Here is a 72089-nt window from a genome sequence, read left to right as displayed (position 1 = left end):
CATCAGTGATCAACAAAGACTCTATTGCAACATATATTTTATCACATGTGCATCTATATGAACTCACCATTTTAAAGCAACAAATCAGTCACCATCATAATGTTCAAATTACAGCACCAACACATTCATTGATCTGTTTAACTGGGTTATGGGAATACCCAGCTGGAATTATACACCACCCTCTGATACTTAGAAATGCCTACATGGGCTCCTTACACACAAGCCCTTCATCTTCGCTGCACTTTTCATCACTCTTTGGGTGTAGGTCCTGTGCAAGCAGAATTCAGTGTTCTTTCAGTGTACCTACATTTGCCCTACCAGCACACTGTGCCCCTATGCCACAACCAACCCGGGCAGATTCCTCTCCACAAGATGTCTCCTGTGTGCTGTGCAACACTGCTTCTCTGTGATCACAAGTACTTGACGATGGTGGTGACCTAGAGCATATTGAGCTGCTCAGGGTACAGGCAAAAGCACTCTCTGTAGATGGCCTGCAAGCCAGGGGTGTATCAGCAGGATGAAGGATACCAAAGGGGTCCCAGCAATGGGAGTTTGCCACAGCTCAGCCATGCCTAAGCCCAGTTCCTTGTCTATTCTGTGTTACAGCTATGTCGCCACTTATGAACTTTCAGACGGCTCCCGAATGCTGACTCTTGCACTCAGAAAAAACTTCACTCGGTTCCCAGCCAGGAAAGAGACGCACTGGAGCTGCTTGTTGCTCCTGTGCAGTACTACTTGTCCTAGGCCTCGGATTGGCTAAGAAGTTGCCAATCAAAGGCGTTGTTAGGTGGAGTTTCACCACAGCTTCCCAGGAATCATGCTTGAACATTTTCTCAAAAGCTAATGGTGTGCATTAATAACCAGAATACAGTCTCACATGGCACCCCTGTTTGAACTCTGTTTGACACTTGGAGTTTGTTTTCCATAACATAATTATGCCTGGACTTCTTTATTTCTAGTGTACCTGTTATATCAGTTTCACAGCATGCTGATGAATTATGAACCAAACGTGCAGAACCAATCAAGCTTGCACAAAATGAAGTAAACATAAACCATCTGTCACCACATCCTGAATGACTCATCAGGAAGGTGATGAAAACAATCAGCCACCCACCAGATGGTAATCATATTCAGAAATCATGAGCATTCTAAATGACTCATTACAGATCAAAGACAGAAACTATTTAAACCCACTCCACTTTTGAACCAGCGCTTCATGTTGAGAATCCAGAGTCTGGTCAAGCCTCCTCGGACCTCCAAAGAGCCTAAGTTCAGATGATCTGCTTACTGCGAGTAATTTCTTCCAAAGACCGGACCCTTCTTCCTTGACTCCTGGACAGCTCAACAACTGTAGGAAACAGGAAAAGACAAGATTGAAAGGTAACCCCTAACCGTAGCACTACATAGCATGCATTGATAAGAAACAGAAATCAGCATAAGAACACCCCCTCTCCCCCTCGCGTATTGCACTAGTATCAGGGCGGCATCGGGTGCACTGAACCTTTCAGAAAGGAACCTTTTTGAAAAAGTAAACTATTTTGCCGACAATACCCTACGACCAGATGGACTCAGCCACTATTTGCATATACATGTCAAATCAGGAGGCACTTCTAGCCAAAAGGTGAGATTCTTTTCATAGGAAACCAATATGTTAGTAGTGAGAAAATGTTCTTGCATGCATAGTTGGTTTACTGAGACATGCTTTGAATAATAAGTACTTATACTAAAACAGAATTCTGTATCTGTCCCTGGAAACAACTCATACTCACGACTACCATCACAACTCTTCCTGTCACTCCCACAATATCCAGCAAGTTTCCATCACACTCTCTACAAAAAAATCTTCAGCTGGATTCAGGGCCAACTAAAGAAAAGGGAGATAAGAGGATTGACCTAACCATAAAAGCCCAGAGGGCACAATTCTAGTCCTGACATGCTGCAATGTGGGTCTGGTACCAGCACTTTTGGATTTGTGTTCATTTCACTGTGGGCCACACTAATGCACTCTATAAGCCAGTGTTTGTCCTGCAATGATTTCTCCATCACTGTGACTTTTTACTTACCTTTCCCCTGTGTTTCTGGCCTTATTTCTCCCATTTCCACTTTTATGATTTGCACCAAGAAGCAAAAAGTGCCAATGATTGTGGTAGAAAACACAAAAAGGGTATGGGGTGCACACTGGTAACTGCTTAGGTGTTTTTTTAACGGTGAGTTTGAGTCCGCCCAGGTGGCATTGTCCTACCTGGGTGGGGCTAGGTGGTCAAATGATGAAGCATGACACTATATAGTGTGTGAGACCACCTAGTCCGTAAAGGAAACACCACCCCCCCACCATCACCACCTAACAGCACTTACACTTCATTCACACACCCATATGTCAAGGAGCTCCAGGAAAATCTCCTTTGGGTACAGCTCCTCATTATAAGTGAACCCCATACCCTTTTTGTGTTTTTTGGCTTTATATGTAGGGAGTTAGTATGGGTTGATTCCTTTAAATTTGTCTTAAATTCTTTAGTTCCAATCTCCCTGACTCTCCATTTGTGTTATGAATGATTGTGGTAGAACAGGATCTAAGCACAATTTGACACTGACCACAAAGCAGCGCAGGTACAATAACCAGATTTATCCTGATCAAATAATTTATTCTCTGATTTTAGTCATTTAAGTCTCAGTCTTCCACTGGAATACACTTCTGAAGCCCCCAGGATCTCAGGGAAGGCACTCAGAGACTCACAGAAGCAGGCAACAGTCAACAGGAGGGTCCATTCTACTCAGACAAAAGGTTAGCATTGTAGAACACAAACACAATAATATTGTTAATAGTCACTCAGCCCCAGAATCTCCACACCAATCAGGTCAAGCAGGTCCTGCTCGCCAGCGGTGTGTCTGCTGCTGGGTTGTGCGCAGGACCTGGGTGGTGCCTAAAACACCCTAGTCAAATGCTGCCAATGCTCTCACACGGGGAGCGATGATAAGCCTGCCACCTGGTGTGTTTGGGGGCACAACCCAGGTCCAGTGCACCACGCAGCAACAGACGCACCGCTGGGCAGATATCATCTACTGCGAGCAGGACCTGCTTGACCTGCTAGGGAGGGTTTGGGGCTGAGTGACTATTAACAATATTGAGTGCTGAGTGACTATTAACAATATTATTTGTTTGTGTTCTACAATGCTAATTTTTTTTCGAATGCCATGCTGCTCAGAGGTAAGTTATGTTTAGCTTACATTGAGATTATTTATTGTGATCCAGTTAGAGCTAGGCAGTTGCTCCGCGACACATCATCATACTCGTAGGCAAGCACTTTGGCTGATTATTTAAGAGGCCTTTGTAATGCAGACTCCTCTCTCCTCCTTTCACCATAGTGAGTTAGTGATATCAGTGGTTTAGCATTCTTTGTGACTTTCTTTATGTAGCTCGTACAATCCCAAGCTATTTCACAGTGATATGTAGTAGTATGCATCTACGCATTGCAAAAAAGGTAGACTGAGTTTACTCATCATGGGGGTAGAGACATGAGGATAGAATCAAAGATTATTCATTGCAAATCATTAGTTCCAAATGCAAATTGTGTTAAGGAAATTTGGAATACGGGTTTTAGGAGTATAGCCAACTCAACAATAGTTGATCATACTAGTACCATAGGCAATCTGATTTAAGTACAATGGTACTGTGTTTGCCTATTATATAATAATTTTGTGGCGATTAATTGTACCACTAATATATTTTTTCATCTTCCGTTTTCCTTACATCAGCACCCAAGGGCAAGAAGAAGGGCACAACAGAGGGGGGTCCGGCAGGAGCTAGGGAGCCACCGACCCCCAGCAACAATGCTGAGGCCTCTGCTCATCCCAGTAAGTCATATTATTTAATATTATTATTATTTCCTTAACCTTTACCTCTGCCCGCTCTTATATTCTTTTTAATTTTGCCTTGTTTACTTTTCATACTGTCTCCTTCTTTTCAACTCTCCTGTTTAATTTTGGTTTGATTTCTGTTATCCCTGCATCATATTTTTTCTGTCTTTCATTAACCATTTTTATTCCACCCCTTCATAGCCCTTCAATGATTCTGAGTCATCATCATCATAGGCTACAGCTCTGCCCCTCCATTACACAACGTTTTTGGTTGGATTGTTACCTGGCTTTTCTAACCAACAAAATGCCCAGAAGGTTATTATTAATAGAAGATACTGCAGTGCTAACTAAACAGTAACAGTGTATTGCGTTTGCATTTTTTTTATTAACAAAAATTAAGAGAAGGTGCAACTGCAATCTAAAAACTATGTAATGTTTTTTCTATCCACTCCGTTCACCAGCTGAGCCAGCTCATGTTCCGCTGCAGAAGCAGCGACAAGGATGGGTGGTGGTTAGTCACACTGCTTGCTGTTTGACAATTACTTACTAGCTACAAGGGCGTCGTCGTGATCAAGAACCTCTGCTTTACAGCTACAGCAGTGGTTGGGTTACTTATGGCCTCTTATATCTGAAACTCAGCAAAAGCACACATAGGCCCTCATTACAACCCTGGCGGTCGGTGTTAAAGCAGCGGTAATACCGCTAACAGGCCAGCGGTAAAAAAAATGGGATCACGACCACTGCGGAAACCACCAACATAGACAGCCACTTTAACACTCTGACCGCCATGGCGGTAGCAACAAACACTGGGGCAGTAACCGCCAACAGCCAGGCGGAAGACAATGTACCGCCCACCCTATCACAACCCGCCAATCCACCAGCTTTCCCGGGGCGGTACCAACGCCATCAAAGCACGGCGAAAACAGGACTTGGAAGGAAAACCACTCACTGCTCAACACAAACGAAGAACCAGGACGCCATGGAGCCTGAGCTGCAGGTCCTGCCCTGCCCATGCTGGTCTACCTCATCATCTACCAGGAATACGAAAGGCGGCGGCAACGACCACGGTGAGTATGGCACCTAGTACACAGGGGTCGGGGGGAGGAAAAAGAAAGTGACACACACACGCAACACGCAAGACCCCGATCCCCACCCTCACCCACAACACCATACACACAAAACCATGCATCAACATTACATTTACACCCTGTAACCCCCTGGAAGAACGCAAGGACAAAGGAAATAGAGTCAAATCAGTGATATATTAGAAACAGGCAGGTATATGTAATAAATAGAAAAACAGTATTTACTAAAAATATACAATATGTACATAAGGCGGTACATTGTCCATTCAAAATGTCCGTGGGCCACTGGGCCAAAAATCATGGGTCAAGCCCACACTTGACTCCTGCCTCAATACGGAGAGAACACTGCAGGGGCATCAGGTCGAAAACACACAGGCACCTCAGGGAGATTGGGAAGGGGGAGCACCTCAGCCGAGAGATGGAATAACGCCACTGCTCCTCGAGGGGGCTCCATGCCCACTGCTTGGTCCTGGGGTGTGCAAAGCTACAGTCTCTCAAGTCTTTCAAGTGGGTGGTTGTCCACTGCTTGATCCTGGGGAGTGCAAAGCCACAGTCTCTCAAGTGGGTGGTTTGCCCACTGCTTGGTCCTGGGGAGTGCAAGACCACAGTCTCTCAAGTGGGTGAGTTGCCCACTGCTTGGTCCTAGGGAGTGCAAAGCCACAGTCTCTCTAGTGGGTGCCGTGCTTCATCCTGCCAAGGATTGGGTGAGTGGGTGTCTTTCTCCACTGGTTCTGGAGGGGGCTTGGTGCCCAGTGTGCTTCATCCTGCCAAGGATTGGGTGAGTGGATGTCTTTCTCCTCTGGTTCTGGAGGGGGCTTGGTGCCCAATGTGTGCTTCATCCTGCCAAGGATTGGGTGAGTGGATCCCTTTCTCCACTGGTTCTGGAAGGGGCTTGGTGCTCAGTGTGCTTCATCCTGCCAAGGATTGGGTGAGTGGATGCCTTTCTCCACTGGTTCTGGAGGGGGCTTTGTGCCCAGAGTGCTTCATCCTGCCAAGGACTGGGTGAGTGGATGCCGTTCTCCACTGGTTCTTGAGAGGGCCTTGTGCCTAGTGATGCAACACTTGGGGTGTGGCAGTTCACAGTCCCTCACCTGGGTGTCTGAGGCACGAGATTTGCAGGGTCCAGGTTGCATGATAGTCCATGGAGGCAGGGCTAGACTCCATCCTGTGGCGGCTAAGGCTGCATACTGGTTGTAGTGCTGGTGGGGGTGCTGCCAGTGGTGGTGGGAGGCTCCAGCCCTTCTCCTGCAGCCTCGGACGGCTGCCCACTGGGGCTTCTGCTGCTGGTAGTGGTGCTGCTGTCAGCGGTGAGGTGGCGGTGCTTGCGGTGGTGCCTGCGGAGGTGCTAGCGGCGGTGCTGGCCGTGGTGCAGGTGCTGGTGCTGCCAGTGGTGGGCGGAGGCCACAGCCCTTCTCCTGCAGCCTCGGACTGCTGCCTACTGGGGCTGCTGCTGCTGACAGAAGTGGTGCTTGCGGTGGTGCAGGTGGTGGTGCTTGCAGCGGGGCTGCTGGCAGTGCTGACTGCAGGGCAGGTGGAGGTGCTGGTGGTTGTGCTGGTAGCCACCAGTCCTTCACCTGCAGTCTCCGATGGCTGAAGTGCCTTGCCTCGTGTTTTCTGCCCTTTCCTCACCTTGGCAGATGGTGGTGTCACGTTGGGTCTGGCAGCTGGAGTCTTTAAGCTGGCCTTGCTGGGTGGTTGGTGCTCCTTCCCCTTGGCAGGTGGCAGAATGGTTTTGTCCTTGGCAGGTGTTGGTGGCACACTGGCTGGGCTGACGGGGGCCCCCTTTGAGCCTCTGTTAGCTGCAGGAACCACAGCGGACGTCGACTTGGTGGCTGAGGTGCTGGGCTTGGTTCTGGACACCCTGGCCCGAGTGGAAGGACGGGGGAGGGGGAGGGAAGAGGTCAATGTTTGCCAGGAAAAGCTTCTTAGAGACACTGGGGCGGGAAGAGGGAGAGGGTTTGGGAGTGGAGGAAGAGGGAGTGGTTGTAGGAGGTGTCTGTCTGCTGTGTTTGGGTGAAGGTGCATGGGCTGGATGCTGTTGTGTGGTGGATGGCTGTTGGGTGGGTGGGTGCTTGCGTTTGTGTACTTTGGAAGGAGGGTCACAGACACACTGGGAGAGGACACAGGGGATGTGTGCATGGATGTGGGGTGGTGACTGCCAGTGAGGGGTGTGTTGTGATGGGCGTGCTGGTGATGGAGGTAGTGGATGAGGATGTAGTGCATGCTGGTGTGAGTGGAGACGCTACTGGGAGGGAGGTGGATGACGAGGAGGAGGGGGACACAGTGGAGGCAGTGGATGTTGGTGTGTCTGCATGGGGATGGTGCTTGTGTGAGTGCCTGTGAGATGAAGTGTGGTGCTTGTGTTTGCCTGCGCCATTTTTGTGCAGTGATTTGGGTGAATGCTAGTCTGAAGGTGTGCTTGGCATAGGCTGGGGTTGAGGGGATTGGGACTGGGTAGAGGAAGTTGGAGGGGGACGGCTAAAGACAGGGACAAAGGCTGCCATCAGGGAGGAGGCCAGAGCCTGAAATGCTCTCTGTTGCGCCGCCACGCCAGAGTGAATGCCCTCCAGGTATGCATTAGTTTGTTGCAAATTCCTCTCGACACCCTGGATGGCATTCAGAATGGTTGACTGCCCAACAGTGAGGGATCTCAGGAGGTCAATAGCCTCCCCACTGAGGGCAGCAGGGCTGACTGGGGCAGGGTCTGAGGTGCCTGGGGCGAAGGAGATGCCCACCCTCCTGGGTGAGCGGGCACGGGAAACACACTTAGGGGCTGCTGGGAGGGCGGTGCTGGTAGGGGGGTGGCGGCTGCACTTGTTGTTGGGGTGGGCACAGAGGTGTCCACCAACGCCAGGGCGCATCCATCGGAGGAGGAGTCGCTGTCTGTGGTGTCCCCTCCTGTCCCCGTCGTGGTGCTCCCCTCACCCTCCGTCCCACTGGTGCCCTCACCGTCAGTGGATTTGGCCTACAGGCCCATGTGGAATGCAGCTCCCTCTGTTGCCGGTGCCTCTGCTCCTCCGCCAGATGATGCTAATGCACACAAGGACAGGGTGACAAAAGAAAAACGGGGGGGAGACACAGAGGATACACTTGGTCAATGCCAGTAACACCACCACTGTTGGCATACACAAGACACAGGGAGCAGCCCTATGCACTAGGCCATGCACTACCAGTTACTAAGATAGTCACCAGCCCATGGGGTACAATGCCTACTGCCAATCAGCAGCACACCTGAAACACACAGGACCCTGCCCAGTAGTAGATGCCCACTAACACCATTGGGGTAGGAGTGCTCCAGAGCCTGCCCAACAAGGGACCTACCCTGCCTTCTTCGCCCTGGCCTAGGGAGACCCACAGCCCACATCCCCCACCCAGGTAACACTTAACGTGCACAAAGTCAGGATTCAGAATCTGTACTCACCTCCTTGCGGCTGCTGTGATGCCTTCAAGCATCCACCCAACTCCGGATAGGCCACCGCCAGGATGCGGAACATCATGGTGCGACGGGCATCCCTTCCTCGTTGGGAGGCCAGCCCCAGCTGGGCCTCCACTGTCTTCCTTGCCCAGCTGCACAGGTCCTCCCTCTGTTTGCCACAGTGGGTGCTCCACCTGTCAAAGACCCCCAGGGTCCGCACCTCCTTGGCGATGGCACGCCAAATACCCTTTTTCTGGTGGGCGCTGACCTGCATGTAAAAGACAGCAGAAAAGGGAATTAGTCAACCATCCGGACCATCACACTCATGGCCCTCCAGATCCCTCCCATCCCCTGACGCACATACATTGACCACCATACATTCAGCACTCTGGCGAGGACGCCTCTGCCACTCCCATGTGGCTTACACAAACAGCAATCCCTATATTCATGGCCTACACATCATGCTCACAGTGTACTCACCTGTTTGTCTGGGTGACCGTAGAGTAACGTGTACTGGGGTAGGACCCCATCCACCAGTTTCTCCAACTCCTCTGCAGTGAAGGCCGGGGCCCTTTCCCCAGACACATGAGCCATTGTTGCTTCCAGACACAGGTCACAGCAGCACTTGCAGTGTAGGTCCTCTCCTGTTGAAGGTCAGGTAGCAAGTGAGTGAACAGATAGAAAATGGCGGTCATGTCAGCGGGGGTCTGTACCGTCACCGCCGGTATACATCACCATTGGCTCCTGGAACCCATAGGTCCCAATGATAACCAATGCAAAGTTGTGTGGCGGTCTTCGACCGCCTACCGCAATGGCACGCAACGCCAGCGGAAGTACCTCATTTCCACTTGTCCCTCCTCACAGGTCAGGCAGCCGCCATTTCAGGGGGGGGAAGAGGCATGGCACCTAACTCCGTCCCAACAGACATTAGCACAGCAACTGATTATCAGATTCACATACTGGTTCTGTAAAGGAAAAAATGCATCATTAGTGCAATAGATGTGTAAATATGACCCACTGATCACCGTTTTCTTCCATAGGCTTCAACCGCTGAGGCTGAATATGAGATGGCGACATCCTCCGGTGTACAGACCCCTGGTGGACCTGTCAACAATGGAGGACAGACACATTATCATAACATACAGACTTGATCAGGCCACAATCCAAGAACTGTGTGCCCAATTGGAGCCAGACCTGATTGCAGCTATCCACCAGCCCACAGGTATCCCCCCTCTAGTGTAGGTTCTGTCAGTGCTCCATTTCCTGGCAAGTGGTTCCTTCCAAACTACAGTGGTCATGGCATCAGGGATATCTCAGCCAATGTTCTCCAATGTGTTGCCCAGAGTGTTGTCAGCCCTGCTGAAACACATGCGCAGCTACATCGTATTCCCACAGGTGGAGGATTTGGCCACAGTGAAAGCTGACTTTTATGCCCTGGGACATAACCCCAACATCATTGGTGCCATTGATGGTACCCATGTAGCATTTGTTCCCCCCCCCCCAGAGAAATGAACAAGTTTTCAGGAATAGAAACAGCTATCGCCAAGTATCCTGGCTCTGTGCATGACACCTTTATCTTGAGGAATAGCAGCATCCCATATGTGATGGGCCAACTCCAGAGGCACTGGGTGTGGCTAATAGGTGAACCCAAGGTCCCCACCCAGTATAAGTAGGTGTCTGGGTATGGGGTTGTCCCTAAGGGTTAGTGTGTGTCTAACAGTTGTTCCTCGATATTTGCAGGTGACTTTGGTTACCTCAACCTCTAATGGCTACTGACCCCAGTGAGGAATGCCAGGACAAGAGCAGAGGAACATTACAATGAGGCACATGGATGTACAAGGCAGAAAATTTAACGAACTTTCGGACTCCTGAAGGCCAGGTTCAGGTGCCTCCATCTGACAGGTGGATCCCTGTACTACTCACCCAAGAAGGTGTGCCAGACTATCTTTGCATGTTGCACAACCTGGCCTTAAGATTCCAGGTGCCTTTTCTGCAGGGGGATGAGCCTGGAGATGGTCTTGTGGCAGCGGTGGACCCTGTGGACAGTGAGGAAGAGGAGGCAGAGGAAGAAGATGTGGACAACAGAAGTAATATAATACAGCAGTACTTTCAGTGACACAAAGGTAAGACACTGTAACTTCACCTAACATTTCAGTTTTCTGTTGGACATTGTACATGGCTGCCTGATTTCCCTATGTCTATGGCAACTTACTGTACCCTTTGGTATCTCTATTTTCAGATCTCTGTGGCCCACTCTGGCTCCTGGTGTGTTTACCGCTGCCCACTAAAGGTCATTCCAATGAAAACTTAACTGTACATATGACATGCTATGCTTTGATAATGTACTAATACATATTTGAATCATTTGACAGACTCCAGATTTGTATTTGTTCCAAGGGTGTTTATTTAAGTGCTCATAAGTAGTGGGGGATGTGCAATGGGCTGGGGTGATGGTGGAGGAAAGTCCAGGGTAGAGTCCAGTCTATTTGTATCACAGGTGCATTGTCCAAGGGGGCATATGAAGTGGATTATTGGCAGTTCAAGGGGGACAGGGTGACAGAGTGGCACAGAAGGTAACAATCAGGAGAGTCTTATTTCCTGGCAGGGGTCTTGGCAATGTTCTCTGGCTTCTGCCTGGATTGTAGGGACCGTTTGCTTCTTCTGCAGGGGGTGGGTTGCTGATGGCCTGTTGGTCCTGTGGCGGGGCATCCTGTCCACTAGCGCCAGCGGAGGTGGAGGGCTGTTCTTCGGTGTGGCTACTGTCAGGGGCCCGTTGTTGTGCCACTGCCTCCCACATGGTCTTGCCCATGTCAGCCAGCACCCCTGCAATGGTGAACAGGATGGTGTAGATGTTTTTTAGGTCATCCCTGAACTCCAGGTACTGTCTATCCTGCAGCCGATGGGTCTCCTGCAACTTGTACAGTATCAGGCCCATGGTCTCCTGGTAATGGTTGTATGCTCCCAGGATATTGGTGAGTGCCTCCTAGAGAGTGAGTTCCTTGGGCCTGTCCTCACCCTGTCACACACCAGTCCTCCCAGCTTCCCTGTTGTCCTGTGCTTCTGTCCCCTGAACCGTGTGCCCACTGCCACTGGCCCCAGGTCCCTGATCGTCCTGGGTTTGTGGGGTTGCCTGGGGTCCCTGTAGTGGTGGACACACTGCTGATTGATGTGTCCTGGGGACAGCGGCATGGGCCCACTGGGTGGGTGCTGAGGTGGTGTTTCCTGAGGGGGGAGGTTCTGTGGTGGGTTGGGACTGTGGCAGGGTAACTGACTGTCCGGAGGTCCCTGATGGGCCAGGTTGGTCATCCTGATCCAGGCGTGTAGAGCTGCTGTCATCACTGTGGGCCTCTCTTGGGGGGGGCTGGATGTTGCTGGCAACTCCTCTCCGGTGACGTTGAGTAGGGGTCCTGTGGGGATGCAAATGCAGTGTTAAATTTTCTGCATGTGCCATCTTGTGCATGGGTATGTTCTCCACTATGATTGTTATTCCCAAAGCTGCTTTGGCTTGTGTAAGTTGCGCTTGGTTTGGCTAAGTGATTGTCACTAGTGTGCATGCTGTGGTGATTGGTGTCCATGCAGGTCTGTGATGGGGGTCCATGGATTGGTGTTGCATGCAGGGCTTGGTATTGGGATGGGTAGGTTGTGATAGTGGGGTATGTGTGAGGTGGTGGAGTGATGGAGTGAGGGTAGGAGTTTGTGATGGCATGCAGGTAGGGTGGGGGATATAGTAGTAAAGATTTGACTTACCAGAGTCCAGTTTTTCTGCTACTCCTGCGAGGCCTTCAGGATGCATTATTGCCAAGACTTGCTCCTCCCATGTTGTTAGTTGTGGGGGAGGAGGTGGGGGTCCACTGCCAGTCCTCTGTACTGCTACCTAGTGTCTTGCAACCACGGAACGCACCTTCCCCCGTAGGTCGTTCCACCTTTTCATGATGTCATCCCTTGTTCTTGGATGCTGTCCCACAGCGTTGACCCTATCCACGGCTCTCCGCCATAGCTCCATCTTCCTAGCAATGGACGTCTGCTGCACCTGTGATCCAAATAGCTGTGGCCCTACCCGGATGAATCCTCCACCATGACCCTTAGCTCCTCCTCTGAAAACCTGGGGTTTCTCTGGAGTGCCATGGATGTGGTGTGAGTGATATGTGTGCGGGTGTGTGGGGTGCTGTGTTGGGGTGTGTGGTGTGAGGTGCATGGATGGTGTATGGGTGAGGGTGTTTTGTGGCTCTGATTGAGTGGGTGCTCCTGGCTTCTCTCTCTCTCACTTGCCAAGATGTTTGGGTCGTAAAGGGTTGTGGGTAATGTGGGTGTGTGTTTTATAGTGGTGTGAGTGTGTGGGTGTGGTATGTGTCTGTGTGTCAGGTGCATGTAGTTTGCATTGTCCAATGTGGTGGAGTTTTGTTAGCGTGTGTATTTTGAGCGCAGCGGTGTGTATTGCCAATGGTTTACCGGGGTTGAAAGATTGCTGCAGTGATTCGTGGGTCGTGACATTGTGGGCGTATTCCTAATGGCGTAACGGTGTGGGTTTTGGTACCGCCAGTTTATTGCTGACCTTTGCTCTGGCGGACTTGTATGGGTGTCTCTATAGTGGTGGATTTCTGTGTGTGGGTCATAATACCTGTAGCGGAATACCACTGCGGTCACGGTATGTTGGCGGCCGTCAACAGGGCGGTAGGCGGCATTTACTGCCAAGTTTGTAATAAGGGCCATAATGTACACTAAGAAATTATGGCTTGATGGAAACAGGAAAGAACAAAAGGTTAAAAGAAAGGATGGATGAAATGAGCAGATGGAAAGTATGCGTTGGTGGGTGAAAGGGTGCGTGGGTGAGTATTGGGTAAATAGATGGATGGGAGAAAGGATGATTGAAAGAAATGGTGGATACTGGATACTGAATGGATGGATAATGGATTGTGAATTTTGGTGAAAGACTGGATGAGAAGCAGCAAAGCTTAAATCAGGGTGGCTATGGGTGATTATAATAGAAAGAATGAAAGGATGATTGAATAATTGCTTGGATGAATAAACAAGAGAGCTCTTCTATAGAGGGACATGCTGCTTACCTCCTTTGCTTACTTTATATTTTATGGGTATCAAAGCTAGGGTCAAAGTAGGAGGCATTTTAATTTGTGTTCTAATCCCTTGACTCGCTGTGTTTTCTAATTAGGGCATATATGTATCCCACCCTTCATCATCATTCATCAACCCCCCAGTATGGTTCACTTTGTGACTGCAGTGTTGGCTGTGCAATGTGGGTCTGCTTCAGCTAATGCTGTATTCACAAAGCTTTCAATGTATTGCAAACCGAATACACAAGGTGTGTTATTTTCACTTTGCCCACTCAGTCACTTCTTAGTACTTCACTCCCTTATTATTTCCTATGTTCTTCCATCCCAGCCTACCAAAACAAATTGAAAAATCGATTCTCAGCATGTGCCACATTTTTATAGCTACGTGAAGTGTTTTCAAAATATATTTAATGGTTTCCGATAACATATTTATTTTATGCCTCTACAGATTTTTCCCTTTAGACTTTCATCTATAGAGAGGCTGAATAAATCAAAGCTTAGGCACACAATGAATTGATAATCAATGACATCCCTCTATAGCAAAAGCTCTACCTACCACCTAATCCCTCTGCCTTACTCTGCAGTAGAGTAAGTCAAGTTTCCTTTCCTTACTGCCCAGCAAATTAATTTGTTGGAAATAATTTGTGTCAGTTTGCGATGCAAACAGTAGAAAAGTACTCGAAGCACTGGCTAGCGTTCCTCCATTACTTTGACACAACAAAGTGTACTCCATAGTACATAATGCCTCAATCATAAATGAAAGGTAATTCATTTTTATTTTTCAACCTAAAAGTGTCTATTTAGTTACTAGAAAAGCCTTTAAAAGAAAAAAATGATATCACTATTTTTTTTAATCTGGTGTTATTCTGCACTTATTGTTTTCTATGAGACGGTCAGTGCTTTTATATGAGGCATGTGTGGGTAAACAAATAAAATGGGCCCTGAGACTCTCCTAATCATGATCACATCAAATTCCAATATCCCTAGGGGACCAGCAATGTAATGCTATTGTGCCACCCACTACTTACTTTTGAAGAAGTATTTGTTAAGACATTGTTTTTTTTATTTTTCAATATAGCTACCAACCAGCCAGGAGATGGAAGCCTGTATACAGCAGCAGAGGCTGGAGAACACCTAGGCTGAATACCAGTAGCTGTTGGTCCCAGAGGACGAAGAGGCAGAAAAAGCTTCCTTGGACCCAGCACCCAACTCAGCAGCACACCAACTACAGCCTCCCTGTCACTACATTGCCGGCACTGCCACCAGCTGTCAGTGTCCCTGACTGTACCTGCTGCCGCCCTCTCCCACTCTGAAAGAGCATTGCTCCACCCAATGCTGCAGCAGATGGACCGGGTGGAGAGCAGTCACTCTAGGATTGAGCAGTGCCAGGACCAGCTCTGGACCCATATAGACAGTGCCCTTTTCGGAGCCCTTTTTCAAGTTTTTGTTTTGGTGGGAGTGACTTGTTGTGGATGGAGAGGGTGGGGAGGGAGTTGGGGTGGTGTTATAAAAAACGTTTCATATTGGACTTTTTAGGGACGTGGCTATTTGTTTGAGGAGAGGGGTGGGCCTGTTGTGGGTGGAAAGGGGGGGTTGTATTGTTAGAAATAAAATGGAGATAATTAATTTTATTTGATTTATTTTGCAAATGTTTATTTTGGTGTTTTAGGTTGCACTGCTGTCTTTTATTGCAGCCTGTTCTTTAAATCTACTAAAATAAAATGTATGTCATTTACTTATACCCCTGCTCTATTACCCACCTAAACTATATTGACCACTAGGGGATGATTGCCATTGCTTATTTTGCCTACAAAATCCTAGATACACATTGACATCTTATTCGCAGGAGTTACTTACTAACTAAACAAATTCACTTCAATCCATGGTTCTTCTCTTACCTGAATAGGTGAAGTGAGGAGTCTTCTTGCGCAGGGCTTTTCCCAAAGTGGGGTCATAAGGGGGAGGAAGGTAGTAGTAGTAGTAGGCTAGCACAGTAGCATGGAAGACAGAGGGTGACACTCCCACCTATGTGAACTTCACTTGCAGGATTATTAAAAGGATTATCCACCACTGTCAACTAGATTCAAAGAAAACAGAGAGTTGGTGGGACATATTATTCCACAACTTTAGGAAGACTGAGACCAGACTACCACAATTACATTATTTGACATTCATCCAAGAAGACCTGATATGATAATAAAAACTAGCAATATCAACTTCTTCTGAGCAATGGTGGGGAGCTAGTATTTAAAAACTAAACTTATGAAAATGAAATCATAGAGCCAGAAGAAGTGGGTTCAGAGTCAATAGTGGTTGGACAAGGTTATGCGTTTACGCAACACACAACACAAGGCATGAATAATGATGTTGATAGGGCTGGTGTGGAATAGAAATAGAAGATTATTCAGTGAGCTAGTGTCGCTTTCACTACATCCGCCCCAGCAGGTGTGTGATCCATTTAGGGTGTAAAATTAAGTCACCACTCATCAACTCACACAGCCCAGGGGAAGAGGGTTAAGGGCTCAATGAATGGATGGGAAAGGGGATTTGTGGAAAGGCGTGACAAAGACAAACACTACACAAAAAAAACACAACAATATTCATCGGGCACTGAGCAGCACACCGTCATCAATCTGTTGGGGAAATAAACAATGAAGGGATAAGTATGACACAGTTCAGTTAAATGCATTGCAAACAGTCCTTTTGTTCCAGAGGGAACAAAGATAGTATATCTTTAAATGTTATACCTTCTAGGTTTGAATTATTATAATTATGGAGGATTGGAGTTAACCCACGAGTTCTAAAAAATATGAATGTTATAAGGAAAATGATACCGTTTTGCCAAACTGGGCGGTGCATCTCCATTCTTCTTGGAATGTCCGTCACTCTTCGGTGCCTGGCTGAACATGTCCAATAGGTGGGCTGAAGCATTGAGCTTTCACCAAGTTTTGTTTGTACAGGTGGCAACTAGGAGACGGCCTGTATATTGAAAAAATGTATCTGCATTTTAGAGTAAAGGAGAAGGACAAGAAGAAGCAAGGTAAGCTTCATGAGGAGTCAGGAGTTTTCCAAGAAGACTCAGAGGCAGAGCAAGATCATCAGAGGAGTTTGACATTTGAGCCAGCAATGCAGCAAACACATACTCAGCAGCACTTCCCAACAGCGCACCTCTCTCCAGTCCACAGAGCTGAGTGTTTATTAGGCCTCAAGTCTTTTCCATCATCATGGTTTCTTTTTGAAGTTGATAACTTTCTCCTTCTAGCTGTTGAGGTAGTCCCACCTTGAGTCCTTCCATCCTCCTCCTGATTCTGAGGAACTCCATCCCAGTTTCAAACCGAGTGAGGTAGACCTGTGTAGTCAACTACACTGTTGTTGAAGAACAAATAGAGAAACAGAACTGGAGTATTTTGTGTAGATTTGTGTTTGGTAACTAAAGTGATTGGTCTGGTCTGACGAACCAGAAAAAATAAGAGGACCCTGCATGTATTTTTCACTAAGTTTGAAAGACCAAAAACTTTCAGGAAACAAATGAACACCCATTAGCCCCCAAATATTGCAAATCATCAGAATCTAGTTTGCATATTAGTTGAACTAAACTTCCTCCCTCACTGTCAGCCACCACATACATCATCAATCATCACTCACAATCACTCAATATATCATCACCCATTGAAGCAATAGTTAGTAGTTACCTCTTCCAATCCAAGCATTGTGGTTGAATAAAATATTATCTCCTCCATTGGGAGCAAGAGGCAGCACATTGGAATTTGGCATTGGCAGTCCGTTAATCAATGATCTTCTGGGCGAGCTGTACTAGGTGATGTAAAAAAAGGATAAGCAATGGCTTGTGAGAGAGGCAGGCATTTCCTCCGATGTACAAAAGGGAATGTGGGGGTTTCTTCACTGCACACAAGTCCAACCCCAATCCAGCCATATCGTATGTGAGTCCAACAAAAAATAATTAAAACGTTCTATAATGGCACTGGCATTATCAGTCCGGGAAATAGAGTTTGTCCTCAAAATCAGGTGGTTCATCCAGAAGTTGATCTGCAAACACCTTTGATTCTGACCAATCATCCTCTTTCTCCTGTTTTGGTAGAACAGTGTAATCAGGTGGTATTAAAATGCTGGTTCCTTTTTATTATGGTTAATCTCTCAAAGTTCAGCAGACACACTGGCTAAAGGACAAGCTAGATACTTTCTTGCCAGCCTGCTGAGTTCTAGCCATTGACGCATCCTCCCATACAAATACACCAGTAGGTTGATCCATATACATCTCTTTTGGGTCATCCATATACTCCTGGAACATCCTCTGAAGTATCATTGCTGCTGCCAATTCCTCAGTATTTTTTGCCTTGTCCCTGCACTGGACTTTAGACCTGCCACTTGAAAGTGAACCAATGCAGAGTTTGGTCTGATTCTTCTGATGCTGTTGTTGCTGGTATTGGCTGTTGTGAGACAAGACTGCCTTCTCTGGAAGTTAAAGGTGACACCCCTTAATTTTGGAGTGGGACTCTAACTTCCAACCATACTTCATCCAGTTCTCCGGGTTTCTCAACAATCCACCTCTTGTATTTTAAAATATCCCCTTCAGAAAAAGAAATAATTGAATTTTTTGTATTGTAGATCAAGTCAGGTGGCACAGATGAACACTTTGGACAAGATAATGTCATTTTGCAGCCTTGTATTACAAGTCAAGTAATAGCATAGGCTTTCAACCAAAGCATGCACTTCTGGGTTTTCATTCACACTACCGAATGAGAAACTTTCAGAAGCCTTCTTCAGCTGGTGCTGTAGCAGATGCAACAACGGGATAGCTTAGCACATAATACTATCGTCCTTGATAACTTCCCATGTGAAAACCTCAAAAGGGATCAGTGTCTGTGTCAGGCATTTGACTAGGCTTCATTTGTCCACACCCGTGGTGACAGCTTTCACAATTGCATCCCCTCCTCTTTAAATGATATAGGTGGTCATTACAACCTCGGCGGTCTTTTAAGAAGACCGCAGAGGGACCGCCGTGCGGAAGACCGCCAGTAGTGGCGGTTTGCCGCGTGGCGTATTATGACCGTTGGCTGCCCTCCGTTGTTTTTCCAACGGAGAGCCGCCAACAGCCATACTTGCGGGCGGCGGGGAAGTGGAGGTTGCTCCACCTCCACCGCCACGCCAACAGAACACCGCCGAGCTAATCACGTCCTGTGATTCTGCGCGTCAGTGTTCTGTTGGCGATGTGGTGTTGGCGGAGCTGCCCCCATGGCTCCCGTCCCCTCCCGGAGGATCGACGGAACAGGTAAGTCGATCGTCCGTTAGGGGAGGGGGGTGAGGGGTGTTGTGTGTTGTGTGGGTGCATGGGGGTGTGCGTCTGTGAATGTAGGGGGGGGGGTGTGCGTGTATGCTTGTGAGGGTGATCGTGTTTCGGAAATGTGTGCGTGTCTGTCTGTATGTATGTCTGTATGGATGTGTGCATGAATGTGTGAATGTGGGTGTACGTGTCTGAGTGTGTGTGTGGATGTTGGCATGTATGTCGGTGTGTGTGCGTGTATGTGTGTTGGTGGTGCCTGCGTGCGTGTCGGGTGTGTGTCAGTAATGTTATGTTGGGGGTCGGGGTGGGGAGCGGGGCCCTGCCACCTTTGGGGGGTGGCAGGGGTGGTGGGGGGTGTAGGGGAGGGAGTCGGGGTGGGGGTGGGGGGTGGATGAGACCCCCATCAGTGCCAGGGAAAGAATTCCCTGGCACTGATAGTGTTTACCGCCATGGATTTCATTGCGGTTCCTACCGCTGGAAATCCACGGCGGTAAGCCGGGTCACAATACCCAGGTCTCCAGCCCAGCGGTCGTCTACGCCCTGGCGGGCGGAACGGGGAAGTGGCGGATGACCAAGGCGGTAACCGCCATGGTCATGATACTAAAAAAAAGACCGCCAGCCTGTTGGCGGTCTTACCGCTGCTTTAACACCGTCCGCCAGGGTTGTAATGACCCCCATAGTCATTAATCTGTCTGTACTGCTCAAACAGATGTTGCAACGTATAATAGGTTGAGCTCCAACGTGTTGGCAGCTCCTGTATCAGGGCTTTAACTGGTACTCTGTTACCAGACCTGATGATCCGCAACTGTTTACAGGCTTAAAAATAATGGCTGAAATGAGTGTTGATTTGTCTTCAGGTGGTCAGTATGTTGCTGACTATGTCTTCTTTTTTGAGAAAGTTTTGCACAACTAGGTTGATACAGTGTGCCAAACACAGGACCCTGAAATAGCTACTGTCTGCCGTGGCCTTGACTATGTAACTGCTATTGTCAATGGCAACAAATCTAATTCGGAGACCTCTGGATCACAGTCATTCAGACACCTCGCTATTAAATGCATCCAAGATGTTTGCAGCTGTGTGTGATTTGTCCATGGTGAACATGGCAGCTGTTGCATGCAGCCAAATGCCCTCAAATATTCCTTGAGGGCCAAGACCTGTAGATAGATTTTGCTTACCCCTGCAAAACAGATCCACTGAGCAGTGACGCACATGTAATCAGTAGCCTGACAACTGATCCACATGTCTGTCATCAGGTGGATAGTGTGAACAACATTTTGCTACAAAAGCTTGTGAAACCAATTGCAGCACATCGTGATGCAGCACTGGAACAGCAACTCTGGCAAAATAGGTCCGACTTGGAACCTTCCTTTGTGGGCAGATGGCTGCCACAAACTCTAAGAATCCCACTCCTTCCACAAAAGAAAAAAGGAGGAGGTCCAGCGCTAACATGTTTGTGAACTTCCCATTGTACAAACATGCCATTGGGTGGTTGCAGTCGTAGGGCTCTCTTTCCTAAACATGCCAATATTTGTAGTGGGGCCACTGACGCAGTGACTTTTGAGATGTAGTTGGTGGTAGACTCAATGTCCATTGTGGTGCAGCCCCCATATGCCACGGTGTTTCCATCTGACTCTGAGGGGCATATTTATACACAGTCTGCGCCAAATGCGCGTCACAATTTTTGACGCACAATCGGCGCAAACCTTGCCCCATATTTAAACTTTGACGCCTGAGCAAGCGGACGTCAAAATCCCGCTGTGTGCGTCATTTTCTGGATGCGGGAAACAGCCTTGCATTAATCATATGTAAGGTAGGCGTTCCCGTCCAAAAAGTGACTTAAACGTCCGTGCGTCGTATTTATGCTTCCGGGCAAAAAATCCCACACGGCCGGGAGGCGGAGTTGGAAAATGACAAACAGCCCAATTTGCGTCAAAAATTAACGCCTGGGTCAGGGCAGGCGTTAAAATGGGGCAAACACACCTGTATTTAATCAGAACACACAGAAGCAACAGCAGAGCAGCAAAAGGGAGACATGGAGGTGCTTCTCATCCAGCGTGCACGCAGACGCAGAGCACAGCAACAACAACTGCAGCTACCACAACACCAGCAGGGACCCCAAAGGTAACGCAGAAGGCAGGAGAGGATATTCCGCACCAGGACAACCCTTCATGGCCTCAGGGAACATGACATCATCCAAAGGTACAGGTTGAACTGGCAAGCCATTCAGCAGCTGCTGCGCAACATTGAGCCACACTTGGCACCCACCTTGCTGACACCCTGCACCATCCCAACAGAAACCAAGCTGCTAGCTGTATTTCACATGTTGGCAAGTGGATCCTTTCAATCCACTGGCGCCCTGGTTGCCGGGATATCACAGCCATAATTCTCTGCCTTCTTGCCCAAAGTGCTGGATGCCGTCATTGGACTCACACCCTGCCACATCTGCTTCCCGAACACACAGCAGAAGCAGCAGGAGACAAAACAGGGGTTTTACCTCATAAATGGATTCCCACACGTCCTTGGTGCCATTGACTGCACACATGTACGCCTTGTGCCACCTGCTGCAACTGAACACCTATACCGCAACAGGAAGCACACACACACTCCATCAATGTGCAGGCTATTGTGGGTCACCAAGGATTGATCACCAACATCGTGGCAAAGTATCCTGGGAGTGTTTATGACTCATTCCTCTTCCGTCACTCTACCATCAATCAACACTTCCAGGATTGACGATATGGCAATGGACTACTTGTTGAAACCTACTTATATACACACTGCACAGCAACCCTCTAGGACACACAACACACACACCACGACAGAAACATGTGTATAGGAACACACTGAGGTTGTGACACCACTAGCCATGTTTGATAGGTCGGCAGTAAACGGGTCACACATCTGAAATTAGTGTACAGTCTAATGTCACTATGTCAATGATCACAACGTTTGGAGAGGTTTGGCTAATGTAAGCGTCTCACTGATGTTTAAATTAATCCATTGCATATGTCTAAAGGTATGGGATGTCCAGGGTACATAGATGCTAACGTGTTACCACCACTGTCAATTTGAATCTGTGTATGGAACTATCATCTCACCCCCAGTGAAGACACAGGACACCTGTACCGCAAGTCACAATGCTAGGGAGTGCACCCTGTACTGCAAATCCCTAAACATACTGCTGACAACTGGTCAGCAGGCAAACACCTGTTCAGCCAAGGAAACAACCCAATGCAGATGTTACATCATAGAAGCCTAGGAATCAACATAATAACACAAAAGAGCCACAGACAACACAAGATAACAACTGCCATGTGAGGTGATATGAATGGGGCAAGATACGTCAACATGATCCCAATCATTTTCTCTTTCAGCTGATCAGGGGTATGGGATCCAGCCATGGATTATGACACCATTTGGCAACCCAAGCACTTGCAGCAGAGCGTGCCTACAATGAGGCACATAGGAGGACATGCACCATAGTCGAGAGGACCGTTGGCATCCTCAAGTCGAGATTCAGGTGCCTCGACATCACTGGTGGCAGTCTCCTATATTCACCAGAAATGGTCTGTAAAATCATTTTAACATGTGCCATCCTGCACAACATTTGTATACGATGGAACATTCCCTTATTAGAACTAGAGTCACAAATGCCTGAAGAGGAGGAAGAGGAGGATGCTGGCCTGCAACATGAGGGGGAACAACAAAACACAGCCGCTGGATTGCGTAGGCGCCAACATATTGTGAAAAAGTTTTTTTAAACAACTCACCATCACCACTGTATCAACATATGTAAATAAACACCAATAATAATCACCATGTCGTGGTCTGGGTAATCATGTTTACTCACCTTAATCTCTAACTATGAGAATAAGAGTGTAGCCTCATGGAGCCATTGCTGACATACCAATCAGGACACAGAACATTCCAAAGCAATTGTGATGCGTATTACACAACAGTCACATACCCACACACTGTAAATGACATATATCCTGTACATTTCACCTTTCAAGGGCAATAGCAGAGGACCACACCTATTTCACACATACATGTTGGTAACATGGTTCATCGCAGCATATGGCACACAAGTAAGACACCATCAGTCTATAAGGGAAAAAAATGCCTCGTACATGAGGCAGTTGATGTGCTATTGCATTGGTAAGAGGAATGTATGACCAGCCCTTTGACACCAGTAAGTCGTACAGCACCTATCTCTGCATGGACTATCTGTGACTAGAGTTCCATATAAGCAGAACATAGACAGCACAAGTGCCACACCTATGACAAGCATTGCGCACATGACATTCCATGTACATGTCAGCCCATGTCCTAACTCCTGACACACCCATGCTCCTGGTCTCACCCCACCTGTCTTAAAAGGTCCCTGGAATGGTAATATGTGTACCCAGATAATACCTCCTCTACACACACAGACTAACAATAGTAATCCAGTGTACTTCACCCTTTCGTATGGTATGCCATTGTCATAGTACATCAGACTGCATGGACGTCAAGTCAATTAATACACTGGCTTGTACTTTCTAAGCCCTGTTATCACCTGTAGATTGCTTCCTATGTGAAAGGTACTGTTGGCCATTTGAACTCAAATCTCACCTACAGGACTTGTGAGAAACTGATGCAGGACACACCTGTGAGCACCTCCATGCAGACCACCCATTTGAACATGCACTGCTGTTGCAGATGCTTGGAACAGCATAGAAGCTGCCATTTTGTTGTTTGCACTGTTATGCATTGCTAGAAAAATAAGCCGTGTAACACAGCCCTTGGGTTTATGTGTCACCTTCCAAAACACAGGACAAACACAGTCTTCTATGTCAACTGTCTTGTCCATCCTCCGACTAGTCTTATTCAGACCACTGAGTATGTACCTTGTGAAATTGCTGGATCCTGATTGAGCCTGCATCCTGTCAGCCTGACTGGCACCTGTCTGTGCGTTAGTCTAAAGGTTCCATGTGTCTACATATGTACCACACTTGCTTTCCCAAACCTCACATTCCTCAGGGGGTATTTTTTCAGGTGCTTCCTCAATGCATACTCAAATACATTGTAGAGCATAATCTGCATTTTTATTGTACCATACTTGTAAACTTGTCTCCAAATACCAAAATCATGGCCTATCCCTTGTCTGGGTCTCATCTATGCATGAACGACAAAGTGTGACAGTGTACCAGGGCCGTATGCAGGGGTTGAGTATGGTGCCTCCAGCAGAACCAGCAACCTCTGATAATGTGCATGATAATTCCACACATGTTAGGACCCTGACAGTTCACACGCTGAATCAGATTGCTCACAACATATTGATGGCCTGTGCGTGCTGAATAGCTGCAAGATTAATCAACACAGAGGCTATGATTATCCCAGATGCAGTGGGAACTTTACAGGCCAACCTGTGTACAAATGTTGTAATGACACCTGCCGGAACATGACTCCTGAGATATGATCTCACTCAGCACACCAAGGCTGCCCTGTTGACAGTCTCATAACACATCTGCAGTGACAGGGTGGGACCATCCCCATGTAGGTTCTCATGTCCTCATCGACGTTACTACCATTGATCTCTGAAGGATACTCAGTAGATACAGGAATAGCCGCCACTGACTCATGATGAGACCTGGACGTAACTGTGACAACATAGACCCCTAAATATATACAGGATCAACATTGGCCCACACACATGAACCAGACACCTCTGTGCAATTGATCACTGGAAATATGTGGCCACGTGCTGCCTCGTCTGCTGGTCCACCAATGCCACAGGAGAGTTGTGGCTCAGTCATATGACCACAACTGTGGTGTGATATTACAGTTGTGGGTCACCTTTGGCTCTCCGTGTCAATAACATGGTACCCACTTAGTCTGTACATTTGCCTGACTCACCGTGGATTCACCAACAAGTGCCTAGGAAGCAGTATCCAGATTTCCTGGACATGTGATGGGCAACTTTTGGACCATTGACATGAACAAGCGTCTGCCATCTATCCGGTGCATGCTTTGTCATTTGTGGTATCTACGTTACCCAAAATCATGGAAGTGCACACAACAGATGTTGCTACATGTATGACTAACACATGTCCTCTCTCATTTCCACACTGACTTGCATCTAAGGTTTTGACACATTGACTTCACATTCATACAAGCATATTTGCAATAATGCATCTTGTGAATCTCACACACTGGGTCAACAACTACATTAGTAGCCAATGCACACACATTGAGCCATAGGCATTGAGGTATTGTACTTATGTGCGTCACATTGCTATCCTCTCCTGATGCCACACATGCCCAATTTGTGAAATACATATATGTAGGCCACACATATAGCCATCTAGTGCGTCAGCGAATAGTGAAAATCCTGTTAATGAAGTAGCGGATCATGGTCCGCAGCAGTATGATGTCTCACATGTGACCATACACCGTCAAGACCAAAGTGGGTGCAATCAGCCTATCTCAGTTGTGTCACAAATGTTACATACCATTAAAGTGGTAAAATGACCCAAACCCAGTTAATGGCCTGAAAAATGACGCTTATGCCTAAAAAACGACGCATAATGCCCTGAAAACACCATTGACTCTTCCACACTGTACCTCAGAAAATTGTTTATGTGTTAGACTATTTCTAAATATATAGATGCGGGCTCATTTTTACTCTTGTGCGTCGAAAAAAATGATGGCCAGACTGTATGCGTCAACATTTGTTGACGCATAACAATAAAAACGCCCGCCATTTCAGTCAGGAAGTGATGTAATAGGATATCCTGTTTACAGATTGTGTACAGTGGGTGTACTTTCACTTTCACTTTGCAGTCTGTGATTCTTCTAGACTGTGTGGCTGTGTTGAGAATTTTGTCTGGTTAAATTGTGCTTTTGTCTCCTGTGTGGTCAATTACTCATCATTTTGTGAATAAAATATTGTTGTTGTATCCTGTCTGAGTGTTTATTGTGTACAATTGTCTAGTATTGTATTGTCTTTGTTGTTTTGGGGAGTCTGTTGTGGGTAATGATAGTTTGGGGTTAGTTGGGCTGTTTTAGTTGTTTAGTTTACGTTTTTCATATTCTACTTTTCCCCCTATTCTCCTTTGTTTCCATTTATTCCCTATTTCCCTTTTTTCTGCTAAGATGTTGGGTAGGCCTCGTCTTGGCGAGATGGGTGAGGAGGAGCTTGGGGGTTTCATATGGCTGGTGTGCCATTTCTTCCCCCTTATGATTGAGGCAGGTGGGCAGGTGATACAGGGGTATCACACCGAGGCACGGAGGCTCCGGTGGGGAAAGGTATGACACCACTTGCAACGCATCTATCGGAGCCCAAGGAATGACCACCAGCTTGAACGATTAAATGCTCCGTAGTCACATCAGATGATTTGTACAATATCTGCTGGCAATGTTGTTGAGTGTGTGGAATGCTTTGGAAACATACAGGGTCATTTTTGGACTATGTTAAGGACCACAATTGCTAGCTGTTAGGAAGCAAGTGATCTGAAAACTTACTGAATACTTTTGCTTAATGTAAGTTGGTGCCACCTTTGTGTCAAACAGCAACACAAATCTGGAGCCAATTATGTAAAGATATAGGTCACATTTGCCTGTGAGGTATAGATTTTCAAAATCATTACCTACATTTGTTGACACAACAGCTAGACTGACTTTTGAAACACTACATGAGGCTGAAAATGAGTGCAGGCTTCACGTCAATTGATGATAGCAATGTGGCCCAAACATATGTCTCGTGTGTCTGGTGAGTGTGTAAAGAAAGCAATTACGGAAATCCAAAAATCTTAGGGATTATTGTGGCCCTTCGTCATTTCGGATACATGTCAGATCTGGATTTGGAGACATAGGGAAAAAGTTCAAGGTGCCCTCAGCTAACATCTTAGACTGGTATTTGGTGTTTGTTGTTCCACCTTTCGCTTACGGATGGCTGGCCAAAGGTATGCACATGGGTTCATATCTCTATGGTTGGTGCAACTCATCATAGCTGGGCCACATCAAATGAAGAAAATGTAACAACATGAGGGCTTACAACCGTCCCTGCCCCTCTGTACATTGTACCTGTGTGTTATAAATTTGTCATGGCCACAATGGCTGGTTGAATGGTAATGCACTCCTCAAGGAAAGTGGCTTTGGATGTCTCTTTTGGATACACATGATGAGACAAATACACTCCATTATTATGTCTGCTCACTAATGAAAGAGCATGTTTGCCACCACATGATAGTTAGGGCCACTGCATGTGTGCAGATATGTGTGTAAAATTCACAGGAGACCCATGGTATGTACATGTTAGCAGTGCTATATCGGATGCAGTATCATCATGTCTGAGTGGCTTTACTTACTTATGTAATCTTACACATAGGTAGTCATTACAACCCTGGCGGTTGATGTTAAAGCGGCGGTAAAACCCCCACCAGGCCGGCGGTAATAAAAATGGAATCACGACCGTGGCGGAAACCGCCAACATAGACAGCCACTTTAACACTCCAACCGCCACGGCGGTACAAACAAACACAGCGGCGGTAACCGCCAACAGACAGGCGGAAGACAAGGTTCCCCCCACTGTATTACAACAGTCCAATCCGCCACCTTTTCCGGGGCGGATTCACCACAAACAAAGACACGGCGGAAACAGGACTTGGAAGGGAAAACGCTCACCTCTATACACCCCACGAGGAACCAGGACGCCATGGAACCGCAACTGCAGATACTGCCAGCCTTTACCTTCCTGCTTCTCTACCAGGAACAACAAAGACGGCGGCGAAGACCACGGTGAGTACTACACAGGGGAGGGGGGAGGGGAAAAAAGAGTGACACACACATGCAACACTCCCACCCCCACCCTCACCCACTACAACACACACAAGTACATGTTGATACATTACATTAACAATCCCCAACTCCCCCTGGAAGAATGCAAGGACAAAAGGAAATGAGTTGAACGTTTGTAATCTATTCAAAAACAATAATCAAAAATATATACATTCATATACATATATTTACACTAGAAACAAATATATACACCAAGAATACAAGTCCAAGGTATTCCACCATCATAGTCCGTGGACCACTGGGCCCAAAATGCATGGGCAAGGCCCACACTCAATACCCGATCAAAACGGAGAGAACACTGCAGGGGCATCAGATAAAAATACAACGGGCACTTCAGGGGGAACGGAAGGGGGGGGGGCACCTCAGCCAGATTAGTGCACAAAGCCAGATCCACGAGGGGGCTCCATGCACATTGATGTATCCTGGGGAGTGCAAAGCCACAGTCTCTCAAGTCTCTCCAGTGGGTGGTTGCTCACTGCTGCATCCTGGGGAGGGCAAAGCCACAGTCTCTCAAGTCTCTCCAGTGGGTGGGTTGCCCACTGCTTTATCCTGGGGAGTGCAAAGCCACAGTTTCTCAAATCTCTCCAGTGGGTGGTTTGCCCACTGCTTTATCCTGGGGAGTGCAAAGCCACAGTCTCTCCAGTGGGTGGTTTGCCGACTGCTTTATCCTGGGGAGTGCAAAGCCACAGTCTCTCAAGTCTCTCCAGTGGGTGGGTTCCCCACTGCTTTATCCTGGGGAGTGCAAAGCCACAGTCTCTCAAGTCTCTCCAGTGGGTGGTTTGCCCACTGCTGCATCCTGGGGAGTACAAAGCCACAGTCTCTCAAGTCTCTCCAGTGGGTGGTTTGCCCACTGCTTTATCCTGGGGAGTGCAAAGCCACAGTCTCTCAAGTCTCTCCGGTGGGTGGTTTGCCCAATGCTGCATCCTGGGGAGTGCAAAGCCACAGTCTCTCAAGTCTCTCCAGTGGGTGGTTTGCCCACTGCTTTATCCTGAAAAGTGCAAAACCTCAGTCTCTCAAGTGGATAACAGTCTCCACTGGTTCTGAAGGGGGCTTTGTGCCAGAGTGCTTCATCCTGCCAAGGACTGAGGTAGTGGATGTGAATCTCCACTGGTTCTGGAGGGGGCTTTGTGCCCAGAGTGATTCATCCTGCTTGTGGTGGCCTCAGTAGCGTCGGAATCTTTGTTGCTCACTGGCCTGCGGTGCTTGTTGTGGCGGTGTCCTGTTCAGCGGTGCTGGTGGCGGCGGTGTCCTGTTCAGCGGTGCTGGTGGCGGCAGTGTCCTGTTCAGCAGTGCTTGTGGCGGCGGTTTCCTTGGCAGCAGTGCTTGTGGCGGCGGTGTCCTTGGCAGCGGTGCTTGTGGCGGCAGTGTCCTTGGCCGCGGTTCTTGTGGAGATCTTGTCCCCCGTGCAGGTTTTCCCAGACTTGCCTGTTTTACTGTGCCCCTTCCCCACTTTGGATGGTGGCGCAGCTGTCTCCACACTCCCAACTGTACCCCTGGGAGAGGATTTGGTGGAAGATTTTTTTCCTCTCTCCCACCAGGCACTGACCAACTTTTTGTGCTTTTGAGGTGGAGGACTGTCCGTGCTCTGGCTCCTTGCCACACTGGCTGCCCTGCTGCCTGGCGCTCTTCAGGAGCCGGTTACTACTGGCACCACTGTTCCCGCCGATGTTGTGGCTGAGGCGCTGGGTTGGGACCTGGAGAGGTGGGCCCTAGGAGACAGAAGGGGTGGGGGAGGTGAGGGGAAGAGGTCAAGGTTGGACAGGAAAAGTTTTTTGGACACAATGGGACGGGTAGATGGAGGGGGTTTGGGAGTGGAGGAAGAGGTAGTGGTTGTATGAGGTGTACGTTTGGTGACTTTGGGTTAAGGTGCATGGGCTGGAGGCTGTTGTGAGGTGGATGGCTGTTTGGTGGGTGTGTGGCTGCGTTTGTGTACCTTGGGAGGTTGGCTCACAGACACACTGGGAGAGGACACAGAGGATGTGTGAATGGTAGTGGGGGTGGTGACTGCACATGAGTGGCGTGTGGTGGTGGGTGTGCTGGTGATGGAGGTAGTGGCTGACGATGTAGTGCATGCAGGTGTGAGTGGAGACGAGACTTGGAGGGAGACGAGGAGGAGGGGGACAAGGAGGAGGCAGTGGCTGTTGGTATGTCTGCATATGTATGATGCTTGCATGAGTGCCTGTGGAATGTGTGGTGCTTATGTTTGCCTGAGCTTCCCTTGTGTGTTGTCGGGTGTGCATGCTGGTCTGATGGTGTGGGCTTGGGATAGGCTGAGGTACAGGGGTTTGGGTCTGGGGGGAGGAAGTTGGAGGGGAGAGGCTAGAGACAGGGACAATGGCTGCCATCAGTGCTGAGGCCAGTGTCTGAAAAGCTCGCTGATGGGCTGCCTGACCAGAATGAATGCCCTCCGGTATGCATTGGTCTGTTGCAACTGCCTCTCTACACCCTGGACGGCATTCAAAATGGTAGACTGCCCAACAGTGAGGGACCTGAGGAGGTCAATGGCCTCCTCACTGAGGGCAGTAGGGCTGACTGGAGCAGGGGCTGAGGTGCCTGGGATGAAGGAGATGCCCACCCTCCTGAGTGAGCGGCCACGGGCAAACGCTGAGGGGCTGCTGGGAGGGCGGTGCTGGTAGGGGGGTGGCAGCTGTACCTGTAGATGCGGGGGGCACAGAGGGGCCCACCACCACAAGGGAGCTCCCATCAGAGGAGGAGTCTGTGTCGCTGGTCTCAGCTCCTGTCCCTGCCGTGGAGCTCCCCTCGCCCTCCGTCCCACTGGTGAATTCTGACTCCGTTGTGTCGCCCTCCAGGGCCATGTGGGATGCAGCTCCCTCCTGCTCCGGTGCCACTGCTCCTCCGCCTGATGATGCTAATGCACACAAGCACAGGGAGACCACAAAAAGTGGGGGGGAGACAGAAGAAAGACATGTTGAGTGCATGCAATACCGCTACCGTTGGTGGACACTACAGACACAGAAGCCCCCTGCACTACGCCGTGCACTTGGAGTTCCCTAATCAATCACAGGGACATGGGATACAAGGCTATGCCCGATTGCTGCACACATGGAAGTCGTAGGAGCCTGACTAGGTGTAGTTGGCTCTGTACACAGGTGGGGTGTGGTGCCACAGGGCCTGCCTTAAGAAGGGACTTTGCCTACTAAACTCGCCCTGGCCTATAGGAACCCACAGCCCACCTCCCCCACCCAGACACCTACAATGGACGCTACATCAGCTGAATGAGAGCATACTCACCCCCTTGTGGCTGCTGTGATGCCCTCAAGCACCCATCCAACTCCGGGTACGCCACCGCCAGGATCTGGAACATCAGGGGGGTTATGGTGCGACGGGCACCCCTCCCACATTGGGGGACCATCCCCAGCTGGGCCTCCGCCGTCTTCTTGCTACAGCGGCGAATGTCCTCCCATCTTTTCGGGCAGTGGGTGCTCCGTCTGTGGTAGACCCCCAGGGTCCGGACTCCCTTGGCGATGGCACGCCAAATATTATTCTTCTGGTGGGCGCTGACCTACAGGAATAATACAGGGGAAAAGGAGAAGATATAACCCTCTGCACCATCACAGCAATTGGCCCGCATCCCTACCCTTGCCATGACGCACATGCACTCACCGTCGTTTCATGCACGCCTCATTCCCCCCCCCATCTTTCATCCACACCACTACAAACAGGCATTGCCCATACAGCATGCTCACAGTGTACTCACCTGTTTGTCTGGAGGACCGCAGAGTAGCGTGTACTGGGGGAGGACCCCATCCACTAGTTTCTCCAACTCCTCCGTGCTGAAGGCAGGGGCCCTTTCCCCAGACACACAAGCCATTGTCTCTTTCAGACTGAGGTCACAGCAGCACTTGCAGTGTAGGTCCTCTCCTGTCGAAGATCAGGTATCAAGTAATTGAACAGACAGAAAATGGCGGTCACGTCCGCGGCGGTGCGTACCGTCACCGCCGGCGTACATCGTCATTGGCTCCTGGGACCCAATAGGGTCCAATGTTATCCAATGCAGGATTGCGCCACGGTCTTCGATCGCCTACCGCGACGGTGTACAACGCCAGCGCAGTTACCTCATATCCCCTTCTCCCATGTTACAGGTCAGGCAGACGCCATTTCAGGGGGGCGCATGGCATTATTTTTGACTGCGTCACACATATCTAGGCCTTGCTTAAACACTAAGGGGCTCATTCTGACCCCGGCGGTCAAGGACCGCCGGGGCCGGGGATGCGGGAGCACCTCCAACAGGCTGGCGGTGCCCAGCAGGGCATTCTGACCGCGGCGGTTTGGCCGCGGTCAGACCAGGAAAACCGGCGGTCTCCCGCCGGTTTTCCGCTGCCCTGGGAATCCCCCATGGCGGCGCAGCTGCGCCGCCATGGGGGATTCCGACCCCCTCACCGCCATCCTGTTCCTGGCGGTTCCGACCGCCAGGAACAGGATGGCGGTGAGGGGTGTCGTGGGGCCTCTGGGGGCCCCTGCAGTGCCCATGCCAATGGCATGGGCACTGCAGGGGCCCCCGTAAGAGGGCCCCACTTTGAATTCCAGTGTCTGCTCAGCAGACACTGGAATTCGCGACGGGTGCAACTGCACCCGTCGCACCTTCCCACTCCGCCGGCTCCATTCGGAGCCGGCTTCCTCGTGGGAAGGGGTTTCCCGCTGGGCTGGCGGGCGGCCTGCTGGCGGTCGTCCGCCAGCCCAGCGGGAAAGCCAGAATGGCCTCCGCGGTCTTTCGACCGCAGAGCGGCCATATGGCGGTTCCCTCCAGGCGGGCGGCTCCCGCCGCCCGCCGGGGTCTGGATGACCCCCTAATACAGCCATATGTCAATTTTAAAACATTTTCCGATGAAGTTGTGTTTACGTACCTCAGCGTTGGTTGACTCTCTGCTCGCTGTTCTCCATAGAGCACGTCCGCTGGGGCAGGTGAGGAGATGGCGGCATCCTCTGGTGTACAGACCGCTGGTGGACCTGTCAACAATGGAGGAGCGTCATGTAATTATCACCTACAGACTTGATCGTACCACAATCCTGGAACTGTGTGCCCAGTTGGAGCCAGACCTGATGTCAGCTATCCGCCATCCCACTGGAATCCCCCCTCTAGTGCAGGTGCTGTCAGTACTCCATTTCCTGGCAAGTGGGTGTTTTCAGACGTCAGTGGCCATAGCATCAGGGATGTCCCAGCCTGTGTTCTCCAACGTCTTGTCCAGAGTGTTGTCTGCCCTGCTGAAACACATGCGCAGCTACATCGTTTTCCCTCAGGTGGAGGATTTGCCTACAGTGAAAGGTGACTTCTATGCCCTGGGACATATCCTCAACATAGTAGGTGCCATTGATGGGACACATGTGGCCTTGGTACCCCCGCGCAGGAGTGAACAGGTGTACCCAAACCGGAAGAGTTACCATTCTATGAATGTGCAGATGGTGTGTTTGGCAGACCAGTACATCTCCCATGTGAATGCCAAATGTCCTGGCTCAGTGCATGACACTTACATTCTGCGGAATAGCAGCACCCCTTATGTGATGGGGCAACTCCAGAGGCACCGTGTGTGGCTATTAGGTGAGGACATGGACCCAATACAGTGTGACTAGGTGTCTGGGTCTGGGGATGTCCCTAAGAGTTAGTGTGTGTCTAACAGTTGTCCCTCGACATTTGCAGGTGACTCTGGTTACCCCAACCTGTCATGGCTACTGACCCCAGTGAGGAATCCCAGGACAAGGGCAGAGGAACGCTACAATGAGGCCCCTGGGTGGACTAGGAGGATTATAGAGAGGACCTTCGGCCACCTGAACGCCAGGTTCCTGTGCCTCCATATGACAGGTGGTTCCCTATTCTACTCACCAAAGAAGGTATGCCAGATCATTGTGGCCTGCTGTATGGTTCACAACTTGGCTTTGCGATGACAGGTGCCTTTTCTGCAGGAGGATGGTCCAGATGGAGGGGTTGTGGCAGCTGTGGAGCCTGTGGACAGTGAAGACTAGGAAGCAGAAGAAGAGGACATAGACAACAGGAACACGGTGATCCAGCAATACTTCCAGTGAGACACAGGTAAGAAGACAACACTGCCTGCTACATCTGATTTAATTCTTCTACCTCTCATCTGTCTGTCATTTTCACCCAGTGTATGGACCCTGAGTTGTCACTTTCCCTTTCAATTTCACAGATGTGGGTCCCACTGTGTGACCTCTGCTTTGTTTCCGCATGAACTAGAGCTGTGTGACATAGGTATGTTGACATTACATTGGATATAGCATTTTGCCACAATTATTGCTAATACACATTTTCGAAAGCACAGACTGACTCCAGGTTGTTTTGTGACTTAAGGGTGTTTATTTAAGTGCAAAATATTGGAGGGGGTTGTAAAATGGCCAGGGGTGATGGTGGAGGAATGTCTATGGCAGAGTCCAGTCTATTAGTCTCACAGGTGCACTGTCCAAAGGGGCATAGGAAGTGGAGCTGGGGCAGTTGATGGATGGACAGGGTGACAAAGTGGGTCAGAAGGATGACAATCAGGGTGGTCTAATTTCTTGGCGGGAGTCTTGGTATTGTTCTCTGTCTTTGTCCTGGATCTCAGGGACCGCTTGCGGGGTGGTTCTCCATCTGCAGGGGGTGAGGTGCTGGTGTCGTGGTCCTGTGGAGGTGCCTCCTGTCCACTAGCGCCGGAGGAGGTGGTGGGCAGTTCATCGTCCAGGCTAGTGTCAGGGGCCCCTTGTTGTGCCACAGTGTCCCTTCTGGTGTTGACGAGTTCCTTCAGCACCCCTACAATGGTGCCCAGGGTGGAATTGATGGATTTGAGTTTCTCCCTGAACCCCAAATACTGTTCCTCCTGCAGCCGCTGGGTCTCCTGAAACTTGGCCAGTGCCATTGCCATCGTCTCCTGGGAATGGTGGTAGGCTCCCATGATGTTGGAGAAGGCCTCGTGGAGAGTGGGTTCCCTGGGCCTGTCCTCCCCCTGTCGCACAGCAGCCCTCCCAGTTCCCCTGTTTCCCTGTGCCTCTGTCCCCTGAACCGTGTGCCCACTACCACTGCCCCCAGGTCCCTGGTGTTGTTGGGGTGGTGGGTTAGCCTGGGTTCCCTGTAGTGGTGGACACACTGCTGCTTGACGTGTCCTGGGGACAGAGGTATGGGCCTGCTGGGTGGGTGCAGTGCTGGTGTTTCCAGAGGGGGGAGTGTGCCAGTGTGAGGGGAACCGAATGTCCCGAGGTCCCAGATGGGCCGGGCTGGTCATCTAGATCCAGTTGGACAGAGCTGCTATCATCACTGTGGGCTTCTTCTGTGGGTGGAATGGACATGTCTGGACCCTCCTGTCCTGTGACATTGGGTAGGAGTCCTGCAGGGGTATAAAAACATGATTATTGCATCTGTGTGTGCCATGGTGTGCAATGGGTGGGTGACCCTGTAGCCCAGTGCTTGCATTCTTGTGTGGGACCTTGGGTGATAATGGTTTTGGGGGTGTATGGGTATGTGCAGTGTACATGCTTTGGTGATGGGTGTCTATGCTTTGGTGTTACATGCAGGGCTTGGGTTTGGGATGTGCGGTTTGTGATAATGGGACATATGTGAGGAGTTGGAGTGATGGGGGTGAGGGAGAGGGTGGGGGTATGTGATAGCATGCAGATGGGTGGGGGATGAAGTAGTTAAAGGTTTCACTTACCAGAGTCCATTCCTCCAGCTACTCCTGCGAGGCCCTCAGGATGCAGTATAGCCAATACCTGCTCCTCCCATGTAGTGAGTTCTGGGGGAGGAGGTGGGGGTCCTCTGCCAGTCCTCTGAACCACAATCTGGTGTCTTGAGACCACGGAACGCATCTTCCCCCGTAGGTCGTTCCACCTCTTCCTGATGTCATCCCTAGTTCTTGGGTGCTGTCCCACTGCGTTGACCCTGTCCACGATTCTTCACCATAGCTCCATCTTCCTAGCTATGGTGGTGTGCTGCACCTGTGATCCGAATAGCTGTGGCTCTACCCGGATGATTTCCTCCATCATGACCCTGAGCTCCTCCTCCGAAAACCTGGGGTGTCTTTGCGGTGCCATGGTGTGGTGTGGGTGATGTGTGGGGTGGTGTGTGTTGTGATGTGTGGGGTGATATTTAGAGGTGTGTTGTGTGAGGTGCGTGGATGTTGTGTGAGAGATGGTGTTGAGTGCCTGTGGATGCTATTGTTCTTTCTGGTGGTGTCTCTCTATGGCCTTCTGTTGCAATTGTTGTTGTAAGGGTTTGTGGGTGATGTGGGTGTGTGTTTTATATTGTATTGAGTGTGTGGGAGTGGTGTGTGTATGTGTATCAGGCGTGTGTATTTCGATTTGTCCAATATGGTAGTGTTTTGTAAATGTGTGTGTATTTTGAGCGCGGCGGTGTGTACCGCCAATGGAATACCGCGGTTGAAAGACCGCTGCGTGGATTCGTGGGTCGTGATAGTGTGGGCGTATTCCTGTTGGCGTGACGATGTCGGTTTTGCTATTGCCAGTTTATCACTGACCTTTGGTATGGCGGACTTGTGTGGGTGACTAGATTTTGGCGGATTCCGAGCTGTGGGTCATAATGGCAGTGGTGGTATTCCGCGGCCACGGCTGTGTGTTGGCGGTCTTCTGCACGGCGGTAAGCGGCTTTTACCGCCAATGTTGTAATGACCCCTATAATATTTGTCTTTGGAATTGCTGGACAGTGCACAGATTTTGAGCACATTTCTCCCTTCCATGCCTTACAGGTGAACCTGCACCCTACACTGTGGGCGAGGTGGCTTCATTAGAGGACCCAGACAACTCCAGTAAGTGTTGATATGTCTGTTATGTGTTGTGTTTGCTGGTGATGTGTGATGGACTCCTGTGTGTTGAACACATAGCAAGGTGTGATGCGCTGGCCCATCATTTGTCTTGTTCCATGAGTGGGATTTCATTTTATCACCATTTTAGAGTTGGCCAATGCTTAACCTATTGTCTTATTTAGGGATTCTAGGTCAGTCCTGTAGGCACCGCAATGTGAATGGGGATGAGTCATGTGGATAACACTTGTATCAGCAAGAGTCGCACTGGACCTAATCTGTGATTGAGTCAGCCTGTCAGACCCACATTCTCCCAGAATGGGGCTGCTAAATGCTTACCCACAGACTTCGGCTTCCCTATTCACTAAAGTACTTATTAAACTGTAGGTTGAACTTCATGGACAGTACACAGCCCCACACTTCCTCAGCTGGCACCCAGACCACCCCAGCTGCAGCTATTGACCCTGCTGCTTTTGTTGATATGCAACGTAAATTGGACCGCGTCCTGCGAAAAATGAGTCACTTGCGGCAGGATGTGTGACATATAAACCGGCGGGTGCGGTCTATCAAGCGGACCCTCCGGAGGGCCAACCTATAGACATTTTGACAGACATGATTCCCTCCCCTCCCTCCTCTTTCCTTATTCTTATACTTTGTGGGTTTAGGGGGCTTAGTGTTAGGCTAGTATATCCTGTTAGTTTAGTTAGTGTTAGTGGGTGGAGAGTGGGGGGTCCTGATTATTTCCACTGTTTCTTTTTTAGTGTGTGGGAGGGCGGGTGGGGGGCAATGTTGGGGTTCTTGTGTGTTTAAAAAAAATAAAAAATAAAAATATAGAAACAAAAAAATTACAAAAAAATATATATTTGTTTAGTATAGGATAGTATGTGTTTGGGTTAGTATCTGTTGTCCTCCATGTGTCCCGTCTCATAAGGGGGGTGGGGGGTCGATGTTTAGAAAGTTTCGTTAAATGTGATAAGTAAGTTTAGCTTTTAGGTTAGTTAGGGGCAGTTGTGGGTAATGAGTAGTTAGTGTAGATTAGGGTAGGTAAGGCTTTTCCCCGAGTTTTCTCTTCTGTTTTTACAGTTTAATAAATATATAGTAAACCCTTTACAGTATGTGTGACATGCTTGTAGATCAGGGCCTTGGCATGAGTGTACATGATTTCTTTTGTATTACAATTTGTGTCCTATGCTACAAACAAATCCCAAATTAGCTGTAACATTGGCAGCTACCCCAAAGCAACCTTCAAAGATTAGACCATTCATTGCAACCACCAATCACAGTTACTATGGATCCCAACGTGTTTTTTTTTAATAAGTATGTTTTCAATGTCACATACAGTGCTTCCAGATTTGGTACTGGGGACACTGTGTTATGTCTGACTGCAGTCTGATGTTCAAGGAAACCCTTATAAGGTGAGTGGTAGTAAGCACTCTTGTAGTCTCGTGTTCATGACTCACATAGATCATTTGTTACACTGTTCAGCATGATTACTTATTTAGATGTAAACTCAGACACCTCCATTCATGCAGTTTGGTGACTGTTCGTTTAGATTTGTGGGCAATGTTATATGTGTTAGTTTTGCATGGAGGCAACATTTTGAAGGCACTATTTTATAGCTTAGATATCCCTTGAGGAAGCATTATTCTGTCCAAAACAGCATTATGGTGTATAGTTTCTCTTTTCATCAGATATTACCCTCAAGAAGGGCAGAGTATGGTAGAATCCATGCCACTGTGCATAGTTAGCAGACTACATTATTTCAGGACAGTTGTATTGACAAGCTATGTAATTTGACAGGAGGCAAAATTCAGTGGTGTACTGCACGGTTGATGTGTCACATTACACAGAGACAAAGTGGTTGTGGAAGTGCTACTTAAGTGCTGTAGTGCTATATGTACATTGTCCATGATTGTGAGTCCATTATAGTGACATCTTCCATTGTGATCCTACACAAGTGCTAAAGGAAAATGCATTTGACATGCTGGGGTGATGTGTCAGACAGTGCAGAGGGACAGGATTTGCCAATGAGTAAGTGAGAGACAATCACAAGGCAAGCTGACAAGATATACAGTGGTTTTCAGAACAGTGGTTGAGTACAGTTGTTGCAAGACTGGCATGTTACGAAGCGCAGGACCTTGGTAATAGGTGGCCATGTGGCAGGAACTTGTGCTTCCGGGTACTTTTACATGTGAAGGTGATCTGTTCCATGTCTTCTTCTTCTGATGTGTGTGTTGGCTCCTTTGTCCTTGGTGGTGGTGGTTGTGTAGGGACAACACACACCTCAGTGTTTGAAGACGTGGAGTCAGATATCCCGGTAGCTGCTACCTGTGAGGGTCTTAAGGGCAGTACTGCTGCAAGGAGGATCTGTTGGTTCTTAAGACTAGCAGCCACATCATGCTGGTAGGCAGCCAGGTCGGCCCTGAGGGGTTCAATGTTGCATTTGTGCACACGTTGACAGGATTTCTGTTGTAGGTGCTGGGTCAACTGTATTACGGCTGTGCTGATTTCCTTCAGCCTTTTTTCTACTTCCTGCAAGGTAGTTGTTCGCCCTTGCATAGCTGCTGCCTGTTCTTCAGTTGACATCATGCACGAACGCACCCCGTCTAGGCTGGCTGCCATATTTTGCATCCCCACCCGCTCCTCCTTGGCCAGTTCCCGCTGTACTCCGACTACAGTTCTCTCAAAGCTGGTGCCTGGGTCATCTGAGTCCTCAGCTGTATTGGAGCTGGCAGGTCTTACAATTGGGGTGGTGGGTGGGTCCTCTGTGATGGATGCTTGTTCTGTGCTCCTCCTTGTGACTGAAGGTGGGGTCTGGAGGGTTCCAAGGACATCTTGGAGGGTCTGCTGGCTGAAGTTTGTCAGCTCGTCATCCATGTCATCAGGGTAGTCCCGGACAGGCATATCTGCAGGAGATCCATCGTCCTCTGCAATTAAATAGGGTACAATTAGTGTGTCTGTGTTGTGGGATTGGTGATGTGACATGTCTGCCTTGTGATGATTTCACATTCTTATTTCCTGTTCATTGATCCAGTCTTTCAGATGGGCATTCTCTCAGGCCTATGCCCCACCTGCATGTCATATGTATGGTGGTAAGTTATTTGACTTGTCGGCATCATCTCCTCTAGGTGTTGGTTTTGGCCAAGTAGTGATTTGCCACCTTCTTGTCTTAATCAACCCTCCGTCTACATCCATTCTCATGGTGAGACCTTTCACTGGCTGTGGGTGCTCTGATGGCACTAGCAGCACACTTAACAATCTGGACCTGCCCCATGCTCTGATCTTTCACATCCACTTATATGTAGTTGAAATGTAACGTATACTATGCATAGCATTGTTATGGCACGATATGGATGTCAGCATTGGTAATGTGTACGGCTGATGTTGGGGAATGTGTGGAGATTGGATTGCCCTGATTGTGGTAGCAGTGTCCTATTTCCTCCTCTGACTGTGCAGGTGTATTTCAGTGATCAGTTACATGTGTCCTCCCCCTCAATGCTGTTGTCTGAGCAGTATGACATTTGGGATGATGCATTGTGACCCAGGCACAGGATGGACCCTGACATATGCTGCATGGGTGTGACCTTAGTGCTGTGTAGCTCCTAATGTTGATGACATTGGCTGATGTTTGCGGCAACTATGGGCATTCACAATTGACAGGACTAGAACATTTGTCTTGTTTCAGGGGATTGTTAAAGTTGTCATCCTCCACCCTCCAATTTAGGTGTGTATGATCCATGGGGACGTTACTGCCATTGGCTACTTGAGCTGCACACACAGTGGAGGTGGTAGTGGCAAATGTTGTCACTGTTACATTCCAGTTGTCGGTGTGGCTAGAGGTTGTTAATTGGGCCCTAGTTAATGTAGGGGGTATAGTGGCTGACGTGTGACAGGATGGTAGTTTGACGTTGTGCTCTTCCCTCCTGGCGTGGCTTTACCTTTGCTACATCATTGGCATGACAGCATACCCCCATGGAACTGTTGATGGTGTTGTGTTATGGTGTGCCCCAGCTTTTCTCTGTACAAGCCATGCCGTACCCCCTTACCCATGCCACTCCATGTATATGATGACTTCCATGCATTTTGTAGTCAGTATTCCCCCCCCGGTTGTAGTTGACAGTAGTGCATTCTAATTTCCGATGCGACTTACCCTGCATGTGTGTTGTCTCCTGGTAGTCTGCGCTGTCCTGTCCTTGAATCCCTGTGACGATCTCCTCAGGGATGACGGCTGCCACCATCTCCTCCATGTGGTCCAGGGGCTCCTGGTGTGCTGGACTCCCACCTCCAGTCTGCAGTGCTGCCTTCCTGTTCCTGGCCATCTTTTCCTTGGTCCTGCGTTTGCAGTCATGCCAACGTTTCTCGCACTTGATGACTGTTCTGCGTACTTCTGCCACACTGTTAATCTTGTCAACAATTTGTTGCCATATTGCCTCTCTCTTACTGATTGGCAACTTTGAGGTGACAAACAGTTGGTGCTGGTGTTCCGTCACCTCTTTTACCAGGATTTCCTGCTCCTCTGCACTGAAGCGACACTTTCTTTTCTTCTTCTCCCTGTCCTGGTTCTTGTGTGGGTCCTCCTGGCTGGTTCCTGGCCTGTTGTCATCTTCCTGGGGTCTCTACAGGCATCTGGAATCCATTTTGGCTCTCCTCTGCTGAAATGACTGTGTTTGTGGGGAATTTTTACGCTATTGCGTCAAAAAACGCCGCATATCCAGTTTGCGGTGTCGTAAATCGGCCCACAGTCATTTCCGTCGCGTTAACGTCGTTTTCCTTTATGACGTGACGCTGCGATGTGCGTAAAAAATAATGACTTACATCTGTGGTTTGCGCCGCCGTGTGTCAAAGTATAAATTTGACACCTGCACGGTGCAAAGAAATGGCGTTAGCTGGCGATAATATTTTTGACGCAAAACTGCGTTGGCGCAGTTTTGCGTCAAAAAGTATAAAAATTGCCCTGAGTCTTTCTGTACTATTGTGAGGTCACTGAGGAGGGTGAATCTGGTGCACTGCTGTGGACAGGGCTGCTTTGGGTGAGTATGTCACCCTTTTCTTCCTCACCTTCCACTGTAGTTTGACCAGTTGTAGTTGATGTTTCCCAGCTCTCCTCACCTTCGCCACTGCAAACACGGTTCAGTCATTTTTTGAGATGTTCCTCCCACTGGATTGCATGATGTTTTTTCATATGAGTTGTCTGGCCTCCAGTACCCTAATGTGAACCTGGCTTACCTGTATGAACACTCATGCGGCAAATGGAGCATATCACAATGTTCTCCTCCTGTTTGAGTAAAAAGTCCCAAACTGGGGCGGAGTACTTTCTTATTGGGCCACTGTCAATGCCTGAAGAAGAACTGGAGGTAGATGGGTGTGTTGATTGCTTCTCTGCAGTGAATACTTCTACTTAGGTCTGGGTTGGTGCAGGTCTCTGCCTGGGCTGGGGACCTGATGATGCTGCCTGTTCCACAACCCTCGGAGCAGGTTCAACAGTAATGTCAGATTCCTCTGTGCTAGTTTCACAATGACTGGTTTGTTGTCATCATCCTCCTCATCATCATCCCCTTCTATGAATCTAAGGCTTTCTGGAACTTTTCCCTTGCCTCTCCTGGAATCTCCTGGACTCTGCCAGGGTCCACTCCATATCCCTATCATCGCCATTAGGAGTGATGCTTGGAGAAGATGTTAGAGTAGTACCCTCCCTTTTTCTTGCTGGAGATCTGGGAGCCATTCATTCTATCAGAGGAGGATCTTGCTCGGTAGGAAGCTTGACCTCCTGTTCTGCTCCAACAGATCTACTATTGTTGGCTGTGGCTGCTGTCTATTTTGCTCTTTTTCTGAAATGATTTGGTACTACTTTGTGAAAGAGAGATAAATCCAATTTAAGGTCACGCTCATCGGCCCTGCCATGATTGCAGTGGCTGCCACACGGACAGACATGGTTTTGGGCTTAGGTTTGGGTGGTGCTGTTGATGTGGGACTGCTGCTCCTAGGTTCCTCCTTGGAGGCCGGTGTTGCAGGCATATGTATCCTGAAAAAAAGTTGCAGTTGGCATTCCACATGTGGAAAGCTGATTCTTCTCACTGACTCCTTTCTTGGGAACAATTTTCTTTGGGGCCATCTTAAGCTCTAAGTTGGCAGTGGCACTAAGATGCTCAAGTGGAAGAGTTTGGAGTACTGAAATAACTGTAAGGCCTTCTCTTTGGCAGTACTGCGGGTGATGTGAGTTCTCTTGTGCAACTAAAAACAACCAAGCAAGAAAAACATGTAGTTAGTGAAATGTGGTATTGTTGCAGGTTAAAATTGTACAAACGAATACAGTCTTATTATGGTTGGTTACTTATGTGATAAATACAATTGAATCAAACATTGTAAAGTCAAATCACACCATAAAATTTCATCTCAAATCAGGCAGCACAACATGTAGCTATAACTCTTTGCTTTACCTCCATCTGATGGTCCAAGGGAAATGAAATACTAATTAAACAATTTATTATGCTGCTGATTTGTCTGCAGTGTTCCGCAGCCAGGGTGTCCAGGAAACAATGGAATTATTATACACCTAAATAAACCAAATGCTCTAGTGCGGCTATGCACCTTTGGTGGATGAATGGATAGACAGATGGATGGAGAAATGGATGTGGATGGATGGATGGATGGATCGAGGCAAAATGCAGAATTAAATAAAATGAAATAAAAATATTAAAAAATTAAATAAATAAAATAAAAAAAATTAAATAAAGAACAAGAATTAAAAAAATATATAAAATGAAAGTAAATTACAAAATAAACCTAAAATAAACAAATGATCAATAATGAATGATGTTGTATGTAAGCCCATGGCAAAGACACACTGGCTGGATGCACAAAATAGCTGCCAGGGACACAGTAAAACAACAAGGAGCAAAGAGGCATTGCAAACAAAGAACACATGTAAGCCTATGGCACAGGGACACCAGATGGATGAGCAAAATGGCTGCTAGCCAAATGGTCATACAACAACAATAAGGAACAAGGAGGACTGGGGAACAAAAAAGAACACATGCAAGCCTATGGCAAAGAAACACCGGCTGCATGCACAAAATGGCTGCCAGAAACATGGTCAAACAACAAGGAGGCACAGGGGACAAATAAAGAACAGATATATGCCTATGGCAAAGGAACACTAGCTGCATGCACAAAATGGCTGCCAGCCCAATGGTAATCAACAAGGAGCCAGAAGGCATGGCAAACAAAAAACACATGCAAGCCTATCGCAAAGGGACACTGGCTGGATGGATAAAATGGCCACCAGCCACATGGTCCAACAACAACAACAAGGAGCAAGGAGGCATAGGGAACAAAGAAAGAACACATACAAGCCTATGGCAAAGAAACACTGCTGAGAAGCACTAAATGGGCACCAGCCATGTGGTCAAACACCAACAACAAGGAGCAAGGAGCCATGGGGAACAAGGAAAGAACACATGCAAACCTATGGCAAAGGAACACTGGCTGCATACACAAAATGGCTGCCAGCCACATTGTAAAACAACAACAAGGAGAAAGCAGGCATGGCAAACAAAGAACACATGCAAGCCTACAGCAAAGGGGCACTGGCTGGATGGACAATATGCCCCCAGCAACATGGTCCAAGAAAAAAACAAGGAGCAAGGAGGCATAGGAAACAAAGAAAGAACACATGCAAGCCTATTCAAAGAGACACTGGCTGCATGCACAAAATGACTGCAAGCCACATAGTAAAACAACAAGGAGCAAGGAGGCATGGCTAAAAAGAACACATGCAAGCCTATGGCAAAGGGACACTGGCTGGATGGACAAAATGGCTGCCAGCCACATGGTCAAACAACAACTGCGAACAAGGGGGCATGGAGAACAAAGAACACATGCAAGCCTGTGGACATACACTAAACAAAATGGCCCCTGGCCACATGGTATAGAGAGCACAGACAAATAGTGATGATGACAAACACACACACAATGGCCATAAGGAGGCATGGTGGTAACATTGAAGAAAACACTATCATTAACTCAGCAATGCAAAACACAAAAAATAACTGAGCTATAAAAACTTCACAACAACAGTACACACATCCTCCTATGCCAACAAATATTACCACACAGCAGATACACTTTTTGCAAAAAAAATGAAATGCAAAAATTATCCTACATTTTCAATTTAATCCAATGCCACCCCTGTCCTAAATTAAGTTTTAAAAACATATACCACTGAAATATTTATTTCATGCATTGATGACTACTAGTACTGGGCCTTCTGGCTAGGTGGCCCTTTGGAAATCTAGGACGCCTAGTAAAATAATATTGCAAATGTTACAAACATGTTGAAAAGAACAGGTACTGAGCTGTGCAACAATTTGCCTTTACAAATTGATGAACAATCAGTGAAATGCAAAATAAATAATTAGGTCCAAAATTAAACTCCAGGCCACCCACCACTATAAATTTTGTAAATTAAATTAAAGTACAAGGAAATATTGGTGCATGCCCAAGCAAAGAAACAACACCCTTATTCAATAGTTTTGGGGCTTACTTGTGTGGTTCCCAAAAACAAAGTCCTTCATTCCAAAGGCATATCCAGGAGACAAAGAGAGTGATCTTTCCACCTCGAAACCCAAGTAAAAAGTGACCAGGAGATGGACAAAGCACTGGGAGGAGCCAGCTGGTCAGGAACAGGAAGTTGGAGTCTCTGGGTCACTTCCTTCCTGTTTGAAAAAAAGAAAATACTTCTAAATCTAATAACAACTTGAAGGGCCACTCAAAAGACACATTTTTGACTCAATTTAGATGTATCTGGAGTAGAACATCTACTCCAGGTACGTTCCCACTCACAAGTGGGACTTTTTTGGCTGCTGTCATGGCTGGAAGCAGTGCTAGTAGCCATTAAGTCTTGCACGTGGCCGGAAACAGGATGATCGAATGCAAAGTTTTGCACGTGCTTTCTCGCAGCCAGCGAGTATTGTGGCGCTCGTGAGAGAGTTCCAAAACCTAAATTTGCGTACCAAAATGAACTCTACTTTGTGCTGGATTGTGGAATTTGGGAACTCCGCATAGCGCTAAGTGCCCAAATTCCTCAAACTCTCCCAGAGGAGCAGATTTCTACGTCGGGCCTACTTATGACAGGGTCAGCCTTTTTGAGGTTAATAAAGTCCTTGGATCCAGTTCTCAATCCATTCTACCCAGAGCACCCAAAGTATTTTTTCTCAGTCCTGGGAGAAAGTTCATACCTTGTTCACACCCATTGAAATGCTAATTACTGACCTACAGAAGAGATAGAGCTAAATGCAGATCTAGCTACCAGGGACTTGAGGCAGCGCAAAGGTGACTTTCTAAAAGTCACTGTTCCAAAATAGTTATTACAAATATGACTTTATCAGTGAATTGAGCTTGTAATAAATATTTCAAAAAGTCCCCAAAATTAAATTTGTATCTGTTTCTTATGCAGAGATAAAATGTAGTCACATTAATACGGTATCCCATTGCCTAATTATGGAATAGCCAACCTTGCTGCCGAGAAAATAGTTTTGAGGGCATTTTTACTATTTTTACATATTAACAGATACAACGGTTTACAAACCCTCCTTTTAAATGTCGTGCATTCTGCCCTATTGGCAATAAGGCCTATTCAGGGGTGACTTGAAAATATCTAAAAGGAAGATTTACGCCTGTTAAAAGGGGTTATTTTGACAGCTAAAATTTGCAGTTAAATCGTGCATAGGGAGGCTACTGGTGGCAGGCCTGCAGTAATGTTTGCATTGTCACTTCATTGGGTGGCACAATGAGTGCAGCAACCCACTGGTGACATGTAACTTACCAACCCTGGGTACACATTTTACCACATAATAGGAGCGTATATGCAAAATAAATAAACCAATCAGGTGATGCCAATTTCATCATGTTGAAAAGAGGTGCACAAGGATTTTACCTTCTTTAGCAGAGTTAAGGTGCACAGAGTTCTAGAGCCAGCAAAAGCAGGATTCAGCAAAAAGGAAAACAATTGGGGTGACCCTGCAGAAATGTCAAATTTCCAACAATAGTAATCATCCAAAGTAGCCATCATAACACTTCACGTAATACTTTTAATTGGAGAGTACCAACACTTCTCATCACCAAGCAGGTACTCTCGTACAGAATACCTGCACTTCTGTTTTGCCATTTCAAGCACTTACCTTAACCATTGCTTTTGTATAAATAAAGTGGACTTTGGTTTCACCTACAGTTCTACCCTTCTGCAGAAGCAGCTTGCATGGTCAGGCGGTGTGGGGGGAGCAGGGGAGTGCGGGTGGGAGGCGGGTGCACGGAGGGCACGTGAAAAAAATAATTACAAAATATATATTTTTAAAAACGTACCTGCTTTCCTCCCGCAATGCTCTCCTCTCCTGTCTCTGTTGCAGGCACAGACTCCCAGCCTGTCCTGCAGCAATCCTGACTGGGAGCACCCAGCCAGCAGGCCAAACACACATGCGCTCTGAGGGGAGTGCACAGTGCACTTTCCTCAGCTGTCACCCCCAATGCCCGCCCCTTTTACATGGAAAGGATAATAAACAGAGTTTATTACCCTTTCCATGTAAAAGGATTTGCAGTGGTTGCTGCTGTTGTCTCCTCCGCCCATACGGAGGAACCGCGCTTGCCCTTCTGTTTCCTTATGTAGGCTGTTTAGTATTTCATTTCCCACTTAGAGTGTTCTTGTATTGCAATACACACGAGTCTGTTTTACATCATAAAAGTACATAGAATCATCATATTGCATTAGATATCACTTAAATGTATTTCTTTAGGAAATAAATATTTTTCACTGTAGGTCGATCTTCAAATATCTTAATCAGGAATGATAATGCAAACTAAGCATTTTACCTCTGACAGGGCTTGTTAAATACATGTGCCCGTTTGCTGGATTGGATAGAAAGCACATATCAATGTTGAGTGCAAGGATAAGTTTGCATGGAAAAAAAACAGTGACTATCGTTCGTAAACAGAAGCATTACTCACAGAGTTCACCTTCGCTGCACATAAATAATTCATCTGTTACAGACACAGAACAGCTCTAAGTGGGGCCTACACTGTTTCACATGTATCACCGCCTCCATCATCTGCCACGGCGCGCTCCCGGTGAGCAGGCAGATAGCATCTCGCCCGTCCATTGATCAACAGCGAGGAACGAGGCATCCTCCAGGCCCCTGCCACAAGTGACGTGTGCGTGGTCCGGACCAATCAGCAGTGTATGTACCGGGCAACACAACGTATGGGTAGAAAGAAGCGCCACAAACGTTATTCATACTTTCAAAAAAGTGTATATTGAAGTAAAATATCTGCCAGCAACCTTTAGAATTTCCTGACCGAACCACAATGGATTTATTTTTATTTTTGGCTTTTAATATAGCGCACATCTAGTATCAAGGAGCGGTATGACAATTTACTAATAAAAGTGTGTTTATTGTCGCAGTAACTACAGCTGCTACAGGAGTGGGTGTACATAGAGTTGTTTAGAGTCTGGTTAAGGCCTGCTTACCAAAACCGGGATGTGGTGGGTGTCAAGCAAATACGACTCTACTAGACATATATCCTCACCAAGCCATTTTCCTTCTGGGTGTCGACATGGGCGTGCCTAAGGGGATGTTAAGAGACCTGAAGAATGTCAAACTTTTGAGATGTCAAATGGGGTGGGATTGCTCAAGCTTGGCGAACCTGCTAAAAGAGAGCAGAAATGGCAAATTGTCTGTGACACATTTCTCTCGCCTTTTTTTCATTTTCTCTGTCTCTCTCTTTTGCATTCAGTCTCCTCTAGCCTTTTTCTGTTACACTCTTTCTCTTTCTCTCTCTGTCTCTTTCTCGCTACCTGTCAATTTCTGTCTCTTTTTCTTTCCTATTCTCACTCCTCAGTGTGTCTTTTTGCCTCTCTGTTTATCTCTTTTTTCTCACTCATTCTCGTTTTCTCTCTTATTCTCACCCTTCGCCCCCACACCTATAGTTAGTACTTTCAGTGCTGCCTGAAAACGAAAAAGGGCTGCGCCGCATGATATGTACCAAAGAATGCCCCCTCAAGCTCCTATTTCACCCCAACCTCTCGCCCTTCTTTCTCCGTATACAAAGGACACTCACAGGTACCATTCTCTTCATCTGTCCGCTGCTCTTCCCCGTACTCTTAGCCAAATACATGTATGCATGTAATACAACCACTAAGATAGCTCAGTTGGCTAAAGCACCTGTTTTTGAGGTCTAGGAGCAGCATGCGAATCACAGATTTTGGTTTCAGGAAACATTGAGGCATCTTATTCAGATATAAGAGAGAAACCCAAAGGACAGATTCCCCGCGAGATGGGTTGCTCGGTGCACAAATGCATCTGCTCCACAATTATTACCATGTATCTGCTTTGGTTTTTACTCTACACTTCGACTGTTCTTGTAGTTTCCTATGAGTGCACATTCTCTGCCCTTGTGATTTTGTATATATAGCAGGGCGTGGCTATTAATAGTATCGCAGGTGCAGTGGCACTGGGGTCCATGGTTCTGAGGGGTCTACTGTATCTGAACGTAGCTGCTTTTACCATGAAATCAGGGCATGGGGAGGGGGCTTTTACTTGGTTGCATAGGGGTCCATGGCACCTTTACCACGCTGCTGACTAATGGGGAATTCAAAGGGGTATAAATTGTTGTGTTGTTCTGTTATGTGTATTTGTGAAGCGCACTATCACCCGCAAGGTGCTGAGCAGGTTTGTGTGCCTAGCTCTGCCTATGGTAGGTTGTTTAATTGAAAAGCCAGGTCTTCAGCATCTTGTAGAATTAAAGAAGAGAGGATGAGGTTTTGATGTGGAATAGGAGTTCGTAAATTGATGTGTTCTACAACTTTTAGTATGTCCAATAAATACAATGGTATAGCAAATCTGAAGTGTAGGCCTAGCAAACCTTACGGATCCTCTGGGTGAATTAAAATATATTGATTTTTTAAGACTATTCAGTGAACAGCTTGTTGTAAAAAAATATGATTTGATTATGTTTTGATAAGTGGAATGGAACAGCTATAACATTTACAGAATCCAGCAAATAGCAATTTCTTTTAGATCACTACTCAGAGTTAGTAATTTATCCTAATGCATACTCCCAAGACACATCACAATAGAATGCATGGAATGTGTTTGAGTGACATTTAACAAGTGCAATTAAAATACGATATGACATATAGAAAAACTAAAACTGTTACCACATTTTGGTGTGCACTGAGAGCCCTTGAAATTATGCGGCGATGAAGTCCCAATTATGTGGCTCACAATCTCATCTCCTGCCACCATGCACTGGCTCTCTGTATATAAACGCGGTCTCTTTGCATGCAACCACTTCATAACTTCGCCCTTTCTTACTGATCACGAAACTGAAATTTCACTTTCCACTCACAGTGTCCAGCTAGCCTTCATCTAGTTGCGTTGCCACATATCAAGTGCTGTAAATGTGGAAGGTTCTGTTTCTCATATTCAACGGCCAAGAGCTGGAACACTCCCTACGAACCCTCCATTAACAATCCAATTTTGAGATATTAAGGAAGAATCTTAAGTCTGCTCTTGGAACTGGAATAATAGGAGGTCTTGTAAATGCTGGTTCTAAAAGTGTCAAGAAGTCCTTCTATGGGTGACAGTGTGTTGTATACAATAAATAAGTAAAGGAATTTTATCCACAATAAAGGGAAAGTATGTGATATGGAAAAGCACATTGCACTACATAATATGCAATGAAAGCCAAACTATGTGGCACATTACGTTCCATTCCGTAGCTGTTTTGATTTTGTAACACACATTAACACAAAAAGTTTCTCAAAGATGTTAAAACACATAGATTTCCTAATGAAGAAAACCACAAGATATTACAAAACATACCCACATTCAGCAGATCCCATACAACACGTATTAACTTCTAATGATGAAACTCAAACATAAGTGACATTCTGAACTATTCCAGGTGGCCTCAAAGTGTAAGCAAGGCCTGGAGGGGCCAGTTGTATCCATTTTATAAGTTTAATAAAAAATAGACTCACAGCTCTACCATGGCGTGGTACACTCTCATACACATGTGTTTATGTTTATAAATAAGTGTCGTTTCTGAACCCTGGAAAACACCACCACAAAATAAACAATGTTTTCTAAGTGCCACAATAAAACAGATTTTGTGAAATATATTCAACGTTGCTCTTTTCAGAAAGCAAGCCTGCATGTACACACTTTTCACAAAAAGGTGTGCATCGTTTATTTATCAAATCTCAGGGAAGTTCTAGAACTTGTATTCAGTTTAAGGTTGACACTATTGATAGTTATGCCAAATGACATCTGGAAGCACCTTTTTTCTTTAACAAACTAGCTTGCATAACACTGTGGTATATAAAATACATATTTTATGCAGGAGCCTTAGAAGGAAGCACACTGGGATTAAAGTTAAAATGAGATATGTTGGGAATTCTTTTAAATTGTGAGTTCTTTGTAAAATAGTTGTTAGTTTGAAAACAGTGTCTGTGATGTATCATGAAATCTCTGGCAAATGAAACAAACAAAATCTTCATTTAGTTTGGCTTGGTCTTGTAACCCTGTTTGAATTGCGCTTGATTAGTTTCAATGTTTGTTTCCTGCTGCAGACAAAGGCGCCCTTTTCCTTGTCCATCAGATGGGAATGTTTCACTTTCTAGGTAAAAATTGCCACCCGTTGATTTGACTTAATCAGTAATCAGCAGTTAAAGGTCACTGGTTACGTTGTGCAAAGTGTTGGGCATAGTGTTGATTGATGTGTGTAAGAATTGTCGTAGGATTTATTCAATATGAGCAAAAAATACTTTATTTTGAATCTGAAAATTGTAGAGCAGACGACAGATTATGTGGCAAGTGTGGCAACTTCATATTTATGTCGAAAAAGCTGTGGCTACAGCATTATGGCTTGATGATCCTCGGTACCTGAAATATACACTGGAAGTCGGCAAAGAGAATGGAGGACAAAGGTATTTAAAGTGGCAATAAATAGTTAGGATGGGAAACTCAAAAGAGTTTAATGAAAACATGCAGTATTAAACTAGAATTACAGAAAGCCCTGGTGAAAAACAGAGGACGAAAGGAGCACAATGAATTCGGTTGGTCAGAGTGGGAACGGGAATATAGGACATTCTGAAGAACAAAAAAGCCATGAAAAGAATAATTAACGAAATATCATGCAGCATTACGTCAAATAAAATAGCATCAGCTTGCAGAACAAGAAGCTTAGCATGTACAAAAACAAGGTATACACAGTTCCACAACGTAAGTATAATCAGGAAAACCACATTGGGTCCTGATCTAAGGAAAAGATCGTAAAAAAGAGAGAAGAAAGAAGAAAGAAAGCCAGGTCCCTGGAAAATTAATTATTTTGGAACAAGAGCCCTCACTCACCAAAGGTGACATGCTTCATCCTCGGGCTTTGCTCCACGTCAGGCCGGCGCTGCAATGCCTGACGGGCCCCTCAAGGGGGGCTCTTTGCCGGAGATCTTTTGAGATATATGCCCGGTTTAGAAAGAATAGGGTATAGGATTGGAAAAATTCTATTTAAAAATAACTAGAGGTTAGGCAGATTTTATTAAATAATCCAACCACTGTCATGATTAAAACCAAAGAGCGGGGAGAGAAAAGAACAAGGTCTACGCTCCCCAAAATATTATTCACTTCCTCACTCAATTTGAGGTTAGGAATTGTACGCACAGGATCCCCTGTACGATTCACCAGAAGGTCAACATGTTTCTCGCTATTGATGTCCTATGGATCTAACGCGATTCTTCAGGACCTAAACTACCTAATCCTATGTGTAAATATAACCTATAATAAGGAATATTATTCCAGGAACACCGAGACGGGGCAGGTGATGCCGCAAACTTCGGACAGGTCCCAACTCAGTAGGACCTGAATCGTACAGGGGATCCTGTGCGTACAATTCCTAACCTCAAATTGAGTGAGGAAGTGAATAATATTTTGGGGAGCGTAGACCTTGTTCTTTTCTCTCCCCGCTCTTTGGTTTTAATCATGACAGTGGTTGGATTATTTAATAAAATCTGCCTAACCTCTAGTTATTTTTAAATAGAATTTTTCCAATCCTATACCCTATTCTTTCTAAACCGGGCATATATCTCAAAAGATCTCCGGCAAAGAGCCCCCCTTGAGGGGCCCGTCAGGCATTGCAGCGCCGGCCTGACGTGGAGCAAAGCCCGAGGATGAAGCATGTCACCTTTGGTGAGTGAGGGCTCTTGTTCCAAAATAATTAATTTTCCAGGGACCTGGCTTTCTTTCTTCTTTCTTCTCTCTTTTTTACGATCTTTTCCTTAGATCAGGACCCAATGTGGTTTTCCTGATTATACTTACGTTGTGGAACTGTGTATACCTTGTTTTTGTACATGTATTGGGAGCTCTATACACAGGACCAGGATTTTTCTATCCAAATCTCCCTTTTTCCAAACCCCTCTTTTAGTTGGTTTTTGACAAGAAGCTTAGCAGCCTAAGTGCACAGCACACAAAACAAGTAGGCTTAGCAGAGATTTTTTTAAAGTTACTCAAATACTGTAATCCTGTTTAGGTTGAACAAAACTCACAAAAATGTGGACATTGGGCATGTTCTCCAGAACTAGGGTATCTAATCAAAACCCACATAATATATTTTCTTAAATGCCCTGGTGGTTCCCAGAATGCTAGATATACAATCTGTACCTTTTCTTTCTGTAACTCAAACTGCAGTTTCACAGCAAACATTCATGGATTTAGCTCCTCCAGTCACCCCAGATTAGGCAGAGCTGATTCCCCACCATGGTTCCCCAAATGTAAAGGTGGGTATACCGGAGGACCGTGTACTCTGATTTCGGCTGAGGTCCCCTCATTTATTTCCAGATTACAAGATTTGTTTCCAGAATGAGGAATAACACACATATCTGAGAATACTGGGTCCAATTCCATGTCCTTCCGCCTTGCAGATGAAATAAAGGGGTCAAGTCCACACGCATACATCACCAGCTTGAAGTAGGTGGTAATTGGGTGTGGGGCTATTTTGAGGGCTGCTGTGGAAGTGCTGGAGCAGGGGAAGGGCAGAGTAGTTGACGTGAGAGCTTCGAGGAGCATTTGCTACCCCTACTTTGTCCACAAAGAGGGTGAGTTTAGGCTTGGCCACCAACGATTAGAGGTGTGCATAAATTGATGTATTTTTATTTAATATAATAATAGGACATTTCTGTATAATTCTGCAAAATTAGACGTAGTTATGGAAAATACAAATCTGTCATTTGGTCTGTCTTTTAGCGTGAAATGTGGCCTCCTATCAGTTTTTGATGCAGGGACGCATTTGCATTCAAAAGTTACAAAGAAACTAAGGCACTACGAACAACAGCTGTTAGAGGTCTGTTGTCCCCATGCATTTGGCATACATTTTTACAGTAAATGGTGCATTAATGATACATACACGGCATCATTTAGATTTCACCCAGGCCTACCCGTAATGAGGGTGCATATTTGTAAAAAAGGCCTCTGGAACTTAGCAGCATTGACAGTGAAACGAATGTATCTATCACCCCAAGTAAGCTAGAGCAACTATACTGCTAAAAAGAGCTATAGAATCCGCTGTTTCCCTCATTATTTTGTCAGTGTTTCTGTTATTTTCTTCTAAATGCAATTGCTCTCCTTCATAGTGGTCCCTTCTTGGAGAGGTAGAGGGCTCGAGAATGCGATAAAGTGAATGAGCTGGGAATGCAGAGTAGAAGTTCTAAAATGCAGCTGAATATGTAAAGGACTGTTGCATTCTTTTGCCTTTCCTCTACTTTTCAGCCCTCCTGTTAGATTGTTATTTGTACCTTCTAGAACCAGGGTCCACTTCCTGCCTGCGGAAAAAAGAACTGAATGAGGAGGGAAGCTAGCCCCTGTATGAGGAGGGCTCTCCACCACTTACCTACCAACCATCAGGATTTGTCAATCTCCTTTCATGTCAAGTCCACCATCCTGCATTAAGAAAACAACATGGGCCCCAAAGATTCACAATGAAATGAGTTTAGCCTGTTCAAAGTGCATACTTCCTTCTTTCACAATTGAAATTTCTTTTCAATATTGGTAAAGTTATTTGTTTAAGTGTCTGATACATCTAATATACTTGGAATCACTGAAAACCTGCTGAAATGGTCAAACAAGGAGTGATTCAGATAGCCTATATGTAGGCTGTTCAAAATAAGTGCTTTCATTTTGCGAAACATACATGATTTTTTTGCTACGTTAAACATATTATATAAAGAGCATTATATTTTATACGAGGGTCAAGAAAGGTTGCAGCAGGAGACAGGTTTGTTTACAAAACGTGTTGTTCAAGGAGCAAATGTCTCTTTGGAAGCCATTTTCTACTCGGCTCAGTCTCCAGGACACCAACAAAAGGACACAAAATTGTGAGTAATAAAAAATGGTGTAGGTTCCTAACACAACGTCTAATGCGCTAGTATGCTGACATAGGAGTACATTTACACAGGCCTAGGAGGATTGTGCTATTCCCCAACTGGTGGCCCCTGAAGCAGACCTCTGAAATGTTCTAAATAGCCAGGTTATATGTATAGGTGACCTGCATAATGGAATGAATGCACTCTAGGGAGGGAGAGATTTAACCTGTCCCTGCTCGGAGAATAAATGGCTGCAACTTGAATGTTATTTGGGCGTCACTGCTGCCAGTATTGTGGAGTGTGCTTACCCTAGGCCGAAACTGGGAAAACACGTGACTTACATTAGCCAATCCTCTTCATTTTCCTCTTTGTGCTGCAACCAGCCCCTACAAGGGGGAGCATTTAACCGAAAGGCCATTGTACATCTATGAGACATGGGAGACTCAGGCGCCTCTGATCCCATTCTGCAGGGAGGGCACCATTTTGCTTTATGCCACAGGTTGAAACTGCACCATCTGCAATTATCACCAATTCTTACAACCATTAATAGCTACAGTTAGTGCTACTACATGCTGGATAACGTCCAGGTCTCTATACGGCTACTGCACTTCACCCAGGATTGCCCCTTTCAGGTGCAACAATTGCTGGTTCACCAATACATGAATGGAACAAAAATAATGACACTACACCTCGGGGAAACCAGTGCATTTTATAACTCTCAGCCCCACAATCAGGGCATTCCCTCCGCCCCATCAATTCTGGATACGAATGTTGGCGTGATCTACAACTTAGAGCTACCTATACTGCACATTCCGATAACAGAACCAAGGACATGTGCTACCCCTATTGGCTCCTCGGACCTGCATCTTCTGCAAGTTCAGGAGCAGGGCCTCTGAATTATTCCATTTTGTGGCTGTGGCATTATTAACATAATTGGGGATTTGCTACATTAGCCATCATCTGCTGCGTCATTTTCAGATTTTAAACCAAAAAAGCCTTTCTAGCTCAAACGCATCAAAAGTTGTTAAAAACGCTGTGACAAATACTGCTGCGCAGTGGAGGGTTTTTCACACATTTTGGACGGCACCTTGCAGTTGCCTATTGCTGTATTTGTGTTTTAAACTGGTGCTAATGGGGTGACATCTTTCAGCAGGCGAGCTTAATGTGTACAAATTACAAAACGAAGAAGTAGTACTGTTATAAAATGTGCTGCATTGTGCCACATAATTTGCCTATTCTTGCCACATCATTTAGTCAACCCTGGTCTTCCCCTGTTATATAATTACAGTGGGCTTGCCCATGGCCCAACCACTGTTCTCCAGCAAGGGAAGGTCTCTACCCAAGCAGCTATGCCAATTTACCTCTGAAACCGCCAAAGGGAGTCACACATACCTTTCCCTATAAACCACAAATCTGCCCTGCACCACCCCATGATATTTCAGCCCACACACATTTATGTTAGTTCATCCTAGACCATCCAAACTCGGTGCTGTTGCAGCACAGGGTCCCACAACACAGCTCTGCCAATGTACCTCAGTCCTGACCTGCAGCATCTCCTGGTAATCCGTAGCAAAATCTATTCACAGCTCTGCGAGTCACTGTAATCCTGACCTACATCACCACCTGCTGGTGCAGTGAGGAGACCAACGCGCAGCTCTGCCAATACATCTCAGCGGGGGGCCTGCAACGCCCACTGCTGGTGAGGAGGCCAGCACACAGCTCTGCCACCGTACCTCACTACGACCTGCAGCACATCCTTCTGGGTCAGTGATGAGACATAAACAAACGTCTGCTGATCCACCTCGTTGTTAACATGCAGCAACTTGGTCTGAAAAAAAAGAGCTGCAATGTGCCAACTCATTCATGAAAGAAAGACCTACTGGAAACTTCTGTAACCAGTAGCGATATCTGCTCGAAGCTCTGCTAAAGCACCTCGTGTTACTACAGTGTTGAGATATGCTCAAGTTTTGCTGTGCCAATGCACCCTGAGCCTGATGGAAGGCCCGTGCTACCACTGTACACAGCAAAGAGCCCTGTCAGTGCCCACGGCACGCTTGATATTCCAGTAGTGGAACATACTCACAGCTCCGCAGGTGTACCTGGACTGTGACCCGCAGCCCCAGGCTATCACAGCACCAAGACTCATGCACGGCTCTCTCCAGGCAGCACTGGTTTACCAGGCCCGAGACCTGAATGTAGCTCTGCCTCTCTTCCTCTAAACCTCTCCTTCAGTCCTAAATTTCCCCTCTCGCAATTGTAATTCCTGCTTTTCTATCCGGATAGTTTGGCGTTTCAAGTGCAATATTTTATAACGTATTAACGGCTCCTTCTCTCCTCTGCTCGTGGAATGTTCTAGCACACTCTGACAGCGAGACTAGTCGTAACTGAAATGGCGCATAGAAGGCACACAAGTGGAACAGTCTTCGCTTACATACAAATGGATTTTTATAGCGTGAGGCGGGAGGGGAGTCGATAACTAGGTGAGCAGTGTTTGAGAAAGCTGAATATTGGCAGTCCCGGGCATGGTGCAGGCTCATTACTCCTGTGCGGGGCGTGCGGCTCGAGCTCACAGTAACGAGGGAGCTTAGGCCTCGTGCCTCGGAGAGTTTCAACCAATGACGTAACGCAAAAGGCTGGATTCCCTCAGCTGAATGTGATGAGAGGCTCTCATATCTCACAGAGGCAAACTGGCATATCAGATGGATGGGGGCAACCTGAAATATTAGCGGGTGCCCTGAAGGCGCAGAAGCCGCAAGGGCTTGTGTTAGGGCCCTGGTTTCAAACCTCGACCTAACGCACTTAGGGGCATATTTGTACTCTGTGCCAAATTTGCATCGTTTTTTTAATGCAAATTCGGCACAAACCTAACTCCATATTTACATTTTGACATTATACACTTCTAACATCAGAATATGGGAGCTTGCACCATTTTTGGGATGCATGCACCTACGTGGGAGGAGGGGGCTAAATAATAGTGCAAAGCTTTGCACCATTATTTAACACCTGGGTCCGACCAGGCGTTCGGGGACCTGGGGACCAGTTTCCATGGTTAAACGCCCCACAGGTGCCCTCTCCAAGCTCCAGGAACACCCCAACCAACACCAGAGGGACACCAGAGGATGGGGACCCTATCCTAGGTAAGTAGGATAAGTATAGGTAAGTGTGTTTTTTTTTTTTTAAGTGCCATTGGGGGCCCTAATGTGGGGCCCCCTGCATGGCACAGGGTACAAAGACCATGCCCAGGGGACACTTGTCCCCTGTGCAGGCCATTGGAGTCGTGGGCATGACTCCTGTCTTTCCTATGACAGGAGTCATGTTTTTGGTGGTTGTGCGCTAGGAAATGGCGCTAGTCGAGTTAGAGGCATTTTTTTGCCTCCTACCAGGCTAGCGTCATTTTCTGACACACAACCCCCTCCTTCTCTACCTCCACCCCCACCCGGCTAGCTTCTTCTTGTGAGACGCTATCCCAAGTTTAGCGTCGGCTTGCGGCATTCAAAGAATATGGTGCCCGGCTGGTGTTGGTAATTGACGCAAGCTGGCACTAAACGTTTTGCCGCAAAATTGCATTAGGGCAGTTTTGCGGCAAAAAGCATAAATATGGGCCTTAGGAGCATATTTGCACTGCCCTAGCGCCACCATGCGCCACATTAACATCATTATTTTTTACATTAATGTGGCCCAACAAGGCTGAAATCCCGGCGCCGTATTTACAGGGTGGGGCAACGCATGGATTGCGCCACACTGTAAACCTTGGTGGTACATTATGCTTGCGCCAGGCATAATGTATTCAAAAGGGGCGTTCCCTCGTTAAGGGAGCCGGAAAAATGGCGTAAGGAAATCTATGAGATTTCCTTGCACCGTTTTTTTTTTAACACCTGCTCAAGAGCAAGCATTTAAAGGGGGCTTCCATTCTTTAGAATGGGGCCCTGTGTACTCTGCAGGAGTAGCGCCAATGTTTTGGCGCTACTCCTGCAGAGTACATCAACAGCGTCACGAGAAATTATGCTATTGCCCCATACTCTGTACCATGGTGCGCCGTATTTTAAATACGGCGCACACATGGTGGCAGTAGGTGGTGCTAACAGGAGTGCGGGGAATGTGGCGCTGCACTCGGTGCAGCACAACCTTCCATAAATCTGCCCCTCAGTGTCTGCCAGTCCTGCATTGGAATAAAGCAGAGATATTGACGTAGCAAGGGTGGATCGGACCAGCAAGGAACATGGACACCCATCCTCTGCTCTGGTAGCAAAAAACTACTACTTTTGGGATGAAGCGAGCGCTTGACACTTCTAGGTCATGGTGCCACTGACCCTGCTGCACTATTGATAGCTGCGCACCTGTGTATGATTTACTCAGGGGCTGTGAAAGACTGTGAAAGGTAGAGTTAGGAACAGGTTTGCTAAGGTGAGTTTAATGTGGTCACTGAGTGCCATTTAGAGGCAGAGCCTGGAATGTGACTGACTTTTTACCAGGCTTGCAGCTACAAGCCTTTCTGATATGAGCTTGACACGTGGCCAACTGGGGCATTGCTTCGGGGAAGGGAGGTTAGGGCTGTCACTTCCTCCTTCAACAGGCATTTTCCCCGGGGGTCCAGGGACTCTGAATTGCGATTATCAGTGTCTACATTGGGTTTCATTTGGGTCATGAACACTTATTGGACAGGCAATTTTCCCAGCTAACCTGTGAAGAAGTTAATTAGATCAGCCCCCTCCTTCCTCTCACATCCCATAAGGCACAGACATACAAAGTGAATTATTAGGCTGCACTGAGATCTAAAGATTAAAAAAATTATCTGATGCAAGAACTAGCGGACTGTGCTACTCATTCTGTCAGCCTAAGAGAAGAGACTTTTAATTGTATATTGCAAAACATTTTTGCCGTCGTGGAAAGGGGACGTGCAAGGTATATTCCAGTGGACCTCTCTTCAGTAACTCATCTGTTTTTATTGAAAGAGAGGGATTGAAGACTTGCCAGCAATCAACAGAATTTCACCATGTGAAAGGAAGGGACCAGAAGGGGGCTTGACCTTGAGCCTATTACCTGTGCAGCCTTGAAAGTGCTTCGGAGGGGGGGGGGGCGGCCTTGAGAGGGGGTGCAGGGCTTTGTGCAGGTCACTGCCAGTGACCTACTGATCCCCCTCTCCAAAACCACTAAAAAACAAAAGGAGCTTTAAAGGCTGACACTGATGTCCCTGAGAGATTGCAAACCCCCCAATGGACATCAGCTGTTCTCAGTCTACAGACAATGAGTTGAAAACACTCTCTGTGAATGTTCCCAACACACACTGTGATTCATCATGTCATATCAGCTCCACACCACGTGAGCGCGTGAAAGGAGCCGATATCGTGTAACACAACGTGATGCTGTGTGAGTTGAAAGGTCTGGGACTGGTTGAAGTGAATCAGTATGCACAACATCCCTCTTTTGACATTTATGCTTTATAGAAAAAAGTATGTATGTGTTAAAATGTATATTCATGCTTCCCAGCAGCTTTTTTTTTTTTTAAATAATTATCCTGACTTTCAGGCTTCTACCTTTGAATGTATTCATATGACTAGCTTTAGTCTTCATAAAAATGTATTCTGAAAATGTTTAAGGCAGCATTGTCTATTGCCAGAGAGCTGAAGTAGTGGGACCAGTGGCATGCTAAAATCCCACTGATTCCAGTGATGTAGCTGTTTCACACCTTCTCATGTTATTCTGTTTTTGCACTTCACCACAGAATATGCTGATTTTGGAACAGCACCCCTGGAGGATTGAAAAGCTCCTACTGGTATAAAATGTTCTACTTGTGGTTTGCAGTTAAGTTCATTCTAAACATCAGACACCTACTAAAAAATAAGGACAGTTTTGAGGTTGCACACGTATGCGGCCATGCACCAACACACACAAATCATGGATGCACACACACATACTGGTAGGTGCATTAGCCCCACAAGCCATCTCACTGCCACTGGAATCTATGACTTTAAAATTGCTCCACACAGATCACTGCAGCCAGGCTCGAACTTGTTAATTATGTCATTGAGATTAGAACCTTCACATGACACAGTTTCTTGCAGATGAGGCTTTGTTGCTTGCGTCCAACGCCCCGATCTTCTGCCATTATCAATGCTTTTCTTATAGAAAATAGTAATCGCAAAGTTTTGCAGGGCCTCAATAAAGTTTGTTACTTTTCAGAATATGCCTGTACCTGCCTTCGAGACCCATAAAAGACAAAGCCTCCCCCACTCAATACCGAGCATTCAGCACTACTGACCCCACATGAGTCGCCAACTTTTTGTATGGACACTGATTCAGCCAAGGTTTGGTAATCTTAGGTTCAAACCCCCAGAAACTCACTCATTAAGCTATGTCTCTGCATATGCACTTCGAGTGTGAGCCTGAAATGTCAGATGTTATTCACCTTCCCTTTCCTGCCATTCACAGGTAAGTCTAATATGTGACTCCCTGTAAACCAGCCATGACAACCTTTCGGGCGTGAGCTTGACATGTGACTTATCTTTCCCCAGCCATACTGTCCTTCAGAGGCATTGAGTGGAGCATAACCTCTGCGTGACTCTGCTTGGGGCCTATTGGCCTATCAAAGGCATTGAGCTGTCAGGAAATCACCAGTTTTCCAACAGGCAAGGGTATGCCATGAATACTTATTTCCTGATACTCTCACAATGAAAGGATAGCTTTTATCCCAGTGCTCACACCACAGACAAGGCCTCCTGGGACTCCAGCAACCTCGGGGCAATAGGGACTCAACTACAGAATCTTCACCAGTAGGCTGAACTTTCATCTGATTTATTTTCTTTCACTCTCCCTTTCTGTTCCATAGTTCCTCCATTCTGCTTTCCTCCTCGTTTGAATCCGTAACCCCTGCCTCTCTCTTCCCAGCTTTCAGAACAGTAGGTGTTGTAAAACAACAGTTTTTACCTTAGTTTTTTACTTTTCTTAGTTGTGGTCAATATTTCCTATTTTTATAGGGTTGAGCGTGTAAGCGCTATGACGCATGTTGTAATCTCTCTGTGGGCTTTTAACCACACCCACCACACCTCCATCAGTTTTGTAGGTTCATGGGCTTGCCTTTTAAAATTTGCTTGATTTAATTTGTGAAAGGCATGCATGCGTTATGCCTTTTCCGGTGTTTAGCCCTCCTTGATAGCACCGGTAAACTACTGAAAACATGCGAGGCTCCATGTTTTCTGCATGGCTTCTGAACTGATTTGTCTTTTTATTTCCTATGCTGCCTGATCTCTCTGCAAAAAGAACAGTTGATGGACGGAATGCAGACCAAATCAAACATTAACCCAAGTCACAGATCTGTGTTTAATCTATCAGTTTTTTTGCTCACCATGCCGTTCTAGTTTGGACCCAGCCATATGCAAATATAGTCTTGACCCTGTTCCCCATGGGAACAGTCCAGCCCGAACTGCCAGGCCTGGCAGTTCGGGCTGGACTGTTCCCATGAGGAACAGGGTCAAGACTGATTTGCATATAGCTGGGTCCAAACTGGGGTGGCATGGTGAGCAAAAGAACGATGGATTAAACCCAGATCTGTGACTAGAGGTGAATGTTTGATTGGTTCCACTTTCTGTCCATCATTTGTGTTTTACTTTGCCTGATCTCTCTGGGCAGGTGTCGAGCACTTTGCATGACATCAACCCTGTTACATAGATAATTGCATAACTGCAAAGCGAACTTCTGTTTCCTTTTATGTGCTCCTTCATTCTCATGCTCATTGCGTGGTGCTTTAAATCGTCTCACTTATGTAAAACTGTATTACTTTTCAATTTATGTGGCATGAAAAGTCTGGTTAGGCTTTACATCGCTAATAGCCCTAAGTCGAACAAATGCGAGACCCATTGCATTGGAAATGCTTGTATAGTTTTTACTGTCGTGCAGCCTTTGGGGAAAATAGGTGTGAAGGCTGTGGGTGAACCTAGAAAGATTTGTTTGTGAAAGATAGATACAATTCTAAATCCTGTAAGGGGTCGTTTCCGAAGATCACTCATGGTTTTCCCAAAGCAAATTATTGTTGCAAAATAGTGAAAGTAAGTTAAAAAAAAATAGAAATAGGTGACAATGTTTCCATCTGCTGTCTTTTGTACAAAAGTAATATACTCTTACATCTCACAAACTCATACAGTCTCTATTGTGAAAAATAATTGTACTTATCCTCCGGAAAGAACAAAGAATGTACCAACACGTAATGACTTTTTGGTTGCATCAGCCCTTGCAGGCGGTCACAACTCCTTTTAATCATGGGTCCTCGAGGTAGCTCTTACTCTGCTCGTCACCAATAAAAGATGTAAGATCTTCTTTGAAAAGAAACACTGTACAAGGAGAAGTAGCTCAATAGGTGAAGTGTATTGCATATGGAGCTGCCACACTGAAGAAACCTCGCCTCACCACCACTAAGCCAGGTCAAATGACACATATTTTCTATAACAAACATTTCAGCATTATCCTCATCCCATTCTATAGAATGCTCATTTCAACCTTTTCACATTGGAATACTACAGTCAGGGATATAGCTTGGTCAATAAGATTGGGGTGCGAGCTTTAGATTTTCCGACAATCAGGCTGGCACCAACGACCGCGGAAGCACCGCCAACAGGCTGGCGGTGCTTCCTGGGCCATTCTGACCGCGGCGGTAAAGCCGCGGTCAGAAAAGGGCAACTGGCGGTTTCCCGCCGGTTTACCCCTGGCCCAAGGAATCCTCCATGGCGGCGCTGCTTGCAGCGCCGCCATGGGGATTCCGACCCCCTTCCAGCCACCCTGTTACTGGCGGTTTTTACCGCCAGGAACAGGATGGCGGGAACGGGTGTCGTGGGGCCCCTGGGGGCCCCTGCACTGCCCATGCCACTGGCATGGGCAGTGCAGGGGCCCCCTAACAGGGCCCCATAAAGATTTTCAGTGTCTGCAAAGCAGACACTGAAAATCGCGACGGGTGCCACTGCACCCGTCGCACCCCTACAACTCCGCCGGCTCCATTCGGAGCCGGCTTCATTGTTGAAGGGGGTTTCCCGCTGGGCCGGCGGGCGCCCTTCTGGCGGTCGCCCGCCGGCCCAGCGGGAAAGCCAGAATGGCCGCCGCGGTCTTTTGACCACGGTGCGGTCATTTGGCGGTTCCCTCCAGGCGGGCGGCTCCCGCCGCCCGCCGGGGTCAGAATGACCCCCATAATGTTGGAAGGGGCCTAAGGGGCAGTAGAAAGAGAGAGACATGTGGATTGGTAGGGGTACTAAGTGAGGAAAAGCACAATATTTTGTTAATGATCAATATTTTTGACAACTTTAAACACTGAGAGGGAGAGGATGTGTGTGTGTTTTTGTCTGAATGTATGTAAAAATTATTTGTGAAATCCGGCAGACATCTCACTATACCCGACTGAAAGCATCTGTATCCAACTATTTACAGTGTCATGGAAAGTTATGCATTTTTTAAATGTGGCCAAGAATTAGACCTGGCCGAAATTTAAATGATGCCATCGTAATTCACATATTTTTTAAATTTTGCTTTACAATTGTTAAACAAAATTCCCGAAATTCCATCATTACGGAACTTCACGAAACTAAACACTATTTGCAGCAAAAATTCCCCATGAAGGCGCAATATTTTGTAAACATTTACCATGAATACATTGGAATAACAGAACCCGAGCAGGGGTGTTCGTGGTGCTTTGTTTTTTTTTGCACTTTTTTAGCATAAAATATGCTCTTGAGTCAAACATTTATTCAAGGACACATTTCTGAAGTAACTGTATCAGAAGCTCGTAAGCCTGCGTTCATGTTCTTGAGGCGAAGGTAGAGTGCAGGGGATTGAGGATTCTGAGGGTAGTTCAGCTGGGACGTCGGGATCTTGGAGGATGAAGCCTGTCTCCCTCACTTTTTCATACTGTTTATCTTCATAAACCATCTGCAGCTTGGAACCGTGTCCGTATATGCACCTTTTATAAAACTGGTGATGAGCAAGGTGCAGCACAACACCGTTCCTTTGTGAATGCCCTGTTGTGGTTAAGCTCTGCACAACCACAGGACTAAAGATCGCGCAGAGCAGTGTCGGGTGCTGTGAGTCTCTCAGCGGTATCATGCACACCAAAGCAAGCACCTCTGTTTCTGCAAAGCACTGATCGTCAGCTCTGGGGTCGGACAGCCATTCACAGTCAACAGACGCCATCACCTCTCAGGGGAGAGCTTATGGTGATGTCATCACTCTGGTAGACATGGGTAATGGGGGCCATTTTTGTTGCCTGACTTGGTCCCATTATGAGGGACAGGCATCTGTGCTACTCTTTTGATTAAAATATTAGTTGTTCATTATTGCTGTCCTGACGTTTACTATTGTTAACACTTTTGGGCAGTGTGACTGTGCATGCTCGTATTTACGTGGTGTACATTCTATCGAGCTTAATATTTTCAAAACCTATTGTTGTGACCAATTGTGGTAGACACTGTTTTGTCTTTTCTGTATTGCTGCAGAGGCCAGGCATTTAGGGTGAGTGTAAGAATCAAAGCTCACATATGGCACTGTATTTTTCATCAACATGCAGACAATAAATCCACCTCCTTCGTTTTAACAGTCACCTGGTGAACTACCTATTACCAGGAAAGAGTGGTTCTGGGCTTTTGATGCTTTATGGGATCTATTGATGGCTTAAAGTTCAAATCTGAAAGGAACAAATGTATGTTGGAGCATTCATTGGGTCTGGAAGTCAGGAAATGTTTGTGCATTCGCCTCTGCTTGTACCTAATGATGAGGAAAAAAATCTAGATGAATATGTTGAAGGGGTCAACGGATTGGAGAGACACTTCTGTAAGCCGCCGTACTTAGTTGTTAGGAGGCAAAAGCTTTTTTTTTTCAAGAAAACAGCATGCTATGGAATCTGTAGTCATGCATGTGGCTTCTTTGCATGTATCAACAGCCATGTGTGAGTTTGGTGTATTCACTGACAGACTCATTAAAGAGCAGCTGGTTATCAGATGTTTTAACAAAAAGGTTAAAGAGAGGTTACAATCCTGTAAAAATCCTTCCCCTGATGGGGCTAAGGATACTGCTAACAGAATTCACGATTCTAAGATGTCTGTCAAAGAGTTGAACAAGAACTCAGAGAGCATGCTCTGGTGGGCAAAGAAACCAAAGCCTTCCCAAGTAAATCAGCTCATGTCGAGAGGAGAAAAAGTGGAATCTATGTTATTGCAGTGGATCTAAGTTTCAGATTGCCTCATTAAAGCAATGCCCTGCTTTGGGGAATAACTGTAACATTTGTGGAGTATCAGGTCACTTTGCTGGAGTTTCCCTGATGAACACTACAAAAAACACAGTGAAAGCGGTGTTTGACAATCCTGGTTAAGGGATGGCAGGTAGTATGAACAATTTGTTATTGTGTATGTTGGTCCATGAAAATGATGTTTCTAGGTCCGGGGATCGCATTGAGCATTTTGCCATAAGGAATGTATGTATACCCTTATTAACTGACTTGGTGTCCAAAATCACTATTATCTCTATGAACACATTTTCTGCCAAGTTTGTTAAAATTAGTTTTTCAAAGGGAGGGAGGTGCAGTGCAAAGTGCATGTCTCACGTAAGGGCCCTGACCATCTTGGTTGGCATCACCAGGGATGTTTAAGTATCATCCTGAAACCTGAATGCAATCAACAAGTTTGGTGCATGGGTACAAACACTGTGTGCCATGTGAGTAATTTGGAGACTGTGTTGAAGTCACATGATCAAGTTTTTAAAAACAAACCGGGGATGCTAGAAGGCTTTGGCTTTGAGCATGAAATTCGACTTAAGGAATGCTGTGTGCATGCCAAAACAAGCAAATGTGTGTTTCTTTGAGTATCAGAAGGACCTTGGAAAAGCATCTCACTCATTTGTGTCAGGAGCATCTAAAAAAAAGAGCTGATTCATTTCTATGGCTCTCACCTATTGTGGCTAAGAAAGGATTGGCAGGCTGAGGGTGTGCATTAACATCAGAAGCCTGAATAAGGCCATCTTGGTAGAAGGGGCATCCTTTGCCGAAAATTGAAGAAATGATGGTCACATTAGCAGGAGCAAGATTTTTCTTAAAATTGATATGAGGTCAGCGTACAACCAAGTTGTACTTGCCAAGGGTTCAAGACACCTTACCTCCCTTATTACTCCCTTTGCAGTTTTGGCCTGGCATCTGCTGGGGTGATTTTTCAGTATGTGATGGGAGACGTTTGAGCAGTGTCACTGGCATCTAGGTGTTTCAGGATGCATTTTGGTCTTCAGTAAAGATGACAATGAGCATATAGTGAGGTTGAATGAAGTACTGAGTGAGAAGGGTGTGAAACTGAGGAAGGAGAAATCTGAGTTCTGTGGGGAAGAAGTGGAGTATCTGTGGCAATCAATCAATCAATCAATCATAGCATTTATAAAGCGCGCTATGTACCCGTCAGGGTTTCGAGGCGCTGAGGGGGGGGGGGAGCGCTGCTGATTTAGCGGTCGAAGAGCCAGGTCTTGAGGAGCCTTCTGAATGCGAGGAGGTCCTGGGTCTGGCGAAGAGATGTGGGGAGAGAGTTCCAGGTCTTGGCGGCGAGGAAGGAGAAGGATCTGCCGCCGGATGTCTTGCGCTGGATTCGGGGTACGATGGCGAGGGCGAGGTTGGCGGATCGGAGTTGACGTGTTGGAGTGTAGAAGTTAAGTCTGGTGTTGAGGTAGGAGGGTCCGGTGTTGTGAAGTGCCTTGTGAGCGTGGGTCAGGAGTTTAAAGGTGATCCTCTTGTCTACCGGGAGCCAGTGGAGTTCCTTTAGGTGAGGGGAGATGTGACTTCGGCGGGGTATGTCGAGGATCAGTCGGGCGGAGGCATTTTGGATACGTTGGAGTCGTTTGATGTCTTTGGTTGGGATGCCTGTGTAGAGTGCGTTGCCGTAGTCAAGTCTGCTGCTGACGAGGGCTTGGGTCACCGTCTTTCTGGTTTCTGTTGGAATCCACTTGAAGATTCTGCGGAGCATTCGAAGGGTGTTGAAACAGGAGGAGGAGACGGCGCTGACCTGTTTGGACATGGTGAGGTCGGAGTCCAGGATGAAGCCGAGGTTTCTTGCGTGACTGGCAGGCGGGGGTCCGAGGACGGAGGGCCACCATGAGTCGTTCCAGGCCGAGGGAGTGCACACAATTTCGGTGAAGGGCATTTGCCCACATCCAGGGTTGATCATGGCCATTGAAGAAGTGGGTACCCCAGAAAACAAAGAGCAACTTTAGGCTTTCCTGGGAATGTGTGAGTACTATACCAAATTTATTTAGAATTTTACCACCAAGGTTGAACCTCTCCATGCCCTTTTGAAGAAAATTTTCAATTTTGTGTGAGACCAATCTAAAGAAAATGCATTACAAGGGGTGAATAAAGAATTGTCTAATGCTCCACTTCTCAGTCCATATCAATCATGAAAGGCATTGGTGATCATGATGGATTCAAGTGATGTTGGCTTAGGGGCTGTTTTGTCCCAAGGCAGAGGTGAGCCTGAGCCTATGATTGTATTTGGCTCAGAAACTTCAAAACCTCAAGAAATACTTTATTCTGTAATAAAACTGGAAATGCTCACTTGCACCAGGCAGTTGAATGATTTAAGGCTTATGTGTGGGTAAGGAATTTCTTGAGGCTAACTTATCACAAGCCACTAGTGCCCATCATCAGTGGTTCCAATGTTCATTTAACGAAAGCTACTGCAAGGTTGGTGAGATTAAGTGTGAATCTCCTGGATTATCATTTTGAAATCAAATACATACCTGGGGGAAGAAACAGCGAGGGATAATGGCTTTCATGGCTTCCTTGTCTGCAGGATAATGTTGATGTGAACCTGGAGGATCAATAGGATGAAGACTGGTGGCCAGCGTGATTTGGAGTGGGGACAAGCATGTAAGTGAACAGGAATGGAGGAATGCACTGGAATGTGATAGGGTTTTGGGGAAGGGTATAGAGTACATGAAGGACAGTTGGCCTAAGGAGAAGAATATTTCGGCAGAGTTGCAATCTTACAACAAGGTCCATACTGCATTATCTATTGAGTCTGGGATATTGTTTAGGTCAGACAAGTTGGTCACTACTCTTGCAGTCAGAGGAAATGTGTTGTTGCATTTCGCAAATGACGGTCACTTGGGTATGCCCTGAATAAGAAAAGCCTCAGGGAAACCTATTGGTGGCTTGGGATGGATAGACATGCGGAGGAGGAGTTGTGAGGTGTTTTATGTGTTCTCAGAATGACAACAGCTTGAAGTATTTCACACCACCAATAGGTCAAGTAGGTTGTCCTGAGAAGATTTGGGATAAAGTCAGCATTGATTATGTTGCCGAGTGCACAATGGTTTGTTAGTGTGCTAGTGGATCATTTATCAAAGTGGCTGGAGGTAAAATTTGTGAATGAGATGAGTACTAAAGTGATTGTTACTTTTTTTGTAGATGTTTTTGCTAAGGAAGGTTTCCCTACTGAGATTATCTCAGACAATGGTGTGCAATTTGTGTCTACCAAGATGAAGAAATTCTTACAGGAGCAGGCAGAAAGCATAAAGGGTGTAGTCTATATCGCCCTCAAAAGCAATGATCATGTAGAAAGGATAAATAGATTGGTGTGAGAATGCATCAGGGGCACTGTGGTTGCTGAAGTGGCCCAATGCTCAGGTCTTATCAAAATACAGCACATAGAGTCACAGGTGTTTCCCCTTTTGCAGCTTTGAGGGGTGGAGCAGCATGTGATTTACGTAAGATGTCTTGGAAATTAGCGTTGCTGTGAAGTGTGACAGGGAGAAAGTTTGGTCTAATATTCGAGTGAGTCAATGCAAAAGCAAAAGAAGTTTTAATGTTGTCAAAGGAACCAGGGAACAAAACATGGTCAAAGGAGATTGGGTGTGTCCCAGATCGCCTGCGTGCAAAGAGAGGAAGGGCAGGTTTTAGTTTGGTTTTCCTTCTAAGGTGGAGGAAGTCAGTGAGAATGGCTGTGTTGTTAAATTGTCCAGTGGTCAATGGTGGAATGTGGCGCAGGTGGTCATAAAAGGCAGGAAACCAGCAGAGGTCATAGCATTGGCTTTTCCGAGGCTGAAAAGAGAGAAAGGGAGTAATATGGTCAAGTGTGCAAATGCTCAAGATGGCAGCTGTGTTGTGGATGATGCTTCGAGTTAATGTGCCAAACGCACATGCAAATGACTGAAGACATTTTAAGATTTTATTGTGGGGTAGGAGTTTATACTCCTTTTGTATATTGGTATTTGTTTAGCTATGAACATGTTGTTTTCTTGTTATTTTATTATTTGGTTTTTTTTTAAACTTTAAGTTTGTGCATTCATTGTCTATGCTTTTGTTGGAAGAGGGGAGGTGTGTCATATATGTCTCAAGCTGCCCTTAGGGAAGCTTGTGAGCTTGCGTTCATGTTCTTTGGGAGAATGCACATTACAGGTAATAGAGGGTTCTGAGGGCGGCTGGACTGGAACTTTGGGAGCTTAGAGAACGCAGCCTGTCTCGCTTCATTTCTTCATGCTGTTTATCTTAATAAACTATCTGCAGCTTGGAACCATATCCGTGTATTCGCTTTTTACAACAATTTCACGCTAAAATATAGTGCTGGTAACAGATTTGCATTTTGCATAATTATGCATGATTTTGTGTAATTTTGCAAAAGTTTGTGTAATTGTACAAAAGTAAAGTATGCAGATTTGACACATTGTATCTGAGTTTAGGAATAGGGCTGTTTGTACATCTCTGAAACTAATGTTTTCCATATTATCTGGTGATTTTAGGGTATTTTACAAAATGGGTTTCTTTTTGCACGATGGCTTACATTTGTAAGCTAAAAATGCAAAGAATGTGAATACATAATAACATTTCTTCTACTAGACTGTATTTATTCCCTTCTCTTCTTCCAATAAAAACGGGATCCTATGAGTGTGAGTGGGCATTTCTTTCATGACACAAAGGCCAAAAAACTCATCATGGCAGTCTCAAGCCCTTCGAATTGGGGCACAGCTTGTCACTCAGGGGCGTGGCTGCACCCCAGTAAAGCCCCCTGGGCTCTGCCAGGCCAAAGATAAGGATTGGCATAACCTTTGTTACAGAAACTCCTACGAGCCATCAATGTTGCCCATACCCTCATGAGACACCTCTACGAATGAACGCCAAAACTAGAGGAGTCACTAAGTGAAAGTGAAACCTAGTGAAGATGGATGCAGAACAGAGTTTTTTAAGACTCGCGATTTGACTCCGTAATATTGCATTCTTTTACCTGAGTGGAGAATGTGGAGTCAAAGGTATTGGAACCTCTAGAGTTCAGACGAACACTGGCAGTCCATTCTGGTCGCCAGGGGGCATGTAGCAACTTGTTGCACTGTACAAATAAGCAAGGACCCTCACTAATGATATAGAACAAAGCAATATTGGTCAATGTCAAGAGTGAAGCATGTGAGGCAGCCTTTTTGGAAGCAATGGTAACAGTGAAACACATGAACAAAACTGTGGTTGTGGGTAAAAAGGCAGCAGTCTCTCCCACAGGGATGGACACCCAGCTGCTGCCAAACTATCGATAGAATCAATGACCACTACAACGAATCATAACACAGAAGTAGCAATTGAGTTCCAAAATGGGCTGTAATTTTTGGAATAAAGACACATAGAAATGGACAAGAAATTTGACAAAATCGGCCTGAGTAGGCGTCATAACTATGGACAATGCATAAGAAAGTTATTGATTTGGAGTACAGACGTAGTAAAGAAGATGTGAGGATAACTGCATAATAATCCAGGGAGCCTACAAAAAAGTGATATGTTATCTTTCCTTCAACGTTTCTTGTCATAAATACTGAACAAAATCTTTGATCCACACCTGGAATTTGAAAGGGCACATAAACGGAAATTGATATACAATGATGCCCGACAAAACAGCTCTGAGGCTTGTTTTCGCTGTTGAAATAACGTATCTCCTCCTGTTAGGCAACATTTTTTGTTCCCTACTTCTTGCAAAGTACAATAGTTTACGGTGAACAGCCGAGGAGCTAATAAACGTATGTTAGCTATTTGCATCCTGAGAATAACGCCCAGACTCATAATCCAGTTTTTGGTCATCCCACTCATGTATGAAGAATGGCCACTCAAGGGACAGATGTATTTTGGGAGGGGAGAATGGGTCACCAGTTAACTCATTACCCAAAGTGAGGAGTGTGGGAGTAGATATCTGGGCTGGCTCTAAGGGGTCAACGTTATTTGTGGGTCCGATGACCAACAGACCAAAATTACGCAGCTTGGGAGACAACAAGGAAACACTTTCAAATGGTTCACCACAGGTTATTTTATTCCCCTTCTCATACACTTTCTCTGCAGATGTTAATTTAGTGCTTGAGCCTCACATCATGCAACACTTTGTTTACT

This window comes from Pleurodeles waltl, chromosome 7 (assembly GCF_031143425.1).
Source record: "Pleurodeles waltl isolate 20211129_DDA chromosome 7, aPleWal1.hap1.20221129, whole genome shotgun sequence".
NCBI lineage: Eukaryota > Metazoa > Chordata > Amphibia > Caudata > Salamandridae > Pleurodeles > Pleurodeles waltl.
Note: the sequence above shows the minus strand (reverse complement) of the source record.